The sequence below is a fragment of the Glandiceps talaboti genome, chromosome 18 (assembly GCF_964340395.1).
Source record: "Glandiceps talaboti chromosome 18, keGlaTala1.1, whole genome shotgun sequence".
NCBI lineage: Eukaryota > Metazoa > Hemichordata > Enteropneusta > Spengelidae > Glandiceps > Glandiceps talaboti.
In genome coordinates, this window is record NC_135566.1 from 17,852,566 (window position 1) to 17,924,654 (window position 72,089).

Consider the following 72,089-nt stretch of genomic DNA (forward strand, 5'->3'; position numbering starts at 1 on the left):
CCAAACACTTCCATTCTAGAAATCCGGTGCCGACCCTAAACCTTTTAAATAAAGAAGAAAAATCAGTAAAATCGCGAAAATTGTGAGTGAAGTCTTGCCAGAAATGGTCATCAACTTAAAAAAGACAATAAAAAACGCTGTTCTTCCAATCTGGAATGCAGAGCAGATGTCTTTGAAATAGAATTATTTAGTTTGGTTTAAAATTTAGTTGAAGTGGGCACAAAACTTGATTTGGTTCTGACTGTTCTGAATTTAGGGACATGAAATCGTCTCCCTGATGGCAGGAGTTCAAAGTGTTGGGACATAATGTGGCCTTTGTCATTTACCATTTTCCCAGCTTTGTTTTGTACACGAGATGTAAACATTTCATTCAAATTAGTCTGCTTTTCACTCAATACTTTACTAAACACATTTACAATTTTGTTCAAGACACTCTTGTAGCTAGTCCCTAGACTACCAAACCAGCACAAAAAAAGAAAATGTTAAACCGACTCAAAAATCCGATAGAATGTCTGTATTACCTTGGCATTTACAAAATTTTAGGCCCCTCAATTGTTGTAGACAGTAAACTCTAGATTGACATTTCTTGTTAATGAAATCTGTGTCAAGACTGTTCATATATATAGTCACCTGTTCAACTTTAACATTGTCAATAAAAAGGTCGGGCACTACTTTAGGGTTCTTCCTGAAGTCGACCTTTCGTCCAAGTAGTTTTCACCAAGTAACAAACCTATCAACTTCATCCAAATAAGTACGGTCAGAATTTGACAGGTCAACTAATGCAGAGTTATCGGAATATTTGATAAGTGGATTTGTATCGGTACCTGATGAGCAGTCATTTGTGTAAAGTGTAAATAGTTTGTGTGAGAGTATCGTGCTCTGTGGGGCACCCCTAAATGTTGAATGGAAGGCTGAATTAAATTTTTGGTAGCGAACAAACTGGGAAAGGTTGACAAGAAAATCCATTATCCAGAGGATGAGTTTGGGGTTAACGTTTAAATAACTAAGTTTATGAGCCATCATGTTTGGTTGACGTCTGTTAACGACTGATGAAAAATCAATAACCAATAGTCTTACAAATGAACTTGGTTTTTCAAGATGTGTATACGCATCGTGAAGTAATGTGAGAGTTGCATTATCAGTACCTCTATTACTTTAATATGTAAATTGGTATGGGTCAAGGTGTGAATGTTTTTGTGGGTTTTGACAAAGTAAAATACGCTCGAAGCATTTCATCACAATGGAAGTCAGTGCTACAGGACGATGCCTTGGAAGTTTTTAGGGACCGGACAGATGGTAGATGTTTTCCAAATGGTTGATATCGTATGATCATTGTACGACCAATTGAACAATCTACTGGAAACACTAGCTAACTGCGATGCATAGACATTCAGTAACCTACCACATATGTTATCAGGACCCATAGCTTTCCTTATATTTAGTTTCTTAAAAATAGACAACTCGTTTATCACTGATTTCAAATTAACTCTTCTTTTCTTCTTATTTACTCTCAAGATCTAACCCGATGTTATCTATTTCCTTTCCAAAATCGTGAATATCAAAGCGACAGTACATTACAACTTCGCCTCGCCACCACCCTGTGTTGCTTGGCAAGGTGGTAAATAAAACAAGTTTGCCTTTGGGATTATATTAACTGGGATTATCGACACTGAATAATCCGGTCAATCATGGCACTGCGCTCATTGTATGTCACGGCGTAGAAGTATAAACGACGTTCATACTTCCATGACCATAGTTTCTGCGACCTGTCATTTGTTTGACCATAGACACTCCACCTTTGTGGAGGGTCCATGGTTTGATAGGATGCGTTAATTGTGGTAAACTTGTTTGGCAAATCGATCTGACGCAATATAGCTTGTGACCGTGGCATGCATAGCTTGGGTCAAAATCTATATCACCGTTAAAGTATAAATAACGTTTAAACTTCCACGATAACACATACCCTTGAGAAATTATACTGACAGTATAATTACTCCAAGCACAGACTATTCTCGTGTCAAGCCCCGACACGAACTTGTTTTTCCTTGAAGAGTATATCTCGTGAGACCTATGGAAATTATCAAAATCTATATTGTAGTTGAAAAGAGCAAGAATGAAAAGAGGGGAAATTTAAGGGACATCATTTCTATATACACGTGTATTGTGCAAAGAACCCTATATCTTTGACCGCGTTGCCGTCAACCGAGCAATGGTAATATATATATATATATATATATATATATATATATATATATATATATATATATATATATATATATATATATATATATATATATATATATATATAAGAGTCATAAACTGAAGGAAAAGTGCTCAATACTGAGAAGTAGAGCTGTATTTACACAAAGTACACAAGTTATGGCACGGAGGCCGTTACTCAGAGTTTCACGCTTGAATGCGATCTTCAGACGACTAAATAACGGAAATTCAAGTGATAGAATTCGAACTCACAGAAGAACTGGTACCCGGATGTGATGCGCGTTGTTGAGTGACATGGTGGAATGATAGAATGTATTTGTTTTCGTGGACGATTTAGTGGAATTAACCTCTAAAAAAAAACATGAATCATGGTCTGAGTACTTCACAAATGTATTCAATGCTCAAGTCCAAAGTGATGAAAGTTTCTCGATTTCCATGATCTTATCAGATCCGCCTTGATAGACATAAATTCAGGCATTAATGGTGAGATTAATATCCGACTGTAGTCTTTTGGACAAGGTAATTACTTTGATAGTCTAGTTCCTATACTGTATCATTGCCATTTACACCTCCACTCACAGTATAGTCAGAGTCGTTACTCTAGAAGTCTTGAAATGCATGAGATGCAATTTAAAATTCATTTACAGCCACCCACGCAGTCATTAACATCATGTCTTTGTTAATAAATCACAAAACTCTAACCAATAACACAGTCCCTCATAAAGTTAGTGTTTATTGGGACAGTAATGTTCAAATGTGGTACATTTGTCAGCTCATGATGCTACTTATATACTGTTTACATCACCAAAACATTTAGGTTTCACTGATTGGGTGAACAACTTTTTGTGCTATTTGAGGGGCTTTTGGCTAGACGTGGTTTAGTTAGAAACCATATTGGCATCCAGACTATTACTTTGAAGGAGATCATTGAAGAACAATAAAATAAAACTCAAGGTGTGGATATGGGATCAGTGTGGCATTCTACATAGACATTCTCCAACAATTCTTGTAGACATGTTATGTAACCATTTTTCTTCACGAAAGGCATGTTCCCACAGGAATCAATGGGGTAGGGGTTTCTAACATTGTCTTTTGAAAGTAAATTACATGTATGTCAAAACTAAAATTATTGTATTTACTAAGAGATGAAATTCTTAAGAAAATTGAAAAGTGGTTATTGGTGGTCATAAACTCGACGTTGTTCGCTTTTTATGAATATCTAGGCGTGATTATGTCAAGCAGTGGTCTATGGTATTTAGCGCTTGCAGCTCAAGCGAGTAAAGCAATGATTGCGGTCATGAGTCAACTTGCAAAACTTGGGACCTCCTAGTCAAAACTAAATTTAAAAGTTTTTGACTGTAAACTATTACCGATATTAAATTATACGGTGGAGATTTGGGGTTTTAATACGTCTACTGAAACTGAACGTGTTCAAAGTAAATTTCAGTGTTATATTTTGAGTCGTATATAAACATATATATGTAGTCTTTGAGTATGGGAGCTACAAAAATGCTTGACAAGTGTTCATTACGGGAAGTAGGCTGAAATGTTTTGAGATTGCTGAACGAGAGCTGCAAAAATTTAACCTCAGACCACTTCTCCTCAGCCCTGGTTCAAGTCCTTAGGTCATAGTGGTGTAAACTACATCTCAGACCACAATGACAATGTAGTGACCTGAGACTACATGTACATGTAGGCCCTACCTACTGGTATATTATGTAACTGCACTTGATGCCAGTGTGATTTCTAACTAAACTGTGTTATTGAAAGAACCGGTGTGACGTGATCTGTTTTCTTTGTACCTGACACAATCCTAGCTGCTGTATTTTGGGCACGTTGAAGAGGGACAATGTTTTTAGCTGGCAGCCCATACAGAAGGGCCATTCAGTAGTCGGGTTTCGATGATATAAGTGCATGACCAAGGTTCTGACAAACTCCGTTTGTAAGATACTGGCGTATGCGACCATAGACAGTGGAGGGGCCCCCTCCACTGTCAATGATGCGACCTATTGTTCGGAGGTGAAAAAGAACTGATCTACATGTCAACGAGATGTGCTTCTTGAGGTTATAACGGTCATCAATTGTATCTCTCTCTATTGTCTATGGTAATACCGAGCTCGGAATAATCTTGAAATTATGCTGGAGTCAGAATTTACGGGGGGGGGGGCATGAACAAAATTGAGGTTCAAAGGGAGGGGGGCATGACAATTGTGATGGTCTGAAAGGGCCCCCGAATATTCTGCTCATGATTTGAACCAAAATTAAACCTCAGGAGCAGTTGTTTACCAAGTAAATTTACATTTGTGTAAGTGTATGCCTCTCTCTCTCTCTCTCTCTCTCTCTCTCTCTCCCAATAATTGCCTACTGTGGGAGGGGGACACACCCTCCCCACTAGTTATCGAAGGGGGGTGCCGTTTCTGTCAAGAAATAGGATTCAAAAAGAAAACTCTGCTGGTTAAGTTTTTCCAAGTACAGGTTACAGCCCAATGAGCCCACATCCATTTGTAAAGAAATCTCTATGTCTGATATGTATGGACACTGAAGTTGATTTCCACTGTTAGTTTACAGTGTGTCATATAGTGTACCATACTGTACTTCTCTGACGTGTATGGGGAGGGGGTAATGTATAATTGGATATTAAAATATGTGCAGCCGGGGGGGGGGGGGGGGGGGGAAGGTATGTATGGACGTCGCCATCTTTCAAGCGCTAAATTACCTGTTAATCGAGATTTGTTTCAAAATATTAGCATGGTTGATAATATATGTGAAAGGGGTAAACTAAGAATGGTTTCTGGGATCGCCTAAGTCAACACAACATATATTGTGGATGGACTGAGATATTCGATTACGATTCACATCGTCCGATTTCCAATCGTCCCAATATTCATATTAACATTCTTTATCGTTTCAAAATCACAAAAATGCATATGTCGTGGTGGGGTGAGTACCGACTCTAGTTTGGTCGCCACGCGCTCTCTCTCTCTCTCTCTCTCTCTCTCTCTCTCTCTCTCTCTCTCTCTCTCTCTCTCTCTCTCTCTCTCTCTCTCTCTCTCTCTCTCTCTCTCTCTCTCTCTCTCTCTCTCTCTCTCTCTCTCTCTCTCTCTCTCTCTCTCTCTCTCCGTATGTTTGACTACGATGTCAGTCTATGCCATTTACATGACGAGGGTTAGTGCCGGATAGTGCCAAAACACGTGGAAACGATTTCTGGAAAGAATTCAATACGATTTCTCAACTCTCAAATTCGAATGAAACAAATATGTTCTGATGCCTCCATGATTGTACTTGTAGTCTAGTTAGTTCGCGTTTCGTTCATCTCCACAACATGCACAGAGCTAGAGATCGTAGAGAACAGTCGGCAGCTATAGGAACTAGACTAGGCAGTGATGTATGATCTATGTGTACAACACAGACAGTTCTCTTTGAGATGTGAGGATCATTACAGAAATAAAAGAGTTGCCAACGTTAGATTTGTTAATGGATTATATCACTGTACCCGTCATCAACGTCGCTTATCATCAGTATCAAATGTTGCACTAAATGTTTCAAAAATGTCTTGCTTCCCGGCCATCAGATAATTTAACTGAAAGTATGAGAATTCTTTATCGAAACTTATTCAGTCATAAAATCATCAGGTTTCTGACAATTTCCAATACCTGTTACAAGAAAGACTGCAGTACAAGAACATTTGGTTAGCTACATGTATTACATCTGATGCCTTATACGTGACACGCACGATAATTGTCCAGTTTGCACCAGAGGGTGTGCCTCGCCTTCTGTACATGTGCCGTACGTCTGGCTTGTCTGTCAGTGTCACATTTTGCTTCCCCTCTTCAGTTTTCTCAGATGTTTTAAGAATTTAAACATAGTGTCTGATCGACAAAATTTCTTTCCACTGAAGTTTAGAAAACATTTAGTGCTACTCTACGTAAACGTCATGTTGATGCATCATACATCATCATGAGACGTCACATTGACCTCACACTTCGCTTCGCGCTTCCTTCAACGTCCGGTCGTTATGAAACTAGTTCGAAGGCTTTCGCTAGCGATAGCGTGGCCAGTCTTGTTTTACTGCGTAATCGTCAAATGTTTTCCAAATAATTATGAATTAATTTATCTTTTTGTTTACACTTTGGGTATTTTACTTGCTATTAGAACTTCCGGGCAACTCATATTTAATTTTCCAACCTTACTGAGAATTTGATCAATGATCGTCAGGTTTGAGTACTTTCCTAAGCCGGTCCCACAACTGTTATACTTATAAGTTATAGCTGGGCGTTGTGACCGGTAACCGGCTATTATCTACATCACTGCCTACTAGGTACGTCAAAAACACACCGTTCGCACATGTGAGCCTGATTTTAGGCAAAATATCGGGCTATTAGAGTGCATACAGGCCCTTTTGTTCGCTTGTATTGTTTGCATTTGGTATTTGGCATATCGCACGTTGTTTATTTGCACCATTCACAGTGTATTATCATGTTTTGTGTAACTTGTAAGCCTAATCGACAACTGGGCCAACGGTTTTTACTAGACAAATTTGAAACAAATTTTGCGTCAGTTTGATGGTAAACCTGCTATATTGACTACCAAACTTAGTTAACCCCAGTTATTTCTACTCATGTTGCATCACCATATATTTAGAAAGAGTACATTGTATATATGAAATATGAGAGCCATGTGAAACTTCTTCAGTGCAAAATGGGATGAAGATATGAGGGCAAAGTCAGTGCTCCTTACAGCAGTTTGTTTTTCCCGCATATGCATACATTACCCATAATCCTTTTAAGTATTCTGCAGATATCTGTGCAATGTGCACACATGACTCATGAAAATCTGGAATGCACTGATCGAAGCCAATACGACTAATACCATAAACAAGGTAACCCATTCCATGCCTATTTGTACCCATCGTACATCTAGATTTCAATCCGATCAAAACGATTACTATAAAAAAGGCCAAAAAGGAGCGAATTGTTTCTGCGCGTCGATCTTTTTTTCGTGTTTGTCCAGCCCATGCAGTCTGCAGATCCATTGGGAAACAGAAAAATAACCCCCCTACTTCAGTGAAGACAACTAGTACTGCAGAGCCAATCACGAACAAACAAATGACATCTGCCACCACATACACACTTGCTCTAAAGTATAAATAAAACGAACAGTGACCATAAATAATAGGTGACAGGTACCTCCATTGCTAACATATTGCATGTATTGTCAAATCTTATTCTGTTGCATCTTTGTTAATGTATACTAATATTCGATATTCTCATGTCGAAAGTTGCACAAGGTATACATTTTATATGTTTCAAACATATACATTGTGCGATATGCATAATAGGGGACAATTACTGGTCGAACTAGAATTTTTTCTTATAAACTTCACCAAGATAACCAGACCCAAACAAATGTATGAACTTAAGTTGTTCTGAATGAACTATTATCGAGGGAACGTATAGAGATTGGAGAGATATATTCGTGTAATGAGTAATCTTGGTATGATGCGAACACAGAACATTGTGATAAATCAATCTGTATATTATCTCGTGTCTTCGAAAGTGATCGAGAGAGTGACGCTAAAATAAAATTCACAGCTTCACCTGAGAAGCACGCGCGTTTAAAGTGTTAACCAATCACAACCAAACAAAGTAGTTTGACATGAATGGATCACAAAAGGCTTCTATAGCAGGCCTATGTCATTCGAAAAGAACTATACATTTCTTTTGTACCATACACTCTCAAACAGAGTGAGTAGAGTAAATAGAGATTGAATGAATGATTTACATGGTATATAGCTTGCATTGTACAGTTATACTATTAAAACAGGAGTTATGAGTATACCACATTGAAATAAAACAAGAGAATAAGAGATGAGGGCCCTCAGAATCGTCAAGTAGAGTGATATAACAGTTACATGGATGCCGGACATGTACCCATAGGTACGGGGCCCGGGGGGGGGGGGGGTTCTGCATGCCGAACGTCATTAAGTATTTCCTTTACTTTGGTGCTCATGATCGTAATTTGGATGATGCCCAAGATATTTGAGGCGTGAATACCTGTTGTTCTTCTAAAGGCTTGTTTATTGCTGTGAAGATCACACCCTAACACTTAATTGTTCTATAAACGACACATGGACAAGAATACTATTCCCATAGAGGTTAGTCTAGTTAATTCCTGATGGACCGTATTTCGTTCAGCGTTACGTTGTACATAACACGGTCCGTCAGAAACTATAGACGACATGGATGACATGGGTAGATACTGCCATAATATTCCCAATAGTCACTCAACTCAATTTTACTTAGCTAGAAATAATGTCCACAGACTCAAATCTGTCAGCACGTCTCTACTGTGAGTTTGTTGACGCTATTGGCCGGTCAGGTTTGTTAAGAAGCTCCATACACTAGCAATATTTGTGGCCCAATTTTAAACTATTATTGGAAACGATTGTCATGTCATCTAAATCTGTATTACTATGCATCAAACGCGTAGAAATGTGAAACACGTTTAGTGGTGGTGGTATGTAGTGCATAATGAAAAGGCGTACTACGAACATTTATTTCAAAATGAGCCCTGTGATATTACAATCTACGTACGTCCTAACCATGTAGTTCATATCATAAGCCTGCTTATATACATACATATATGTATCGAATACACTAGCTACAGGTATAGCGTTTATGTACGTATTGATTGCAAGCACGGTAGATTTGAATATTCATTTGTTTACTGCCCGGTTATCGGGGTGAACTCATGAATATATTCTGAACTAAATGCAAATGTATTCAAATCACTTCCGACTCGCAATCTGAACTATTTTTCAGATCGAGTATAATCCGATTAGACAGGCGCTAATGGGAAAGTACAGAAACGTCCACCTCATCAGCATAAAAGTACAGAATTGAACTCAATCTGAACTATAGTACGGAAAATGACGTATTCTGTACTAAAATCTCTACTAGTGTAGTCAAGTCAAAGATGAGACAGGCCTCTACGCTGGCAAATACAAACAACAACGAATATTACCAAGTGTGACATAACACTTTTGTGACGGCAGTAACAATTTTTAGTGTACTGACTCGTATATGTGATAAATATAGATGGATTGTGATATGCTTGTATCAGTGAGCATTGGAAATGCTCCAAAGCTTAGTTTAAAAGATTCAGTATTGTCTGTGAAACTTGCTGATTAGGCAAGTGATAGCCATGTTCCCTTTTCTCACGATCCATTCTAATATTAAAGCGGCTTTTTACAATAAGGTTATATCTCTCAATGACCAAAAATAAATTCCTTCCCCTCATTATGAGCAGCAAAAATAAGTTGACGCCACCCTCTCCTCATACCCCGGTCACATGACTGCTCCTCCCATCATTAAACTATATTAGATTAGATTAGATTAGATTAGATTAGATATAACTTTATTACAACTATATAAATTGATAATTCGATTTCAGTATTTAACCATAATAAAGATATTAAGGAACACTACAATGAAATAGGCTAATGTTATAACTATATGAGTAACATGATTACCCTAGATATCATTGGTTTAAAGGTTTAGTTTGTTATCATGACAGATTATTCAACAACATTTCATAGATAGATAGTCATTAAAGTGATGTTGCTATTTTTCATTAACTTATCAAGGCACCCGTCGAACCAGTAGAATGTGTATAAAGGTCAATAGATTAATTCACATAAATCAAACACAAGGTCACAAAAACAACGATGGGACAGGCCACCACAAATGTTTACATATTACCTAGTGTGGCCTACAAGTGACAAAACAAAATGCAAATTTTTAACACAATTTAAATTTTTGACACTTAACCATGCCACATCTACATCATCAAAAGTTTAATTTCAACAACCAAACATAAAATGTTTTCACTGTGACACCAAATATTTATTTCAAACATCACAAAAACTAAATCTGTGGACACACAAAACTAGTCATAAAACAACAGAAAACTCTATGTCACACAAACTAAATTTAGTCGATGTGCCAATGTCAGTTTAGAAACAACGCAGACTAAATATGTTGAGGCGCAAAAAAAAATGTGCCAAGGCAAAATTTAAAGAGGGAAAAAGTTGACAGTGATATCATCATTGATGATTTTACCATCACTTCTCCGCGCGACTCCTTGACTGAAATGAGCAAAAGGAATTATGTAAATTAGTCGTAAACGACGGCCAACATTGGTTGTTGTTGCTGTGCATCGATCGACAAATTGGTTTGTGTTGTTTCTGAATTAAGTGTTGCATGTAAAGTGTATGTTTTGTTGCAGAAATAAAGTTTTGATGTAAATTTTGACATTTTGAGATATGACGTTTTTTAACGTTTAGCATCCTTCAAACTTATGTCACGTTACCATGGAAACTGCCTTCTGTGACTTTGTGCAAGAGAGTCCAGAGGGGCAACATCAGTTTTCTGAAGGCCCAGATATTACTCTAACCAAATATGATGTCAAAACTTTTACTTCAAACCGTGTAAGGTAACTCCTGTTACACACAAACACATTTCAACGCCTAATAGAAAACCTTCCCAACGGAAGGTAAAAACGAAAAAAGCCGCCTCATAAGCCTGCAACAGTGAGTATTAGTAATGCTCCCAAGTCATCATCAGATTTCATCATGTGTTTTCCATAACTAGCTTATTAATGTCTTGTAAAGTTTTGTAAGTTGATCATCTAACGCTGTAGCTTAACAACTATTTATCTCCGTTGAAGTAAAGTATCTAAAAGAGAGGCACCGAGTATTGGTGTCGTTAATTTGGCTAAAGTTACAATAGTTACGTATTTTAACTGCTTACTTTCTGTCCACTCGTCACAGAAGGGATTCAATCTTCTTCAGCATCATGTATATTGCACGAAATATCTTTGTCTTCAAACGGAAATTCATCTGTGTTGTGTTTGGAACAAAAGTTAAATTGAATATTACGAACTATCTTGTTTTAATAAGTAACCATGTCACGTGGAGACGATCACATGACCACGATGTTGATAAGGCCTAATAAAAAAACTGTGTGGTTTCGATTACGCTCAAATTTAAAATGGGTGGGGTAGGTAGATTTTTTAACTTTATTTTATTATATTCTTTTTTCTGTGTGAGTGTCTAGTTCAAGGTTTCCATTGTTTTTCCAAATGGTTTCTGTGTTGTTTATTTCTTCCAATTACCGACTAGAAGAACACTTTGATTTTGTCTTTTGGAGGTAGGAGGTGTCAAATTCGAATTACGACAACGGCGCAACTTTTGGCGCAGACTGAAACTCGCGCTCTTGTCAACATTCGAAAGAGAAACGAATCCGGAAGTGTTTTGAAGTTAAGTCAGTGTGGGTTTTTTGACGTGGGAAGGTAACATATTGACTGCTATAAAATTATAAAATCAAAGAAACACCATAACAAACTGATAACAGTACTCTTCCAAAACGTATTCTGTAGTCGGCATTCTGCTCTCCCACGATGGTGTATACTTGTTTGGTTTCGCTAGGGGTCTAGTAGTCCTGCTTACATACTATACGGTGTAAGTCGTCCCTACCGAGCGAGTACCGTCTGCAAGCAGGACTAGGGTCTAGGGAGTTTTCGACACATGTTCATTCCCAATGGAACCCCGGCCATTATGCATCCCTGTATCAGTAACGTAACGTCCTGCCAATTTAAAATTAATGAATTTATAGTTTGTTTTTCAGTAGATATATTCAACCAAAAATAGATTTATTTTTCATCTGTCTCCCCAACTATACTAGTACTATAGTATCACACTGACTCGAGTGAGTGTTTACGTATATAGTAAAGCCAACATTACTATAAGATTAATATTTCAATGAGGGGTTCTACATGTATTTTGTACCAAAAATCAATAAATACATCCAGTAGCATAAATTGTAGCTTTTGGTTCCTCACAGTGCAGTGCCACATACTGCAGAGCTAGAGGTACATATACTGGATGCCGTGTTCAGTGGATCAACAGCTAATGATAGTATAATTAATATAGTTCAATTTAATGAGTCATTTCCTATTTTTCATAGTGACCACATCCACACTCAGCAATAAACACTAGTAATTTCCTTACATGAAATCAACATTTAACTGTTTCAACAATGGAGATATAAGGTGTGAGATCAATATATATTTCAATGTAGGATGAAAACCTAAATTCTTTTACTTTTAGGGGTTTTTTTAACTGTCTAGCTCTCATCCTACAGAAACGGTTTTACTTTTTATGGGTCTGTTTGTACCCCTAAACATGCAATTATTTCCTATAAAAATATTTCCCCAATTTGAGAAATGGGAGAATTTTCACTGTAGCACAGCACTAAAATAAAGTGTCAACAAAAGAACTGTTTTCCTCTCTACATACTGGCTTTGTATTCATAGCATGATTACTAAATACTAATTTGAAATTGGATGAACATTTTCAATTTTGGCCAAATAAGTTGGGGGGGGGGGGTAACTAAACGTTTTAAGCTCTTTATCCTACATTAAACTATTGAACTAGCCCCTAGTGTGTTGATTTATCATACATAATTATGTACTGACAACTATCCCTTGGTACCTATGTGTTCCAATATTATGCAATTTCATGTGATTTTGTCCAAAAATGTTGAATTTGGATGGGGTGGGGGTCACAATTGTAAATATTTGAATCGTACTTTTGTCTCAGAACAATTTAAGAATAGCATACAAATAAATAAAAATCTAACTCACATTTACAGGGCATGGGCCGACAATTCTCTCTGATAACAGTTTGACTCCAGTAGAAAGGTCAGGGTTCTGAAGGTCAATATTAGTTTTCTCAAATAACCAAATATTAGAAATACAGGTATTCATTTATTAGTTTACGAACTTGCTCGGCTGCCGTAATAAAGAGTCATCTCCTTTTCGAAAAACGTTTGGTGACGTCTGGTAGTTGAGATCCAGAGTAATTGAGTAGCTCAAATAAAGTGGCTCATCCCAACCCGTTTGCACCAGCATAACTGAACTGTTCACATAAGATAAGATATGACAATTGCTCGAGGCAAAAATGACATTTTGTAGCGATGTATAGAAATCCGTGGTTATGTAGTGTAAGTTGGCCACTCCTCTCAAAGCGTCTATTATCAAACTCATTAAAAAGGGGTGCGTTTCATCTATTAAAAATACGTTTGACACTGTCCATTAGTCTGCTGTTGTATAGGGAGTCGGGTCTCTCCAATAATTATGTCAGCTTTTTAAACGATTTTGTAGTCTACGCTTGTCATCATTTGAGATATTCCTATACCCCAACAGATAATGGCAAAAGTTACAATGCTCGATACAGAAGAATTGTAAAACATTAACCGACCATTCTCTAGATATCGTCAATTGAAATGTTTAGTTTGGCATCGTACTTTGAACAAAATTTATGATAGGGCGTAATGATTTCTGTGATGCTACTAGTGTAGAGTAATTCTTAGATATTGATCTTGTTGAATTAGTTAATTTTACGTGCGGGACACACAGAAACTGAAAACTCCACCCATCAAACATTAGTATGTGCACAAAGTTCAAAAGTTTAACGAACAAGGTAGACCTAGCAGCGGCAGGGTTGTTAAGACAAGAGTGGAGCGCGCACGCTCGCACGAAATGCTATAAACATGCAAAATTATTAGCGAAGAAAAACATAACACTTTTAGTGGCGACTATAACAATTTTGTGTGTGCGAACTCATGTTTGCGATGGAACCCGTTGCAAACGTGACACAAGCCCACATTATATGCATGCAAAAGAATTGGAAATACTCCAAGTCATGTCAGATGACAACAGCATATTCTTTGTAACGCTGTCCATGTGTTTGTTTATGAGAATGTATGGATGTGCCAGGTTACAGGTACGAGCAAACAGAAAAGCCAAATTCCTAATCTTGGGGGTGTTACTCCTTGAACTCTGTAGGTAAAGAGTAAACTCCATTAAGACATAAAATATATTCTAAATTTCATAGCATTCGAATGCAAACATATAAATCATAATGAAAAGAACGCGCAAATTGCATTTGCGTTGGTTGCTGTCCCCACGTACCATATGCATTTATTCAGCGACCCACCCCACCCCACCCCTTTACATTTCAGAAATAGTGCAATTCGGAGTTTTTCGGTTTATGGATGTACTACAATCATCTTGATGAAGTTATTAGAGTTGGAACAAATTAGGCTAGACAGAAATAAAGAAGAATCATGAAACGGTACCGATGTTAACAGTTGAAATGCTGACGGTATGCATAAGTCTGAAAAACGAACAGAACTACGTATACTATCATCGTTATCATAAACTGACTAAAGTAAATGTTAACAAAACATTGGTATCGGTAACTGGCAACGATTGCTATAGCAATAATAAAATGTGTTTAACTAGACTACACAACACTCTAAATTCAGTTACTGGGCATAACATGGACTTAAATAAACAACTTTAATTTACGACAGGAACAGGCCGAACTCTATTCGAAACTGATTAGACAATTTAATAAGAACGCCCAGGTCAAACTCGGAAAGCACTCCAGTTTCAGACATTTTGGGGCATTGATATTGCGATATTGGAACATGGTGGAATGCGCCCTCACATGTGTAAATAATGTAGTTCAATACTTGACAGCAGCAAATGACCGCTGAGGACAGCTTTCCAATGTCTCGAAAATAAACCATTATCATATGACAATTTTGATAGTAACTTTCAGTGCGATTCTTTAAATTAAAGCAATACATTGATAGAACGTGTAGGACGAGTGCACATTTTTATCATCAATATATGTACAATTTTACAATCACACGAGAGCAGATTGAAGAGCGCCCCATACGGCTGTACGATTAACCTCTGTCTTTTTTCCGCCAGGTCATGTTCACGTGCACGTGCAACAATTCTTGTCCCATGCGGCTAACGTCTGTGCGCGCGTATTCAGCATTTGCTCAATTTGCTCAATTTAAACTTGCAAGGGTAACATTTGTTATTTCTGCCTGTTTCTCATTGTCGACCTAACGTTTTTCATGGCTACAACGACAAAAACAATTTTGTTTTTATTGGCGACTGACCCCATTTTTCTCCAAATAATCACCCTACAAACAGATTGGAGTACGATCACATGGTACATCTCATGACCCGACCGACTTTGGCGAAATTATTTTTTACGAATGACGCCTTCTACGTTAGGATAAGAAAATCACAACGTTAATGATTGAGCGACAGGGACCCCACGAGCGAGTATCTGAGCAAATGTTGTCATTTATTGTAGAATTCAAAGTTGCCTTCTGATTTGATTATATGTAGTTTTTGATTCAAATGAGTTATAATGAAATTTACCAATCAAGATACTAGGTTTTCACCTTAATTTGTAAGTCATTCAGATGGTCATTCAGACTCGGATAAAACCCCGTCAGATTATTCGTTTGCTGTTTGTTTGTTTGTTTGTTTGTTTGTTTGTTTGTTTGTTTGTTTGTTTGTTTATTTGTTTGTTTGTTTGTTTGTTTGTTTGTTTTTTCTTTATTACCTATTCAGAAGCGGTCATACTTTGAGACACTATGACAACGCATAATAAATTTGTTGGCGTTTACATATATATGTTCTATGTGACTCCTATGTTAGCCCCTCCGTTAAATATATACCCTTAAGTACATTTTATAACTTTTTTGTAAATTAGATCCTTTGACTTCAATAAGTATCCTTTCGATATGCATGGTCTCTGAAGAACCCTTCCCTGTAAATATTCCAGCTAGCAATCAATGGAAAATGCATACTTTGGATCAACTCGCAATTATTAAACACTACGGTACACTTCTAACGAAAGCGCAATAAATTTATCTTATCTCACTGTGTAGTTGCCTATGGCTATGCAAATAACTTAGAATTATTAGTTAATCACTTTTAACATACAAATGTTGCAAAATGCTTGGAACCCCCCCCCCCCCCCCCCAATGTGACTTTTCTCATGCAATATAACTCATGAATAATCTCGGATTTTATCGTGATGTATTCAATCAGATACACATTGATACGCAAGTGTTTTTTCATTGTAAATCTAAAACATGAATTTTTTTCTTCGTAATGTGTAAATAAACAGTTATTGTTTCTGCAAATTGTACTGGATAATCAAACACACACACGTACACACACACACACACACACACACACACACATACACACACACACACACACACACACACACACACACATTGCCCACCCTCTAAGAATAAAGGACCAAAAGTTCTAATGTTTCATCGTATATATATACATCAAAATGATAGATGGACTTAGAAACATAAGTTAAAAGTGTGTGCTTGCTATATTTAGCGATTTAGCATGTATTGTAAGAAACTATAGCGATGGAACAATTCACGACTCATGTGACTTTACTGGGTCGATTCTACAGTCTCTCTCCCTGTCCCAGTCCCAGCATTTAAATACGCCGTGGGACAATTTGCTGAATTCCCCGATGGTTCGTGTTGTACTGTTGCCAAAATGTCTGAAACTGGAGTGCTTTCGGAAACAGTCTCCACGGGTAACGACAAACAGCGGCGGCAAAGTGACAGCTCGTAGAGTCTTGTGTTTCGACAGAGTTGTTTCAATCGAGATCGCATATCTTTGTTCCTAAACACGTACAGGTAGGGATTATAGGCACATGTAAAAAACACTAGCCACGTAGCAAATACCTCGTACCAAACAGGGATGGGTGACGGATCTGACAAAAACGTTTCCAATAGAATCAAAACAAAGTATGGCGTCCAACAGAAAATAAATAAGGTGATGATGATAATGATAGTCTTCGTGGTTTTCCACTCGTCTCGAATTTTGCGATATAAGGCACGAGGAGATAATATTTCACTCGTGTTATTACGGCCGGGATGTGATATGGGTACGGGATGTATCGAATTGTTTCTATCTCTCACGATAACTCCACGCACTTCAGTCACCACACGGCTGTACACAAACAGTATGATAACCAACGGTATTGAATAACAACAGAGAAAATAGAAAACAGCGTAAAGTTCTTCTACAACGTCAGAGTTTCGCCAAAACACCGTACACATGTACTTATTGGGGTCGTACACGATGTAGTTCCAGCCGAGTAAAGGCGGGAGGGATATAATTAAACTAGCAAACCAGATAACGCTAATAATGTACATACTCCGTTCTTCAGTTAGGAGAATTTTGTATCGGAGAGGTTTCATAATTGCACAGTAGCGATCTAAACTTATCACAACCAGGGTAAGAATTTCAGCCGCGAACAACAACAGTTCCGACGTTCCGGTGAATTGACACCAAAAATCACCAAATACCCACTGATTTGCGATGCAGGATACAATCATGAACGGTAGGATTAGTACTCCAATAATGATATTAGATATCGTTAAATTTAAAACAAATCGGTTCGATACCGTCAGTAGCGACTGTTTGGTGTAGAACAAGATAATAGCTAGAGTGTTGCCGATCATCGTAGCCAAGAAAATCAAACCCATCGTGGTCGCTAGGAGACCAGTTGCCTGGTCTTCATTCCCGATCAGAGTATCGTTCTCCAAATGTATCGTTCTCATGCCTCCATAAATGAGTCAACTAGCCAAAAAATAACAATGGCTCTCCCGAGGAACGAGCTATGATTTGAATTACAAACTTAAACAGTATTTTTACTACAGACTGTAAGTTGAAGTATATTTTGTCTGCTACGCATAGTAAATGCACTTTGATAGCTAAGTGAGATATCATCAACTGCCAACTGTGACGAAACGAAATAACCGAATGTCGTGAGAATATAAATACTTATCCGTCGGCGAAGACTACAACGGGAGATTTTGCCACAGGATAATCAACAGGTGGTTTCAAGGCATTTCCACAGGTACCATTCGACTGGCAATTTTTAGGTACTATGTTACACACCATTTATAGATAAACTACGCACGTTGAAACCTTGACTTTCTAGCACACCGTTCTCCGCTGTTTTTTGTGTGTTTTTTAGGTTCACAAGTTCACACGGCACGGTACCTCTATCATAACTCTTGACACGCTAGTAGTATATCAGTATTTTTGTCCTTCGTGTCTTGCTATACTTCATCACACTCCATATGGTATTATGGGTACATCTACTGACCTACGCGATGGTGATGTATGATACCCAGTATACGTCAAATTGTTCAACGATATACGTACATTAGCTTCTTAAGAGATGCTGCTACCGAAGGTTAACTTCATATTCAGAACAAGATATGTTTAACTTCACTGATGCTGGTAAACATCGACCGCAATAATTCCAGAAAAAAAGATACTCTTTTCACCAAAGTAGATCTAAATACCACGGTTTAGAGATCTCCGAGCGGAGGAAAACTCCACCCCAGCAGCGTCATTCACGGGTTTGTGAGTTTTGCCAACTGTACACTCAAAACGTCGACTGGATCAATATTTGGGGTTTACAGACATCGACTCGACGTAAGGATGCTGTCAAAGTATGAAGACAAAATGTACACACACACTGACAGCATTCACATGCCACATTTGTACTTTTTGGAACAAATAACTAATAATTCAAATTAAACTCCAGATTATTAGCTGTCGGCATAGTATATCGCTACGTGGGAATCCATATCGTGAAGACTACAATCTTATCATAGAACGGGTTTGCTACCTTAACAACACGGAAACACATAACCATAGCAACAAAAGAGTGATTTGATTCCCGAAAAGTGTCATTAAATGTTAGCTGTACTCAATAGTTGTCTTATTAGCCGTATTTCAAGTTGACTTTTTAACAAGGACTCGGGAGGAGAGAGCTCTCTTTGCGGTTTCCAATAGGTGTTGCGCTGTCCGGGGAACACGGAGTTTGCTCGGTTAAAGGGGGTGTAGGTTCCGGGCAAATACAGATAAGGATGGTATCCGGGCAGTGCTGGTTGTTTTTTTCAGACATACCTCCGCAGAAGTAATGTATTTTGCGAGACCTGTCAAATACTAGGGGGCTAACTCGTGTAGTTTTGGATATCAAAAACAACAACCCTGTGTGTAAATATTTGAAATTGTCATTGCTAAGCCACAAATAATTTGTTGAGTTCCAGGCTTTGATTTATTCATCTCAGCTCTTTTTTATAATCCAGTTGAAATATTGACAAACTCCTTCATGTCCGCTATGATGAGATTTTGACGAGTGTGTTGTGGTAAGAATTATTATCACGTGAAGAGTCGTGGTGATTTTACGTGACCAAGGCCATGATTTGACGAGATTACTTGAATCCTAGTCTTCAGACTGCGCTTCCGAAGGTTGTCGAATAAAGCCGAAGGGCGACAGTAATTGTGCATTCGATGAAATCAGGGAAACAGTTTTATTTCTTCATGGTACTGTTTTCTGGCATTGTATACATTTGAACTTTTTTATCATTGCTGTGCATAATGGTGGTCCGACCAACACTCATGTAAGAACGAGATCAATAGTTCAATAAACTTCAATGTAGGATAAAAAAAAATCTTTTACTTTGAGGGTGTGGGGTTTTGAACGATTTTAATTCTCGTCCTACAAAAACGATTTTACGTTTAATGGAATCTGTTTTGTGCCCTAAAATACAAATGTGTCTTCAAATTGAGAAATGGAAGAATTTTCGCCCTAGTAAATACATGGTACTAAATTATATAATAAAGTGTCAATAAAAGGGTTTTTTTTCTCAGTACATACTGGCTTTGTATTCATAGCACTACATACTACTACATATACTGGCTTTGTATTCATAGCACTACATACTATTACATACTGGCTTTGTATTCATAGTACTACATACTACTACATACCGGCTTTGTATTCATAACACTACATACTACTACGTACTAGCTTTGTATTCATATCACTACATACTACTACATATACTGGCTTTGTATTCATAGCACTACATACTACTACATACCGGCTTTGTATTCATAGCACTACATACTATTACATACTGGCTTTGTATTCATAGCACTACATACTACTACATACAGGCTTTGTATTCATATCACTACATACTACTACGTACTGGCGTTGTATTCACAGCACTACATACTACTACATACTGGCTTTCTATTCATAGCACTACACACTACTACATACCGGCTTTGTATTCATAACACTACATACTACTTCATACTGGCTTTGTACTCATAGCACTACATACTACTACATACTACTACTACTACTACTACTACTACTACTACTACTATAGTCCTGCTTGCATACGGAGGAATTCGGGACTCGATTCTGACAATAGTCCCTCCCCCTTAGAGTCAAGTCAGTAATACAGACTCGTGCACCGTCATGTAAGCAGGACTACTACTACTACTACTACTACTACTACTACTACTACTACTACTACTACTACTACTACTACTACTACTACTACTACACACACTTGAAACTGATTTGCTCTCTGAAACCAATTTTGGCCAATTTAGTTACAAGGCTGGTGGGGGGGGGGGTCTGGGGCTTAACTATAAGATAATAGTGTTTTATCCTACTGAACTATTTATCTCACCCCTTACCATGTCCTGTTAAAAACACACCACTGGTGATACATGAAGTTCCACTATAATTTTTCTTGAGCTGGGTAGGCCACAGCATTTCAATGTCATGTGATATTCTGGTCGTAAATTATTGTAAAATTCTAAAACAATCATCACAAACAAAATCCTCACCTTATCCAATGGCATTGTAGCACAACTGTATACAGTTTTTCATAAATATTATCAACATGCTGATCCATGCTAACAATAGGGGTTCATTTGCTGAATGATTATCCAGTTGCCTATCCAGTTGTTATCTTTGCAATATACACGATCATTTGGCTGTTGCTATGGGCGTGGTCTTGTTGCATAGGCATATTTGCATACAATTTTCGAATGTTTATTCACTTGTCTATTAACATCTAGAACCATCTCACCAAATTTTTTGACCAAAGTCACATTTTACACCTAATTTGCACATCGCTGAGGCGTTACACAGTACACAGGCAGGATGTAGAGCACCACCATACGCCATGGCAAATTTTGAAAACGTATATTACGTCTATATTCGATAATATATAAATGGCAATCAATCTAATTTCGCCTTTATTTGACGATATATAAAAGGCAAGCAATCCAGTGACAAAAAGCAACATGTCATAATTAAATTGTCTAGATTTGAGTTATTTTGATACTTATTCAAAAAGTAATACGTAAGTGCTTTGTTCAAGCTCAAAATGTGGTATTCTTAACATGTTTTAACATGATTGTCACAACCAATCACGTGACTTAGACCACTGTAGCTGTAGCCACCTAAAACTGTATTGAGCTCTAGTTTTAGTCTAGACCCACCATTGATATCAGCAGTTTCAATCCAGTTTCATTCTAAGTCAAGTTCAAATCTAATTCATGTCTAGATCCACTCTAGCTCAAGTCTAGTTGTAGTTTTAAGTTGTCACCAATGTCGATCTAGTTGTCTGTAGTGCCAATCAAGCCCCACTTCCAGATCTCTACTTATAGCGTTTATTACTTATACAACATTATAAATCATCTCAATGACATCCTACTACTGACGGTTAAATGAAATACTACAATGATTATATAAAAATGAATGAAGGACTAGTTTAAATTGTTACCCATGCCAAAAGATTACAATAATTTATCACGTTTATGAATAGTTTGTCTCCGGATCCATAAACATGTTGTTGTTTTTTTAAATCTCATTACTGGAAATACAGTTCGACGTTTTCTTATACTACAAAAAGCGTCTGTTACTCAACTGACTACAGTGTATCTAAACTTCAAATAATGAAAACTAACAAGTCTTTGGGTTGTAGTTCAACATCAATCAGTTGTCATGGTTGAATTTGAGGGAAAGAAGGTAGTGAAGGGTAAGGTACATTTACTTTTTCTAAAATATACATTTTTCAAACATGGCTACCGCTGCAATAAATGGTACTCAACACTTGGATGTTTTGGCGAGTATCCATAAACATCATAAATTAATGATATAGTAAACTCCAGACAAAGAACTTTGTAAATCTGTCAGGATTTAGGACATACTTGTAGCAATTATTGCAGCCAGCTACCAAATGCACTATTGAGAGATCATTTACATATATATCGTCACAGGGATTTCTACTACTCGTATGGAATACCAACTTTATCCTTAATTTTCTTTCCGATCTTTTCATCGAACATGTCGTTTTGAGACACAGTGAAATGATGCTTCCAATCTCCGACAACCCCTTTCCGTAAAAACGGACTCTTTCCATGTTGATATATTTCATCGTCGAGAATAAGCAATTCCGAAAAACGATTTCTCATCGACTCGATTGTAGTCATTTCTACAACTTTTGCGACGTCTTCATCTTTTAGGGGTCGGTCGAGAAACTTCGCGATCTTCTTGATGACTCTCGGCAAGTCCAGTTTCATTTCTTCGTACGTAACGTGCATCACATTATCGGCAATGCCAAACTTATACCAGTTGAGTACGTGCTGTGTCCATGGAGCAAATGGAATTCGGTCTTCAATGAAATCGATGACGGTTTGTTCCCAGTCTACACCAAGCACTCCTCCTCGAAATGCCGAAAGAAAGTGGTACGTGGAAACACAGACGTCTTTTGGGTTTCGGCTTATATAAATGACCTTTGCTCCATTTTTTCTAACATTGTGCAGTGGGAACACCTGAGTAGGGAGGTGTGATCGCAGAAGGCGGGGCGACGGCAAGTCGTCATGTTTAATCGTGTCCACTACGCGTTGTCGTATACCAGGGTGCATTTTAAATAGCGATCGTTCTTCGACGATGGTAGCTTCCGATGCCCGTCCCATGCGACAAAGTCCCCAGTCTGTGTACATACTCTTCAGTATTTCCACGAGCCACGTATTACCAGACTTTGGGAACCCACACACGATAACGTCGCCGCTCCGAAACTCAAAACTTTCAACCACTCCCTTTTCGATTTTCTCCTTATCAAAGTATGGGAAACATACGAACCCATTCACCATAAAATTACCTCCTTCCATTCTGAAATTTAAACTACCGACAGAACTATGTGTACTTCAGGTCCTTACTGTGCCATGTAAAGTATGCAAAGTACACAAAGTGCAGACGACCTCGATGTGTTCTATTTATATACAATATATAGGACTGTTGTCTTGTTTTCTTTGCGACCCTAGGGCATGCGTTATCTCACAATGGTTATCTCAAGGTGATCCTGTCTAACTTTTCGATGTCAATCAAACCCAAAGTTGAGTGAGTGAGTGAGTGAGTGAGTGAGTGGGTGTATGTGTACATAAGTTGAGCAACAGCCGTGTTTTGTTAAAAGTCAAGTATAAGGAGAGTTTGTACGCCTTGTTCGCTTGAGTGGGAAGTTGCAGCGACCTCTTGCGACAAGTAGTGTGAAGGCTAATCTAATTCATTTAATTATCTCATTAGTATGTATAGAATATTTAAAAAAAAATAGCAAAACGTGTGTGTTTACTGATCATCAATGTATGTGCTAAGTTATATACAATTTGAAGAATTACTTCTCAAGATATCGCTTAATTACAAAAAAATCGTTCTTTATGTAAATTACTAATTAATCTTCTTTGAATATTTACCAAAATCCAATCAGTTCTTGAGAGTAGCATATGGAAGATGTGTACTAAGTTTCAACAGAGTCGATGCTGTACTTTTTTCGAGATCGTGTCCAAAGACAGACAGACACTCACACACACACATATACATACATACATACATACATACATACATACACACACAGACAGACAGACAGACAGACAGACAGACAGACAGACATACATACATACATACATACATACATACATACATACATACATACATACATACATACATACATACATACATACATACATACATACATACATACATACATACATACATACATACAGGCAGGCAGACAGTCAGTCAGACACATAGACATACATACACATACACATTTCACAATGCCTATAGCACTACTGAACCTCAGTTCAGCTGTGCTAAAAACGTTTCTTTTGTGATAATTACTTTTATCAAAAAGTGAACAATTCCATCAAACATTTGTACATATCCATTGGACAAAAAGTACTCCACCCCAAAAAAATAACCTTGCACAAAATATCAATAGAAGGAAAAAAGAAAGGCAGGAGACCTCTTTAAAATAAATTGCAACACAACACAAGACATTTTGAAGGATCTAAAATCGAAAATACCTTTATTTCCAGTACTTGTAAATAAATCATGCAAGGAATATTGTGAAATAAGCTCTAACCATGTAAATGAAATACTGAGAAGCCACTGAAATATAATAACACTTTCTGAACTAAGGCAATGCATGGCAGTCTATAGTGAAGGAATTGTACTATTTATCCTATAGGTCAAACTTTATCAAAACAACAGCTGTAATAATTTGCATATTCATTTTTAGAATTTCTGTGCCTTAAAGAGGTAAGTCTGTAACTGTATGGTCTCTGGTGTTAACATTTGTTTCACACTAAAATATCTGTATAATGTAGTTTATTCCAACTATTACAGCATACTGAATCATATCAAGAAATCACAGAGCTTTTACATGCACCTGTTATGCATATATGATATACAATTATATTATGACATAATTTTTTAGTTACCAACAATTATATTATGACATAATTTTTAGTTACCAAAAAATTACAACCCTAGTTTTCAAATTTCTTAATGCATACTCAACCATCTCTATTATGTTTACACTAATTTACTTCTAAATAAGTTTTATATTATTTATGTGTACTGTACACAAATCTTAACCAAAATGAGCCTTGATATTAAACAGACTGTGTCACTTTAAAGCACTGCTCTATGTTGTTATTTAGCAGTCAAGCTCATTATATATAGAAGCTTACCAGTGGAAATAAATATTTTGACAGATATTCCGCAATATTTTTCTTCGTTAAGCCAAGGAAAATATGAGTGATCTAAGGGGCCCTTGTAACTACGAGTTGCTAGACGAGTAGCGACAACCCTTGGGTTACAAGTATTTCCCTGACTAAATGAAGAAAAATATTTGGGAATAATATAATTATACCATTGGCAGTAATATAAAAAAGAAATTGGGGAAAGTAATGGCAATTTTGAACATTTTAACTCATAGTTGGAACACAGCAGAACCAGTGATGTAGACATGCGTTGTCATGACATAGATGTGCATTGTCGTGACATAGAATGACCAGAGTATATATTCCATATTTTTTTATTCGACTTCAATTGAGCATGGTATAATCTTCCTAGCAGTCAAGCTCTTTATACATAGATGACCTACAAGCATAGCAGTGGAAATACTTTGACACTCTATAATATAAAATGTAAACACTATTAACAGGGAATAAAGCTGACACCTGAACACTGAATTGTTGTGACCTCATTTGTCACAATGCAATTACAGCTGTAATTTATTGACAATTGAAATATTATGATTTCATGAAGAATTGAGAATATCTGTAAACACTTCTTCTTCTTTTTTCTTCTCGTTTTTCACTTGCATGAAAGATAACAGTAGCAGTACTGGTGTTTGAAATTGTCAACAAATTCTTATTGAAGGCTGGTATCCAATTTGAAGGTAATACTCACAAATAAATACATGTATGTCATATTCTGGTTACTACAGTTCAGGCCATTACACAGGTAAGCATCACAAGAGGGCGTCCTATATATGGTAAAACTGAGACTTAACATTTTCACAAAGGCCTCTGATCATATCATGACAATGCTTTAAGCAGTAAATAAAAATATGTGTAAAAGAGCTCCATGTGGTCTTAAAAGATCATTACAGTAGCAGTTAGATATGTTGTGATTACTGGTATTTTGCCTATAAAGTAGTACAGCGGGCACAACACGAAAAATATTGACCACATCACAGTCCCTCTTATCTATGATAAAGGGACTGTGACCACAGGCTGTTAACAGTATACCCTGTACAATTTAGCATTCAAGGAAAATAGGCAATTAATCTGTCAGATCTCCCTGCCTAAAGGGTGGCCAACTTAGGAATTATTTATTAAAGCACTTAAGATTATACAATGATGTAAATTGCTTTTTAAAGAATTTTGGGGTTTGCTATAAATGAAAGGAACTCACCATATCCAATCATTCTATTTTGTTGCTACAGCTTGCTACTGTCTGTAATCATGTCACTGAAAGTGGTGCAATGGATTGCACTGTAAACGTGTACAGGGTCAACAAGTGTGTCGACCTCTGAAACTCAAAGCCTTTTTATGACAAGAAGTGTAATACATTACTAGTTCTAATGAAAGAGTTGTAAGCTGTACAAGCATAACTAATAGCTAATATATTTGAATCACAAAGGTTATAGCATAATTATGCAGTTATTCAAATTAGAACTCTCTTGGTCAATGACCCCTATCAGAATGACAAATTCCCACTTGCATGTTATAAAATTTGCAATTCATTGAGTGAAACACCGAGCCTACATCATTTTAGCTGTAATAGTTTTGTCTTCCAATAGTTTATCTGCCACTGTCATCATTATATTACATCACTTTTTCCCTTTGCGGCCAAATCACATTCCAAAGTTGTTGCTTAAACTTACAAACATTACAAAATATACCTCAAATTACACAACTTTAAATAATGTTCTTCAAAGAGCTAAGTTCACCAAAAAAATGCTTTTAAAATTGTAATAAATACTACAATATGAGTTTAGATAAAATTTTCATAAATCTTTAAACATTTGTACTATTTCATATTATTACACAATAAAGTTTTAAAATATTAAAAGTTAAATCACACACATAAAATTGAATATATTTCTATAGTTAATAAAAACATTAGAGCAATAGTTTAGGTATCCTTTGGTTTCAAGGTAGGTATTTATCTAATGATGGCAAATTTAATCATTATATCTACTGAACTATAATCGTCATAAAAAGTTAGATTGTGTGTACATCACTGATTTGTAGCTACGATAGCTATTGTCTACACCTGGCTTGTTGTGAAATCCTATATCAACTTGGTAATGTGATTTCCAAATATTCCCATAAGCTGATTGGTTACATTGGGGAGTGATTACCTGCGTCAGACTGATTGACTATTTAAATGAAGTCATTGTGTAAATGAACATGTGTAACTGCGACCCCCTACGAGTACACAATGTATAAAATGTGATAATATACATGATAACATGTAATACAAATATTATGTAAATTTAAAACTCTGGGTATTCTAATAACGGCTTTTTGGGGGATGTGGCTAACTTGATCAGCCTAAAGCTCACCCCAAATATACTGATCCCATAAAATTATATGAACTTCACATTGACAACCCTCCACTGTCTACATTAATTACCGATGTTCCTAAACTACTCCCAATAGTCGATTTTTGGGTTCCAAGATGCATTGAGTGAGAGGACAACGCTTACGTTCTTACATTTAGTCTTGTTTTGTCTTTGTTAATTTGAAATAACATTTTCATCAGGAATTGATGGAAAGACATGTTAACCTCTTTAAATTATGAATGTTTTATAGAACAAAGACTAAACACCATCAATAACAGGGAGGGATTTTAGGGTACAATTAAGTGACAAACATCCCTCTGCGTGCAAACCCCTCAGTGCATACACAATACATGGCATTGTATGGAGAGACGTGCAATGCATCTTGGAACCGACAATAAGGCTATGCAACCTCCAAATTGTTATATTCAAACAAGTATTATATGCCTGTTTTCTCACCAGAGAAAGTAGATTTCCGAGTATCTTACTCCATATAAAGACAGTGTATTGTGTGTTTATATGGCCATTGACCACACTTAAGACTATAACAAGAACTAAACTTGAAATATCCATATATGTACAATGAAAGTTATGCAAATTAGCTCATTAATATGTATGCCAATTTATCAGTCACAGATATTAGTATGCAGAATGTCTGTACATGACAAAACCTACATAGAGTTAAAAATAAATTGCTGAAGGTTTGATGAAATGTCGAGAATGAAATGTCACAAAAATTGACACAAAGGTCCAATAAAAATACACCATACTGACTACTTAGCATGCAAATAACGTCAAAAATGACAATCTTTCTATTCAGCTGAGTAATCCCTGATATTAGACTAGGTATAATTATATGAGTTAACAAATTCCTGTGGGGTTCTATCTGTTTTCTATCTGATGAAATAATTCTGCCTCTCCAAAAATAGTCAATATAGCAACAATAGCTCTGACAAACCCTGATATGTACCTGCAAATTGTTGTTTACATAGAAGGCACAACTTATGTAAATTGGCTAAACCGATGCATATTATCTGCATAAAATTTGCATATCATCTGCATATGTTGGAATAGTCAGTCCAAGCAATCTGTGAAATAGAGACTGTTTTGTTTTACCTCAAACACTTCAACTATCCACCTTGACTTGTCCAAATTGGTGATCTACAAAGAAAACACAAGGGGGAAAAATAATTTTAATTTCTATGTTTGAGTCCTGTAAACACAGATCAGATATTCTTCACTTGAGTACAGTCTGTTTAAAATTCACAACATGTGCAAGACACATAATTTTCAGGTTGGCTTCACAACATTAATTTGGTCAATTAAACATAGTGTTGAAGAATGTAATGAAACGTGACGAATTATTTCACAAGAGAGAATTTATCATCTGATTCTACCTGACAAGGTTTTATGAAAATATTCATTAGCTTGCTTTACCATGATGCAGTGTCAAAGCAATTGATGATATGAAGTATAAAACCTGACAAACCATAGCAGGTAATTTACCGGCACTTGCAAACATTCCCATCCCTCTGCTGTGATAAAACTCTTCCCCATACTTCCCAGTCTATTAGTAACAGACACAATAATTGTTTGCAGAAAAATCATGAAAATTATTAGAAAACTACAGGCAAGCACTAATATTCACGAATTGACTAATTGTTAGGATTGATTTAGTGCAAAGAAACAGTTAAAGTGCTTCTATTCAACAATACAATCTGATAATTTTGAAATTATTTTATATGATTCAATATTCTGTAGCAGAAAGTCTGTTTATTTCACCAGCAAAGTTCCATATAATGGAGTTTGTAGCACTTACCTATGATATCTATTTTACATAGAGGGTAAGTTACACTTACCTATGATATTTAGTTTACATAGATAAGTTATACTTACCTTTGATATTTAGTTTACATAGAGGGTAAGTTATAGTTACCTATGATATTTAGTTTATATGGCGGGTAAGTTATACTTACCTATGATATTAAGTTTACATAGAGGACATGTTCTTTGTTTAATTAACCATTCGTCTACACATTTAGTATGGTATTCATGAGAACATGGTAGAACTCTGATGACCTGGTGAGAAAATAAACATACAGCACAATGTGAACACTTTCACTCTAACAAATTAAAATGAACAAGTGAGAACATGGTACATACATATAGATTTAAATAAAGACTATTGTAACTGAGAAAAACAAGGCGAGATGTAGCCAGATAGATACTAATACACATACTAGAAATGTACAAACACATAGCCAGAAAGAGATACAGACATGCACAAACATGTATGTGTATAAATGCAACCTCACACACACCTGTGCAGACACATGTAAACAGAGACAGACAGACAGACAGACAGACAGACAGACAGACAGACAGACAGACACACACACACACACACACACACACACACACACACACACAGACGGACAGATTTAATATATATATTTTTTAAATTTATATACCAGCATTTTGAGTCAAATTCACATCTCCCCATGTAAAAATTTGTAACTTTCATGACTTCTGTGTGACCCACACATGGGCTTTCACCCAGAGGTACATGAAATCACTCCTCAATTACCTAAGCAACAACTGTTCGCATAGGGCCATCAAAATCAACCATTCATGTACTTCACTCTAAGCCATTTGTCGTGTTTGATGACAAATCAAATAACAGAAAGAGTTTCAAAAAAATACCTGTTTAGGAAAATATCTCTCTAGACATATAGAACATGTTGGTTCTCCCTCGTTTTCTCTGTGTTTTCTCTTCTTGTGTGAATAACACCTTGTTTTCATCTTGGATAAAACTTTAATTGTGAGATCTTGTAGAGCTACCTGTACATAATATAACATATAGTTCACAGCACATGAAATGTATACATATACAGTGTTTTTACTACAGGCGGTAAGTATAGGTAAAATCTAGAGTTCCCATGTCATTTACCTGAGTTCCCAAACAAAATTATCATGGACTCTGTGGGGAAACACTGCCATTTTTACCCCTTTCTCCCTTTCTGTTATCGGGGTTCCCCAACCATACACCAAAGTATATTATATACTTAGTGTCTAATAAGAGAGACCAGATGTGGGTGGATGGTCTATGAACAAATCTTACAATTTAAAGGACTTAGTTGAATTATCCTATTCAGATTATAATTTGGGTAAGAAACTGTTGTCTGGCACAACTATAGAAAAACAAATTGTCCAGGACAATAGTCTAAGAATGATTATATGTAATCTGTATGGCTCCACTAATAAGATATCACTAATGTGAGAACCTGAGATTGAAACTCTGGCCTTTAAAGGCCCCTGTCAGATTAAGAACCTGGGATTGAAACATTGGCCTTTAAAGGCCCAATTCAGATTAAGATTAAAATTTTGGTGTGAAAAACAGATGTCTGACAGAGTTATATAGAAAAAGTTGGGCCAGAAAATAAAAATAATCCTATGTAATCCTCATGACTCCTCTGATAAGATAATACCTCAGACCACTGAGATAATACAAATGTGAGAACCTGGGATTGAAACCATGGCACTTAACTTGACTGTAAATTGCTGTTCATATCTTGAGATTTAGTGTGATGTTGCGTTTACTTATACCAGAAATTTTGATTGTTGAATTTGATTGCACACTTAAAGTTATGTCTACTGGTGTGAAGTTATGAAAACGTGAGTAGAGTTGAATAAGGTAAAAGACTTACATCAATATCATCAGCATCATACATAGGATTCCTAAAGAGGTGAGGTGATCTCACCATTAATAACAATGCACAGATAAATAACCCTGATAGCACTATATACAACCAGTTGCTGTATGTTACCTAAAAATAAAAGTTGAAAAAGAAATACGGTTGAAAGAGAAGCCTGTGCACTATTCATTGGTTAGACACTTGTACTGAGTCTGTGTATACATGGTGCATATGTGTGCATGCCTATATACGTGTGTATGTGGACATGTAGGTAATGAGTGTGTGTGTCTGTGTGTGGGCTGGTTGATCCATAGACCCTACATGACTAGGATCTATGACTGACCTATATGGTACACAATTGGTAAAAATGGCAATATCAACATAATTGTCTAACTGTTATCACACATACCAACATATCAATTATGGAATAGTAATGGATATTATTTTAATCTATATTTGCATTTCAGCTGGTATGGTAATAACTTTGTTATAATTATGTTACAAAAAAAGTGTACATGTCATGTAATAGTTATGTTACAAGACACTCATACAGACTGGTACTGTAATACACAATGGAAGGGAAGTTTGATTGAATTAGTACTGTCAGTTTACATACACATGGAATGTCATGTACTGTATGGCTGTACACTATAAACCTCTTGGCCCTGTACTTCTCTATTTATATATACAATGACCAAATTCAGTCACAAGTCAAAGTTTAATTTCACATTCAATGTTAACTTTGGTGATTCGCATACATTAAAGCTGCACTAACTGCAACTAAAATGTTTTTTGAAACTGCTTTGTTACATATTATAATGACTTTATAAATCATAATATTTTACACCCTGCACAGTACTGAATCACCAGGTTGGTAAACATATTTATGTAATACAGTACACATAGAATGGTGCTGCTGCCTGCAAACTGATTTCTGGGTCACACCTACTACATATCAGCACCCCAATGAATCCTGATTTCAACTTATTACGATACTACTTAGAGATAAAATACACATCTAATTAATTGACATGTGTAATATCTAATTATTGATATTTTGTCAACTTTCAGCAAAGATATTAGTTGTATTTCTGGTTGAAAAAATAATATCCCATGCATAGCTAGTGCAGGTTTAATGTTATATAGTGCAAATATATTGTCTGATTTCTTGAAACAGTGGCAGTGAAAAGAGGAGAAATTAGTTAATAGTTGTTATGTGTTGGGGTTCTACTTCCATGGTTGGGATAGTGAAAAAAAAAATACATGGCAGATTTAGGTTCTCCCTGCAATGATAATTTATATACTACTGTGGCATTCTAAGGGTTAGAATTTTGTGAATGTGCGCATCTGTGAGATAGTATATCTATGTCAGCTTGAAGAAAAAACAGTTCAAGAGTACTGGTACTGCTGCAAAACATTGCAAAGCAGAGTTGCATGAAGTGTAAAAGAAGTATGCTGTGGATGAAAAAAAAAGCAATACTATTCCAATAATAAACTTAAGCTGTGTAAACTAAGAGAATGAATTTATGTAAAGAAAGCAAAGAAGAGCAGAAAGCAGCAATTAACTGACCTGAGAATTGGAAGCGTGGTCACCGAAACACACTGTACCCCAATATCCTCCCCCTCGTGCTCTCCCACATGTGGACCATAATGTTATGGTTGATATCGACTTTGAAATGAAAACAGAATACATCTGTTATCAGAGATGATTTGACTTACATGAGATTCGTTAGATTGTTCAGCACCATCTTGTCCTAAACCACAAACCACTCCCTCCCAACCTCCATTCTCTATACCACAGGTGTAAACACATGCTGATCCAAGCATTATGTCACCTACTCCCATTACCTAAAAGTTCTTTAAAAATCATGTCTTTGACCTATTTGTGGGTCACTCATGTCTGAGTCAGCTGATTGGCTAACGTTAACAGTTACTACTTGAAGTCATTTCTGAATTTTCTGGTTGGCTGGTGTGCACAGGTGTGAAAAGCAGTTTCTCTGGCTCTCAACATATATTTTCCTGTGTACACTTTACAGTCATGTATATTTTTCTTGGTTTTTGTATGTTACTGATGAGCAGTAATGCTCAAGGTGAATAAATAATTGTAATTGTAACATGTCTCATAGTCTAGCTGCTAGACCCCAGGCTTTCTTAATTCTGATAGAACACCCAAGGTATAGCAAAAGTCATCTCCACATTCAATGATATAAGCCTATCAGAGAAGGCAGTTGACAACTAGTATAAACAGAGAACAATAGCTAATTTTCCATGCATATATTGTAAAAATAACCACTAATGGATCAACTAAAATGTGTGAATGACAATGTCTACACATTCCTCAAACTCATAATTACCATAAAGCCCTAAGACAGTAGTGATACTGTCATCATGACTGGGCATAAACCCAAGAGAGACGTCCCATCCACTGAAACAAGCATTCAAATACAAGAATTTATCTTGACATGCGTCAAATGAAATGTTCCAAGCATTAGTTGCCTTTTTTGTGGGAAATAAATTTAATGCCACACTAATACAAAACTCAGACGTCACAAAAGAAACAGTTCACACCATATATGCAGAATAACAAAAGATATGCATAGAATTAGAATACAAACACTAAGAAGCATCTAAATCCTAAGAACATAAACATTCTAACCATGTGTGTTAATATGCATATCCTAGAGGTCATGGGTTATTGAATAGATTACCATGTTTGCATACATTGCCCCACCCACAATATGTAAATTGGCTCAATTAGGAATTTTTCAACTTTTGCTAGACCCTTTTGGGCTATCACTCTCACTAGCGACCTTCCGGCGCCTTCACAGTGAGCAGGAAGAGGTCTAGCAGCAAGATAATTCAGGCTATCATAGCCCGTCATCACTAGCGACCTTTGGTTGCCTTCACAGTGAGCAGAATAGCCCATGGGGTCCAGCAGCAAGACTACACATCTCACTAAGATAACAAAGCATGAACAAAGCTAGTATATAAGCAGATGTCTGAACCACAAAACAGGTGTGAATGAGCTGTTTTCACAAATAAAACAAAGTAAGTTTAGACAGCATTTTAGTGTCATTGGGATTAATTTGCATAACATCACATTTATGATAAACCATAGACCCTCAACCCACTCCTGGGTGGAGGGTCTATGGATAAACAAAGATTGTAACTAATCATTCTTTAGTCTTGTGACTGTCCATGACTAATTATGCAAATTATGCAAATTTGGTCTAAGACATAGGAATCATTGAAGCTTGGTTGTGACATTGTATCCTATACCCATAGATCCTACACATAGGGTGAATGAGGAACCACAACATCATTCCTTAGTTTTGTGAGTCTTTTGCCCAACATTGCAACAATCAATCATGCAAATCTATGATGTATAGGATTTATGCAGCAACTATGCAGCAGATGTGAAGACAATCAGAAACTACAGTGACAACACTAGATTGGATCATACCTTGGAGGAATTATACTGAAGATCATACTTAGTGTTGATGTGAGTATAGTTTGATGCCTACTGTAAACCTGAAAATTTTTTGCTAGAGAGTTATTTTCACAAAATTGTAAAAATAAGTAGTGACTATTGCCTTCATAAGTTCATGTACATGAACATAATCTGGTTATTAGTCTTTGAGAACCAGCTGAAGACTATCTAGTAGTAGTAGCAAAAATATGCAGGTTTACACTAAATTTATATTTTAAACTTTTCTCTCTCTGTCTCTGTCTCTCTGTCTCTCTGTCTCTCTCTACCTCTCTCCCTCCCTCCCTATTTGTCTTCCACACTTCATAGCTTCTCTATGGTGCATGCTAACATATGGATACATTCTAGAGTAACTGTGCTTGTTACGTGTTTTCCCGCTTCCTACGATGCATAGCAGTATGGATTTTTATGAGAGATTCACTGTCAAGCCAGTTATATTAACTGACAGTACTGTGACTTTGATGACGCATTACATATAAAGAAGTGGGATTAGGTGTAATAATAAGTCCATTGAAGTTGAACATGACGTCTTTGCTTCGCTATCATGATTACCACACTTAATGAACCCTGTATTAAAATACGCGACAAATCGTATAAATTTACGAGAATGAATTCAGAGATAATTGCCATAAATGCACTAAACACATTATATGCATTTATTAATGGTCACAATAACATTCTGAGTCAAGTTCAATTGCCTTCATATTCCAAACACTTCTGTAAAACATTCGAAGAAGGTATGACATTAACTGATTCCTGGTAGGTTTTTTATGATTTAAAAAAAAATTACTATTAAATTCTAATCAACTTTTCCTGACAAAATTCTACTAAGGTATAAACTATATTGGGTGATCTAACAGATGACAATGATCCTATGCACAATCATTGTTAGTCCTGTTAACTACTATTAGTGAAAAAATGCTTTTGAAAATTTAGTCATAGAGTACATTTTCGAAAATAAATAAATCTGATAAACTCAAAAATATAGCTTATAGAGTGTTGTTTGTCAAACAAGTACAAGTAGTTCATGGCAATTATTGAAGCAATTTCCGTTTTGAAGTATATTACCACAATAATGATGCTACCACTAATTAATATATTGTGAAATTGCAAATACCGTAGTATATGCTTTGTAATGCTGAATTGTTGCCTTTTAACTTTACTGAGCCCATCAATATATTGTATATGGAAACTCTAGCTCATCACTAAGCCCATAACATGGTAAGTTTTAAGTTTACTTTTTTATGTATGCTAATTTGTCAGTCTCTGGTTTCAAAACTACCATTTGATATAGGATAACATATTAGTAATCTTGTCCATACATACAATAATTAGAGATATTATTCCCCAAAATTTTTCTTCAGTCAGCCAATGAAAATATGAGAGACCTAAGGGGCCCTTGTCACTACAAGTTGCAACACGAGTAGTGACAACCCTTAGGTCAAGTATTTTCCGACTGAATGAAGAAAATAATCGGAGAATAACATAATTATACCAGTGCCAGTAATATCAAAGGAAAACCGGGGAAAGTAATGGTGATTTTGAACATTTCGACTCATATTTCAAACACAGCAGAACCAGTGACGTAGACACACATTGTCACGTCATAGCTACACGTTTTCGTGGCGTAGAATGACCAGAGAATATGTTCCATATTTTTTGTTACTAGATAATACATTCAGCAAATACATACCTTTAAGTCATAGTAGGACACATTGTAGCTTATTTTGACTAAGAAAGACTTCCCTGCCCTGAAAAAAAAAAGAGTACGAGAAAAACATTACAGTTACAGAAGTAATCATCACAGACCCCCATGACATGTGAGTACACGTGTAGCAAACTAAGGGTGTTGTGAGCAAGTGTGTGTGGTGTTCTCCACTTCTGTACTTTCATGATGAAGTGAAATGCAGCAGAAAACACCCCATGGTCAAAGTCATCTAGCACAATGAGTATCACCTTAATCCGACCCCTATTGATATGCAGACTAGGCCTTCGAGAATGATGGGATCATATGGTCAGTAGGTTGAAAATTTAAAAAAAAAAGAACAAAATGAAGTAAGCGTATGTTGCTGATACTTTCTATTCATTATACTTTTAAAGTCAGAAGGAAACTTTGAATCATTTGTTTTATCACAGTTCACAAATCACAATAAATGATACTTTCCACTCAGATATGCGTTTGTGACACGCTTGTGAGATCACCATCAGCTCAGATATGCACTCATGAGGTCAACATTGCACATTCAATGACACAATTTTTTTCTAATCCTCTCATAGAGGGCATCAATTGTTTCTATTATTTAACCAGATTAAAGAAAAGTATAGGGTTGGTCAGATTATGGATGTATTAGGGGCCCCCTGTAAATACATATGATATACTTGCTATTTAATACATTCTTATATACACAAGTTTTCAAGATAAAAACTGTTATCTTTTGGAGTCTTTTGGTACGTTTTTGAAATTAATAAGATTAGTCTACCATATAACATCTACCTCTGTCAACTATTTTGAAACTTATTTTAAACACATATTTAGTTTCATCTAACACTTACCTCTGTCAACTATTTTGAAACTTATTTTAAACACATATTTAGTTTCATCTAACACTTACCTCTGTAAACTATTCATAAACTTGTTGACATACTTAGTTTCATCTAACACTTACCTCTGTAAACTATTCATAAACTTGTTGACATACTTAGTTTCATCTAACACTTACCTCTGTAAACTATTCATAAACTTGTTGACATACTTAGTTTCATCTAACACTTACCTCTGTAAACTATTCATAAACTTGTTGACATACTTAGTTTCATCTAACACTTACCTCTGTAAACTATTCATAAACTTGTTGACATACTTAGTTTCATCTAACACTTACCTCTGTAAACTATTCATAAACTTGTTGACATACTTAGTTTCATCTAACACTTACCTCTGTAAACTATTCATAAACTTGTTGACATACTTAGTTTCATCTAACACTTACCTCTGTAAACTATTCATAAACTTGTTGACATACTTAGTTTCATCTAACACTTACCTCTGTAAACTATTCATAAACTTGTTGACATACTTAGTTTCATCTAACACTTACCTCTGTAAACTATTCATAAACTTGTTGACATACTTAGTTTCATTGATGAAAACAATTGGTTTGGTAAATAGCTGAGACACATCAAGCTGATACATGGGATCAAAAGAAAGGGAAAATTTGTTATGAGTATTGTGAAGCAACAACAGTCCAGTCAGACTTATTTCTGCCTTTACTACACTTGTATTGATTACTGCTATCAACTTAAAGGAAAAGTCCAGTCAGACTTATTTCTGCCTTTAGTACACTTGTATTGATTATTGCTATCAACTTAAAGGAAAAGTCCAGTCAGACTTATTTCTGTCTTTAGTACACTTGTACTGATTACTGCTATCAACTTAAAGGAAAAGTCCAGTCAGACTTATTTCTACCTTTAGTACACTTGTATTGATTACTGCTATCAACTTAAAGGAAAAGTCCAGTCAGACTTATTTCTACCTTTAGTACACTTGTATTGATTACTGCTATCAATTTAAAGGAAAAGTCCAGTTACATATTCTAGTTTCACTTACTTTATAGGCAGAATGGGTGAGACAACACTGAATATATAATAAGAAAAGAAGTATTTATCACTTTCAGGGGTATCTACTGCATCAGAGACTTCTCCACTGTCTATGACTGTATGTATATCATAAAAGTGGGGAAGGAAGCACTAACCTTTCCCCATTCAGATGATGGCTTTAATAAAAACTCATACATGTAATGTCGTTTTTGTTGTGATGGGGAGGGGGCAGAGATAATATTGTAAACTATAGTACTAGTACCTGCATCCACATCTGCGTGTCTACATTGGCTAAGATGATTAAAGCTGATGCTCCAAATAACATCACTTCTTTCACCTGCAAAAGTCATGAACAAAACCATGGGTATATATACAATTGAACACATATCTTTTTTCTCAATTTTCATAAATATTAGTTACTGTAAGGGATGGTCACACAATGTCACTCAAGCCCAATAAGCAAACTTCGTTCATTTAGGGGGGAGGGGGTCTGGCATCAATGCAATTGCTGAACTTCATTTTCGCACTTCTAACCAAATTTTCGAAAACTTTCACACATTCAATGATAGCAGCTGCTGTATTTACTACTCAGATGTTGATATGTTGATACATATTTACTTCTAATGTGATATACAGTGCTGAGTTTCACATAAGTATTTTGATGTGTTTACCATCCTCCATCTCAATAAACAACTTCATGTTTACCATGATGTTTTTACATTGCATTGCATGCATTGTAGTGGTGTGATCGCTACATATTTCAACATGGTTTACATCATAATTATATAAACATGTGATGTTACACTTGTGAACATTCATTTAGGGGAGGGGTTGTCCTAAATGAACGATGTTTGTTTATTGAGCTTGTGCAACATTGTGTGATTGTCACTAAGCAAGGTTGTATTTATACATAGGTTTCAATCATCACTTTCTGCACTGCTATAATTACTGTTAACAACATGTACATGTACAGTAATCAGTGTGAATATCAGGTGCACAATCAGTTTACCACTGCTAATGATAATCATTATTACATATGTATCAGAGATTTCTTACAACAAAACACGCACATACTAGTGGTATTTTCACTGCAGTGCAATACCGAAAATATTATTGCATACCTACATGCAAATGATATGCAAATGAGGACAGGATTGTTCGCTAAATTTAGATTAGCTGTATAACCAACATAGTTAGTGTACCATTATTTTGTGTGGGAACCATAGTAAACTGACTGGAAACATGGGTAGATTTTACCAACTTTCTACCCTAAGCAAAAATACTTTTCAGTAACTAATTATCCAAACATATGAGAAGAAAAAAATAATTTGCTGAATATTGTGTCATATATTACTAATTGATATTACTAATACATGTTGATTTATGTACGTCAATTTTGAAAGGGGAGGGGGGGGTAGAAGATGAGAGTGCTTGAATTGAAAAATTAAGCATGCTAATAGTAAAAGTAAAGTGTTATACCAGTACCTACCCTATCAACAAAAGAACAGCATGGTTTATCTATATCAATATGGTCGTCATTGGTTACTGTGGTGAGATACAAGACACCAACCCAGTCTTTCTGATGGGTTAGAAGCTGATCTTCAGAATCACCACAACTTGAAGATAACTACAGACAAACAAAAATGCTTACTGATTAGATATTATTCCGATATATTTCTTCATTCTGCTGAGGGAAATATAAGAGACCTAAGGGGCCTTGTCACTACAAGTCACTAGATGAATACTGTGGCAAACCCTTAGGTAACAAGTATTTTCTAGCTGAATGAACAAAAATATTGAGGAATAAGAATTACCCCTCGTATTAGTCCTTGAGCATAATTGATGAAAAATCAGTAGGATACAGGTTCATATGATCTATGTGAATGATGACTCCAAAGGTAGTTTAGGGAATATATTTCAATTTCAATCTTTATTGCACAACAACATGCCATAGCAAGCATGTTAAAGCATACAAAATTATACATGTAAATGGTATTTCGAGTGAAAAGTTTTGTGCCAGGGGTAATAATTGTGAAGTGCTTCGAGCACAGTACGGGAAAGTGCTGCATAAAAACTTCATTATTAGTAGCATTATTACTACTAGCCCTGTACTTGTATGGCTGTCATGTATGCAGTGACCCTATAATATCTATGTTGACAGTTGTCACGCCCACAAGTGACAACAGTCAGAATCGAGTCACAGACCTATCAAGCCAGGCATATATATATATACATGAACAGGGTAGAGCAGCAGCAGATTTCCAATTTACATAAGTAGGTAAATAAACAAACAAACAAACAAACAAACAAATAAACAAACAAACAAATAAACAATGCACTGGAGTATACAAAATATATGAGTAAGTAAAGAAACAACTTTCCATGCTGCTAAATTACACACAAATGATGTCGAAATATAACGGAAATATAACAGTGTAAGCGCAGTATTTTGACACCGATATACATGGCAAAAGTTAGGGGTAGACCATTCGATATCCTGGGGGGGGCTTGGAAGATTGGTGGAGCGTCATTATTTTTTTTCCCACCTGCTTGCCTGAGAATTATTTTTTTTTCTCCTTCGCCTATGCTGGCAACTTTTTTTTTCTTTGCTTCTTTGAGATATCCGAATTTTTTTTACGTCAATGTTGAACACCTACATTTGTTGCCACAATTTTCAATTAAATAAACATAATTGACAGTTTTTATGTCATGGTATGATGACACACTGAAAATACAAATTGGAAAGTTGACTGGAGAGCTCAGACATTCAGATAGACTGGTCAGTTTCTCCCGCTTGGGGGGGGGGGGTGTCAGTGTTTTTTTTCATTGGGTCAACAAAAAATCACTAACCCCTGTGAATAAAGTTTCATAGCATCAGTAAGCTGTAGAGGAAAGAGCTTTGAAACTGGGATATGTCTACCTCTTGTGTGAGTATGTGTGAATGGGGGGGGGGGGTTCTAGGGGGTCTCCCCCTAGAAGCCTGGAGGTTTTTACTTCTAAAGGCAATGTTGAGGCTATTCACAGACACTTTCAGACAATAATTTGCAAGCTTTACAAGACAGCTCTAACATGTAAAAAGCAACTAAATAAGGTTGAAACATTTTTGAAAAATAAAGTTTCATAGCATCTTGACAGTAAGAGGTGGAGGAAAGAACTTTAATTTGAAACTGGAACATGTCTACCTCTTATGGGGGAGGGGGGTTCTAGGGGGTGTCCCCCTAGAAGCCCTGGAGGATTTTTACTCTGAAAGCCAATTTTCGGGCTATTAACAGACACTTTAAGACAACAACTTGCAAGCTTTACAAGACAGCGCTAACAATTGTAAAAAGCAACTACACATGGTTGAAACATTTTTGAAATAAAGTTTCATAGTATCTTGACAGTAAGAGGTGGAGGGAAGAACTTTGATTTGAGGCTTGGACATGTCTACCTCTTATGGGGGGGGGGGGGGGTCCTAGGGGGTCTCCCCCTAGAAGCCCTGGAAGTTTTTTACTTCTAAAGGCAATGTTTAGGCTATTCACAGACACTTTCAGACAATAATTTGCAAGCTTTACAAGACAGCTCTAACATGTAAAAAGCAACTACATAAGGTTGAAACATTTTTGAAATAAAGTTCCATAGCATCTTGAAAGTAAGAGGTGGAGGAAAGAACTTTGATAAGAAACTGGAACATGTCTACCTCTTATGTCGGAGGAGGGTTCTAGGGGGTCTCCCCTAGAAGCTTTTCAAGTTTTTTTTACCAATTTTGGTGAATCTTATTGTTGGTTTAACGAATGAGTGGCCTCTGGGGTGATGGAGTCCAAGGCCCCCCCCCCCCCCCCCACCAAATCTGTAGTTTTTTGTTTCTATTTAGGCAATTTTTAGGTTATTCATAGCCTCTGAGATATATATTGCCAAGCATCGAAAAGCTAAAGTAAATATAACCTTTTTAAATAAGTTTTCCATGTTATAAAAGTGGGCCTGTAACATTGGTATAGGGGCATTGATATTGCATGCATAGTAACGTTACTGATGTGTGAGAGCACTTTAGGAGGTCATACCTAGTGTACAATAGAAACTTGAATTTGATTTGTGGTGTCGATGTGTAGTGTCTGAAATAGGAAGTATATCATCCCTTCTGACAAATTCATACTGAAGAGACGAGAACAATTTAGATTAAGTTCTTTTATAAACTATCCAATAGTATGAAGATTACCATTACAAAACCTTCAAGTTCACTTTTGCCCCAAAGTGCAAGATAAGTGAAGCACTGATTGTGAAACAGCCAAACACTTACATGGCATGTTCTGTAACTAGTGTGGTAGCTAGGTAATACATGTATCATGTTATATGTATAATTTTATGTATAGTTATGTTTGAACCCTTACATGAAGTAATATTTAAACCATTTATGAAAGAAACAGAGACAAGAACAAATATATATATGTACCACAGGCTAACGAAACTGACTGGTCCCTGACATGTGTTTGAAACTGTTTGTCATGATTTGACAAGTGTCCTGGTTGGAGAGGTACAAGCAGGTTGAACAGTATACTCGATCCTATGCATCATTTCCCTGCCAAGATATTTTTTTTTCTAGCAGCAGTGGTCCATCTTTTTTTTTCCATCACCCACTCATATCCGGATTTTTTTTTCAAGCAAATCCACTTGGCATCTTTTTTTTCCCGAAATCTTCCAAGCCCCCCCCCCCCCCAGGATATCAAATGGTCCACCCCTTACATCATCGTCATCAATACAAATGACACAGTTCAGTGCTTCGCTTACGTCACAACGTTTCCAATTATCTGTCACTGTCAGTGAAAAATCATTATTGTATACATGTAGCTGATAATAAGCACTGTTTTACTTCTGTGTATAAAGCTGTGGGTATTAGAGTTTAAATATCATGACCCTGCGTAAAACTTACGATTCGTATGCCCCCTTCAGCACTTCCGACCGACCCGATACCGGTGAAATTTCCGAGTACCTGGAACTCCGAGTCGCCGTCCACTTTTCTGTTGTTGTACACGTTTACAGTTGCTGTTCTGTCGCATAATACCGTCTGCAAGAATAGAAGACACCATAACATTGTGTATAAGTTGATGTGGTGTAATTTTGAGGGTGAGCGTGCTCTTTTGACAGAAAAACAACTGGCGACACAACTGGTCGGGGCAGCCATTTTTACGGGGGGGGGGGGGCATAGATGTAAACATTGCACTCATTGTTGTTTGAGGGCGCTGTGCTGACGACAGATCCGATCGTGAGGCTAAATTCAATGACAGACAATCTGATGTGGACCAGAGGTAGAAAATGGTGGATGCAAAAAGAAGAAAAAAATAATTCAAGAGGAAATTACTGACATGCTTATCAAAGATGTTATTGAGGAGCAGAAAGTGATGCGACTAATGGAGGCATAAAGAAAAGTGACACCTGTTCAAGATAAAATACGAATACGAGAGACTACTGCACAAGGCATGGGTCTGATGAAGAAAAGCGAGGCGCAACTAGTAAAGAATAATGCCAAATTTGAGCAAAGAGTAAACAAAGGTTTGTTTGAAAGGAATGAAAAAATGGCCATTTATACTACCTCAGACCACTAATTGAGATACTACCAAGTCAAGAGAAACAGAAAGACTCGATGGAACAATACTGAAGAACTAAAAAAATTGCAACAATAACTTAGTGTCGGTCAAAACAATCGTAAGACGTCACGCGTCATCAAAGTCTAGGTGAGAAAGAAATGACATCATCAAAAGGGTGGATAAAAGTGCGTGCAAACGAAGAAAAGAAAATACTAATCAGGGGAAGGAGAAAACCGGGACTCGAAAATTAAAGCTAGAGTCAAAGAATCGTCTGTTAGATGCAAAAAAGGACAGTTTGTGACAGAAAGATAATGAATTATAGACACGGGATGTTGAGTCCGAAAAGAAACTGGGGATCGATACCAACGAACGATTAAATCGGTTCAAGGACGCTACAAACTCAGGAGACCGTGGAAATGAGCGGGAAGAGAATGGAAAAGGGGCGTAGAGGGTACGATTGGGCGACGTAATAACGAGAAGAGAACCTCCGTCTTGAAGGCATCAAACAATCTTTGGAAACGACAGGAGCAAGACTTCACTCGGATAAAGAAACAAAGGCAACGGGTCACAAGATAAATAGTAGCTATGAACTTGAAAGAAAGGGTAGACTCTGGGACAAGAAAACGGACATTTTAAGAGATAAAACTATTGAAAGGGGTTGAACGAGATATTATAGAGACAGCGTACAGATCAGTTTTGGAAGATCAGAAAAAACAACTGATAGTAGACGTGATAAGAGGTTCGGAAGATTTCGAAACATTAGGAAAATGGTCAGAAAACAAAGACTACAAAACACTGCAACAGTGTCTATTCACACGCCCTTTGACCCTTTGAATGAAATTAACAACTAATCATTAATTTTATGTTTTCATAGCTCTACTATTACGCATGCGCATGTTGGGCTACTCAAAGATTTTCTATGTTTAAATGTTGCATTAGTAAATTCCTGAAATTAACTAGTGGAAATGTACATCAAGTAATCTCCGTCGTCTTATTACAGCAATCCCAACTTTAACAGTGTACGCCAACACAATGTGAAATGCGAAAGTAAACACACGTACACAGATAAAAATGAAATAACAAAAACTTACAGAGTTAATGAAATAATAACAACTAAAATGACAAAATAAATGCATTTGCAATCTATAGCTACTTACAGTTACAAAACCAGATTGAAACTGAATGCCTTCCGTAAGTGCAAACACTTCAGATTTTCCTTCCTACACACAATAATTGTTGGAATGCAACAGAACCTTATGTGATTAATAAAATTTGAAGTATGTGGCCAATTCATATTGAATTTGAAGTATGCATTCTGAAGATATGGCCTAATTATTGAAAATCATAATTATGCAAATGAGTCATTAAAACTAAAAGCTACATTATCAAACTTTATATGGTACACGCACTTTGTTACCATCAATATATATATATATACCAAATTATATTAAATTTGAAGGGGATATTCTTAATTATAGCCTAATTACTGCGAATCATTAATTATGCAAATTACTCTTTAAAACTAAGTGTTACATGAGACGTGCACCTTATGAGGCATGTGTACCCTTGTATCGTGAATGCACATTCTAAATTAATGGGAATTTGAATTTGTCCATGTATAGCCTAATTACTGAAGATAATTAATTATGCAAAGGACTCATTAAAACTATGTGCCAAATTATATTGAATTTGAAGTGCGAATTCGTAAGTTATAGCCTAATTACTGAAAATCATTAAAATTAGTAGTGTGAATTCGTCATTAAAACTAGAAGTTATATTATCAAACTGTATAAGACACACATACATGCACTTTGTTATCATCAAATCAATGTATTGTGTCTACTATATATATTATGACTAGACACGCTATTGTATTGTTGTGACGTAAATTGACCGCATTTCGCAGTAGTGATGCTAATTTAATAAAGAGTCGAATACGTGTATATGTTGTAGTTTCTGTATTTTTTGAGATATCACTCTGGAGATGGCGTTTAGTTAGCCTGTGGCCCATGTCCGATCTCATCGCTATCTATCTATCTATCTATCTATCTATCTATCTATCTATCTATCTATCTATCTACTGAAATAAAGTCATTGTTATGCCACATTCGGTCTACGAGTTGCTTAAATCCATTTACTCTGCATCCTAATATTTGTCAAAAATAATGAAAATACCCCTTATCCACCACCATGACGTAACGGAGTCAGAACTCACGCATTTCGCCAGCAGCCAACTACACCGACACCATGCATTACGATGTATGTTTTAACAGGCAATAAATTATACATGCTATTTAACTATTTTTCCTCAAAGGGAAAAAACCTACCCTGGATTTAATATAGAGGATTACCTAATTCCACCTTCGCATAAAAAAAGAAGAATGAGATGAGGACACTAGACGTCATCATTCAGAATGTATAGTTCTTTGTGAAAACGATTGATGTACCACTTCAGGCCTTTCACGACATAATAACGATATTAATAAATGACGAAATGTACTAAATGAAATAGACATATTCGAATGATTCCATCATCTATCATCAGAGTAATAACTTTGATTAGTCACGGTCGAGTACCGTGTATTATAATGAATTAATCATAGACGGAGACGGGACAATTAGTTCGAAACTCTGATATTGAAAAATATTCGTTGCCAGCTAACAGTATGCGATATTAAAAAAAACTCAAAATTAAAATCGACTGGTTCTATTCTTAGACTACTGAGGAAATAGAATATATGGTTTGTCTGATGAGGAGGATAATTCACCCACGTGTATAAATGATGCACCTGTCATAATAGGATGCAAACGAACTAAATAACCATGTCTGTTTTATTTAATTTAGTTCAGAACAATTGAAATGTTGTGCTTAAATGATTTTTAGCATATTACACGGTGATACCGAGTCTGTATTCAGACGTAGATTATATGTTTGTCGTATTCCTAAAAAAAACTTCTGAAATATTTTTTTTTATTTAAATACTAATTGTGTGCACATACATAACCTATAACATACAATCTAATAGTCAGCATGTACAATGCACATCCAGATAACGCTTGCTACTCACTGAGGATTCGAACACATAGAATATAACCCGTCTTGACTCCATGGAACAGCCAACGCAACCCATGTTTTTTTAATTCTATTAATTTCAGCAACGATAGTATTAAAGATATAAAAAAAATTAAGTCAAGACGACTGTTGACAGACTAGGTGACACCTAGCTACGACCTATGACGTCATTTCCGATAGCGATGTCCCGCACTAAATTTGTACAAAGTACAAATGAACTGACTTTCGGTTTCGGAAAGAAATAAGTTCTAATGCATATTTCTAAATACAATGACAATCATGTCACTTGAAAAAAAACAACTCATCACCATCGTTAAATAGTTTAATATTTGTTAAGCAAGACGACACTATGTTTCAAATTATATGGTTTTTATTGTAACAACAGCATGCAGCATTAGACGAACGCTCGTTTAATATCTGGAGTTTAACCCCAGGATGGATTCATTTTTCTTGAGTAAATTTTACAATTACATCAAAAATTTAATATTACTCATTACCAAGGCGTATTCTAAGATGAAAATTGGTCCTGGGGGAATTAGTTTGTAATTCGAATAAATGAACGAGTGGTGTCTTTGTTTCTAGACCGGCAGGTTTGTCGCTGTCTGCGATCTTTATCCATGCAAGTGATGATCAGATAAGAGCGATAGCGTATACGTATATGCCGACGAATATATATGTCACTCTAGTCGCAGTGTTTTCTACGTACGATGCTTTTCCTAGAGCGAAAACAAAAACTCCCCAAGCTGAAGTTCAAACTTAGCGAACATAGAATGGCGAAATTTGCAATTTACTTTATCTTCTCTAGTCTTCATACAGAAAAGAAGAATAACGTATCGCCTATCTCTACACAAATCTTCCCAACGTTGCAGCAAGGGATTGCACGACAATAAACATCTAAATAAGAATTGTACATATTACCGTCTGGTTCAACAGCAAAAATGAAGCTGCACGAACTGTATACTCGGGTATTATTTTCTTGATCAGACAGTTTGCCCGGCAATACATTCGCACAAAAACTTAATTAATACAATAATTAGATATTGTACATGTTAATTAGAAGGTCAATGTCATCCATAAGTAGTACAGTAACAAGTTGAAATCGTGATAACGTAAGGGGGGGGCTTATTTTCGGGTGCGGACTTAAAAATCAATTTGATTGGATTCACTATACCATACAGTTGCACAAGTGTGGCTACCCACAGGTTATTTCTGTTTAGGGTGTACGATATTACGAGAAAGTCACCATGGTCATTTGTAACGGAACAGTCTGAATATATAAAACGTTTCAGTTCCAGCATATATAGATGTTGAAGAGTTTAAGATTACACCTAATGCATCACCTAAGTAGGTGTAAGTACAATTGTTTCAAATGTGCTGATCACCAAACGGTAGCTGTAATGTAGCAAATTTACTTAGATTTTTGTTGTGCAAGATGATACAGTTGTAAATTGTAGATTATTGTCGACTCAAACACGTTCTGCTTCAGGTTACCTAAGCTTATATTGTACTCCTGTGATGGTAGGTTTCCACGAAGGAAATACACATCGAAGGTTTATGTACCAAGGGTTCAATTGTTGCCGAAAAATGTGATTTTTATATTTTTTTATTTTTTTATTGATTACGCTTCATCACAGGCAAGTCAAATTTACACAATAATACAAACTAATAAGTGACATGTACTGTGATAATAGACTACAACTTAACGGATACACTTACCCAAAACACTAATAACAAACAAACAAACAACAACAACAACAACAACAACAACAACAACAACAACAACAACAACAAAGATAGCCTGTAAAGGGGTGGAGATTATTTTATTAATTATATTTTTAGTTTGTCGAAGTTAAATAGTTGCAGTGAAAAACATTCAAAGATGCGTTGTTATTTTGAGGTTGTTTTTGTTTGTTTTTTTGTTTGTTTGTTTGTTTGTTTTTGGGGGGTGGGTTTTTTTTTTGTTTGTTTGTTTTGGTTTTTTTTGTTGGTTTTTTTTTTGGGGGGGGGGGGCAATGAGATTCCCCAGAAGTGTTCATCAAAACCACAGGGAAAAGGACGAATAATCAATTTTGTTCTCACAATTTTCTGGAAATATTACTTTCTGTACATTTCAAGTAAAGTTTTAATTATTGTTTCCTCTAACTGCTTTTTTCCCTATTTCCTACCTGTTATCTCATGTCTTATCAGAGTGTATCAGCTGTGCATTAATTAGTAGATTGCTAATTCAAGAACAAACTCACTAGTTATTTGCCCAATTAAAATAAAATCGATTATTCGTCCCTTTCCCTGTGTATAGAGTCAACATGAAACATATGACACATGGTCAATTTTTATCTTGATTTTATCCCGAAATATTGTGTAGAAAATATAAGCCAGTGAAAGCATTTCGCAAAAATACTGGAGTCCTGACGTTAAGCATTTGCTAGTTTGACTATTAATAATACAGATCATAGACTCTACATTTATCTTTCAAAAGAAGTGGTGTAGGAATATTATATTATACTCAGCCCGGGGTTCTCAGATTTTAGCAAAAAGTGTACAACACAGGAGCCACGCTATCGATGTCCGTTATTTCATTAAGAATGTAAACTAAGGTTTTGCGCGAATGTCAAAAAGGGTTTGAAAATTTCATATTTTATGACACAAGCGACGTTTATGACATTTGATCTTTGTGAAACCACGTCGAAGAAAAATCGGGATGAAAAATACATGATCGAACGTTTCATGTTTTGATTCTAGCAAATTTTTACCACTTCATCATTCTGAAAACATTAAACAAGATGAACTTTCGTTGGCTTATATTTTCTATACAATATTAAATAAAATATAATAAAAATAAGATAAATACACCAGGTGGTATACTAGTAAGTCTCGTGTTGGGTTTTTGATCAACACTTTCTTTTAGAGCATCTCATTGTATTTTCCCAAAAATGCATCTTTAAATGTTTTTCACTTCAAGCGACAAACTATCAAATATAGTTATTTTTTTCAACAATAATTGAAACTTTGGTACTCAAACTAAAAACACTTTCTCGGTGGGGTTCCTTTCCGTGTAACAAACATTAAAATAAGTGAATTGTGTTGTCTTTTTCATAAATTCGACTTTCACATTTTTTACTCAACATCTCCTGTGCGTTTTAATTTGTATGACCAGCCTAAAAGATGAATGAAAATGTACCATTTTTTATACGAGCAATCAAAAGTCCGCAACCTTTGACCTTTGACCTCTACGATTGACCTTATGGCACAACGTCAGAATATACATAAATTATATAAACTGTTTCACTGATCAAGTACACAATATTTTTTCTAGTTACAAAATTATGAAAGTCAATGGCGCGGTTTATTATAGAGGATGGGTTCACTTTTCATTTTGACTGCAGTCTTCTTTATCAAAATCTAATTGAAAAGATTCTACCAATTGGCAATTTGACATCCGATTCAACAATTGTTGGAGAAGCTTTTGACAATTATAGGATATTAAAACGATATGCAACCTAGCAGAATGTGTATATCAAGTTTGTGCTAAGAAATGAATCTGTTAGATTTTCTGTCCGTCTTTCTTTCTTCAATAATTTGAATTCAATGGCTGTATTTGTTACGTGTTGTTCTCTTGCTATGTTTCGGTGCCCAGAGGCAATAAGGTGTATATCATCCTTACAGTCGATATATTTGAATACGGTTGCCATGGTAATCCATTTTAGATAGCTCTCTCTTGATAAGACAGGAGCAGGAAAGGATGGCATGGCAAACCGATCCATATGCGTGATGGAAAAGAACCCTCGCCCCCGAAAACTGATGGACAAGTAAAATGGCGTGAATAGGAGACATAGTTTTCACTGTTTTTTCTGTTTTTCTTTTGTCAAGAGGGGATTTTGCGTTTTTGTAAGGATAGCCTGTTTACATTCGATCTATGGATATTGCTACACTGTCTCATTAACCACTTACATTGCTAGCAGGCGAAACGGCAAACGATTACATGTAATATGGGTTGAAAATTATACGCTCGAACTGATTGGTCAGTGGGGAGTGATGGCATACGTCAGCTTAATCATAGACCCTCCACCAACAGTGGAGGGTCTATGGCTTAATAGACTATTCAGACAAACAAAGTTAATACATGTATGTAAATGTGCCCACGCAGAGATGGACACAAGAGCGACCTAATTTACATATAGCAAATATCATGTCATTTGGGCGTGTCTAAAACAATTGTTTGCCGTTGCTAGCATTTACAAGCTGTTGAATAGTGAGACAGCGAAGCCAAATTACAGGTGTCGATGTAAACAGGCTAGAGGGCTAAACCAAGGTGTCAAAAGTTTAATGGCATGGAAATGTGTAGATGCAATGTTCCAATTTTGGGGAAATTGTTCTTGTCGCCCACACCCCCAGTGCGTCGCGTCGTGACAAGGTTATTATATTATAACAGCGGTCGTACCATAGACATATTAAATTTTCTCATCTGTCTCAGAAGAAGTAAAGAATTCGAAACCGTAATCGCCCAAAGTAAACTTATGAACGACCTGTCATAATACATGTAGCTAAAGACACCCCCCCCCTCCCCATATGAATACGACAAACAAACGTTATGATCATGGAACCATGATATTATAAACTGAAGATGTTTACGGCCTTAAATCAACATAACTCATAATTTGGGACAACACTCGAGGTCAATTGATTTCCCTTGCGCTGTAAATTGGCCATTAACTCAGTAATACATTCTCTCCATTCGTTGCGAAATCGTGTTGGGAAAAAATGAGCAGAGTTAAGATATATAACAACTTCACAGATACGTCATAACCATGATTGCCCTACGTGACATCAATAACAAAACAAAAATAACAAGAGTGTATAGACGAATTCATTACCTATAAAGTTGCTGTGAGATTAATGGATTTTTCCACGAGCGTGTCGGGGGCATACGGTAAGCAGACAATCGCGATCACTCATCAGTCGGAGACATTTTCGCTGGTTGATTACATTCGCAAAACGTAATATCTATAAAACAGACGATCACCCGTGGGGCATTTTCATTGGTTGATTACCAGGTGGATTACATTCGTAAAACGTAATATGCATAAAATAGGCAATCACCCGTGTGACATTTTTATGTTAATTACCAGGTTTATTACATAAGCAAACATAACTGTATTTTACTACACTGTTGATTGTGCATGCTCAGTCCGGTTAGCGAAACTGAAGTTTTACTTCCTAATAAAGGTCCTCTCTGTGAAGAACGCAGACGTGGAATATATAAATTCAATCACAGAGGGAGTAAGACCCTTTTTTCATATCGAGCTAAATCAGTTAGACGATCACCAGTGGGGCGAATCTGTAAGGGGCGAGATCAATAGTTAAATGTAGGATTTAAAAAAAAAATATTTTAGTTTGGGGGTGGTGAAGGGGGTTGAACCATTTTAATTCTCATCCAACAAAATCGATTTTACGTTTAATTTAATCTTTTCCTCACCCTTAAGTACACAAAGATTTCGCTTTATATAGCCTGAAATAAATGCATGGTCCTAAAATACATTAAAAGTGTCAATAAAAGAGCTCGCTACTACATACTGGCTTTGTATTCATAGCACTGCATACTACTACATACTGGTTTTGTATTCATAGCACTGCATACTACTACATACTGGCTTTGTATTCATAGCACTACATACTATTACATGCTGGCTTTGTATTCATAGCACTACATACTACTACATACTGGTTTTGTATTTATAGCACTACATACTACTACATACTGGCTTTGTATTCATAGCACTACATACTTCTAAATACTGGCTTTGTATTCATAACACTACATACTACTAATTACTGATGTGACATTGATTGTGCTGTCTGAAACACTTTTCCATTTCGGCGTCATTTTATCAATAAAATATGAGACTACAGTATCGCAGTAGTAGAGTTTTTTTTCCAGTGAACACTTAGTTTAGTCATTAAACAAGTGACAGTGAATGGTAAAATATAAGTAACGAAACGACGAAAACTACTTACAAGTTGCAGACCATGTCCCCTTAAAGTAATAGCTCACTAAACAGTTTTATTAACTTTATTTCCACCTGTTTTTGTGTCTGTTTTTTCCCTGAATTCGACTCCTCGCATGGAAATCGTGTTAATATCAACGTGAGAGTAAACGTAGTCTGCCTAATCTATTTTTTAATGGAAACTTCTCGGATTACATCTTTCCTCTGATTATTTTATATTACTAATTACAGTCAGATTTATTCAAGTGTTTATTGAAATATTACTGTTTTTTTGTATAAAGTACAGTTGAAAAGGAGCAATATTTTATCCCAGGATAATTACTCCGGAAACAAGGTAGGTTTAGCGAGTAGATTAGATGTATATAGTGCGATGGGTTTTATGTTTCCCACGGCACACCACAGTTGTAACGAGCTTTATAAACAAAGTGACAGCGTTCTACAATGTTATAGCCACAACCACAGGGCGTTCACGCTTAGTTAGTTATGTTTACCAATACAAACAAACAAACAAGCAAACAAACAAACAAACAGACAGACAGACAGACAGAATAAATAAATAAATAACATCAACAACCAGTATAATTACAAACTGTAAGCATTATCAGCAACATGAATTACTTTATGTTTTCCTATATCATAAGCGAAATGGTCACAATTTCACATATAGGAACACATTTAGTAAACATAAATAACTAAGCCTGAGCAGCCTCTCCTTCTCTCTCTCTCTCTCTCTCTCTCTCTCTCTCTCTCTCTCTCTCTCTCTCTCTCTCTCTCTCTCTCTCTCTCTCTCTCTCTCTCTCTCTCTCTCGCTCTCTCTCTCTCTCTCTCTCTCTCTCTCTCTCTCTCTCTCTCTCTCTCTCTCTCTCTCTCTCTCTCTCTCTCTCTCTCTCTCTCTCTCTCTCTCTCTCTCTCTCTCACACACACATATGTTTGTGAATTCTTTAATTATGTTCGATAAAGACGTTATTATACTTACCATAAGCTTTTCCAAAATAAAAGGGATCGAAGTGTGGCTGAGCAATATAGCACTTGACGTGTAAACTTCTTGAATTAGCTGGTAACATTTGGAGGTAGAATAAATTAAACTCCACGTTGATAATATCATCTTTAAATTATTGAACATAAAAAGGGTTAAGATATACATTTTGTATATGTAAATATCCGCATATGTCTCCAGTTCCCTGTGGTGCAACGACATGAACAACACAATCATGGCGTTCATAAATTACATGAAAAGTTTTCCTTATGACAGAATAACTCGGGTCAATATCATCAAGTGTATTTGGTAGATATCCGTAATACTCTTCCAACATGTCTCGACATTTGTTGTTTTTAAGACAATCCCCAATATTTTCTTTTCACATAGAGTTAACACAGTATTCGGCGGCCATATTGGATTGCGGCCATATTGGATATTAAAATGACTAAATTTTGATATCATTTTGACCTCCACTTCATATAGATTGTACCTTGACCCAACATTTTTTATATTGGGATTTTAACTGCGAATAGATTCGAGTTTTCTTGAACAAAGTAGCAACAAAAGTTTAGAGGGTATATAACCGATAACTTTAATAAAACGCCCGCAGAGATATTCTAATTTATTTATTTGTGGTACAAAAGTATAATTTCATATTCGTCCACTTTATCAGTGTCTGTATTGTGATTATACCTTAACAAAAATCGTTGTTTGGAGACAAAAATAAAAATATATTTGATTAGTTATGTAGTAAATGTATGATTGTTCACCACAAATATGGCCACATTCAGTATGAAGTGATGATGTGAGCACAAAAGTAATTATATATTTCTCTTTTTCTCTTGTTCTGCATAGAGTTTACGTATTTTCATGGTATTAGTAAAGAAGTTTTTAATACGTAATACTGTAACGGTTTAGAACTCTAGACTAGTTCTGCATTACATTCAGACACTATTTTGAAAGAAATTGGCAACACATAAATGCTACAGGCTGCCTCCAAGACCTATCCTGTTTCTGAAGCCCAAAGTAATCCCTGTGATAACGGCAATTGTTGTTGACAGGAAATAGTGACCTGATTGTGGGCAAGGATTTGGCTCTTATAATATTTGATCTTAATCATACGAATGACAAAAACATAAAATATTATAATTGAATATGCATAATTAATAAGCATAAAATGAAAATCGTGACTCGTTCACAGTGTTGACTCGTGCACGTACACAGCCATTCACCGTACTGAAAAAAAAATCATATTAATCTCACCTCGGTCTATAGTTTTTATCACACTCCAAGGTGAGGAAACTTTGTCAGGCAATTTATAAGATATATTCCCACGTGTTGTGACATAAGAAAAATGTCCTTTCAAATCTGATGAACAATTTAATAGAGTCTAAGCCCTAGGAGAATCGGCAGATAATCTGTTTACTGAACTGTCGCAAGAGTCAATCGTCTTTGAATTAATGGATATCGCTGTGTGATGCTCGTTTCATAAGGTTGACGTTCTATGACATCTCATGTGGGTAATATGACAATTTATCAATGTAAATTTATCTTATGGGAATGACGTGTGTGTACTAATATCTCCATTGTCAATATATTTCCAAGAACATTGTTTAGATTTCAGTCATTTCAATTCCTTTGTGACGACTCTTCTTAATGTAACATTTGAGGTTAGTTCTTTTAAACATCTACTCTTTCTAACAATCCGTTTTCCTATATATCTATCTATCTATATATCTATCTATCTATCTATCTATCTATCTATCTATCTATATCTTCTATCTATCTATCTATCTATCTATCTATCTATCTAGATCTGTCTGGATATCTGGATGTCTTTCTGGATATACATATATATATATATATATATATATATATATATATATATATATATATATATATATATATATATATATATACATATATATATCCGTCCGTTTTCCTGACTCTCCGTGTATGTCATCCAACCGGGCTATTTTTACATGCATACATACATACATACATACATACACACACACACACACACTCATACATACATACATACATACATACATACATACATACATACATACATACATACATACATACATACATACATACATATGTATGTATGTATGTATGTATGTATGCATGCATGTATCTAAAGACTGTCAAATGTGTTACTTGACCTGCAATGAAGCGTTGTGGCTACAAGCATCCGGATGTTTTGATTAACTGCTCCCTTCTATTTGATGGCCCAAGTCGTTGTTTTAAGCTGACATGTTTGGTTCGGAGATTTATTGATGTAAATATTTTTATAAACAGGTTATATACGATTATTTGTCCCTGGTGAAAAAGTTCTTGGAAAAAAATAGTTAGAATCCCGAAAAATTAATGAATCACTCGAAATTCTTCTAGTATATTCTAATTAGATGCTAATGTTATCATCAAAACATACCTGTGATCCATCTTGCTTGCAGTTTAGGTTTCTGCTGCAAAATCGCAGACAGCATGATGGGTAAATGTAGTCTGATATATTTAGACGAAGTGTCATCGTGCATGCACGCATGAAGGAGATCTGGTGACAACAACGTCTTCTTTTTTTTACAGATTTATGAAGGAACAACGGAACTGAGTTCAAACCTCACCATGGATAATTTTTCTGTACTTTCCAATAGAAGTGAAATGCACGACAACGATAACGTGGAGATTGTTACACCGGATCGAAATTACAACCAGATTCAAACCACCGTAGTCTGCATAGTTCTGTCCACGATTATTATTGTTACTGTCATCATGAACTTGTTGATCATAACATCATTTTGTATATCAAAAAATGTCCGTAAACTGAATAATTACTTTTTCTTCAGTCTCGCCATTACGGACGTCTTTACTGGACTTTTAGTGATGTCATTCATGGCCACCGAACAACTGCAGGAAAACTGGCCATACGGTAAGGGAGTGTGTCAATTTTGGCTATGTGTGGATTATTTTCTCTTATCAGCATCCCGATTTAACATGACCGGTATATGTATTGACCGATACTTGAGTATTTTACACCCGCTGTCCTATAGATGCCGGAGAACGCCAAGACTCGTGGTCGGTATGATTCTCTCAGCCTGGGTCCTTGGTTTTTTGACGGACGCACCCGCTATACTGCTATGGGAAACGATACGAAAAACAAGTTTTGTCAACTATACTCACACCTGCGACGTCGAATGGTTTGATAATATCACCTACAATGTCGTCAGTACCGTAGTCACAGTGTGCATTCCGTTCGTCGTAATGTTCGTTTTGTATTATCGTATCTATTTTGCCGTGAGGAGGAGTGTTCGCTGGGTGCGGAGAAATTCGTTCGCCGCAAATGCCCACTGCAACGTTCAGTTTTCCAATCGATGCAGTAACAGCGATGTTAGGGAAACTGTCACGCACACACCAAGAGAATCACCAGGGGTAACACGTAGTACCTATATATCTTCAGATGGCTGTACACGTACATCAGTCTTTGACTCTCCTCGTGCCCCCAGGAAGAATGAAACCTATAGCTGTAGCATTCTCCAACTTAGGAAGCCGCCAGCATCTCGCTCAATGAAGAACGACAGAAAGACGGCAACAACCCTTGGGATTTTGCTGGGATTTTATATACTGTCCTGGATGCCCTGGCAAATCATAAGTATAGTTAATGCCAGCTGTAGTGATTATTGTGTGCCTATTATATGGTACGATGCGTTTCTGTGGTTACAATATTCCAATTCGATGGTTAACCCATTTTTGTATGTATTCAGAGACAAGAGCTTTAGAAGAGCTGTGAAAAAGATTTTAAGAATTGACGCACACTGCAAATGGTGTAGGAAAAAATGTCGGTAGAGACAGCCAACCAACCAGACAGACAGACAGACAGACAGACATACATACATACATACATACATACATACATACATACATACATACATACATACATACATACATACATAGAGAGAGAGAATGATAATCTAATCTAATATAATAAATATAATTTATAACGCGCCAGATTCCAAAACCAATGTAGTGTTCAGTACAGAGAGACAAAGAGATACAGAGTGACAGAGACAGATGTGCTGTCAATCTATCTGATCAGCAAAGTAAAACATTGGCCCCCGTCGATAGATGTCTAATCGATTTTACTTGACTTACTATCACTCAACACAATCTGCGACAACACGCACAAAATTGCGGGACAAACAAACAACGGGAAAATGGAACGAATTAAATTAAAGAGATGGCACTTCCTCTGTTGACAGCCAAAAATATCATCACGATATTTAGATTAAGGTAGTAAATCACGAATGTCTTGTTGACAAGTTTAATTATTACATCAGTGGATCAAATTATCAAAACGAGACACTTATTTCCTGTATTTCAGATACACAAAAATACTAAATATTCATTGCAAAATCCTAGCAAATATTACAGAGAGCAAAGAGTGAAGTACAGTCATTTCCCTTTTTCGGTTTCCGTGTCAAAATTAGACTGTCTGCTGTCACCGTGTTCTTGGTTTGAACAAAATAACAAGTATGACGTCCCCGTGGAGTACAAAAACAAGAAAGAGAAAATGTCAACTCAAACTGATCAAACTCAACATCTACGCGGTCTTTGCCCTGGTTTTTAAGGACGTGCACGCGACACTCGATTCACACTATAACTAAATACCACGATGGAAAACACTTGAGTCGAAATAAATGTCACCTGACGCGACAAATATCTTACTAACATGGTTGAATCTCAATATGGCGCGACAAAGCTCACACATCTTTCTTTTTATGATTGATCTAAGGTGACAAAAGTCTTCACACGGTTACAATTTCTTCGCCCGCAGTCTTGGCGGTCGCCACAGCATTGTGACAACATGTACTTATCTGGGCATATCATTGAATTAAAATATGACAAGTGAATTTTTATTGTGCCAGATGATGATAGGTAGTAACGTATTTTGAGAAAGACTGCCAACAGTTGATCGCACTCATGCCAATGAAAAATAATCCTGTTGCAGACGGTCCACGCGTTTCGCACAACCTCTGGAAATACGCTACGGGGTTTCGACACGTCTTCTCCTTTCCCAGAGGGTTTATATTTCTAGAGCTACGCCTAGTCTTGTCTGTAGACGGAGTAAGTCATCCCTTGCGTGCGCAGCCTACAAGTGGGCAAAGGAAGGGATGACTTTCTCCGTTTGAAAGCAAGCAGGACTAAATGGAAACCAGCAATAGTGCACACAAAACACCACGTTTGGCACAACCGAGAAAATATTTACAAACATTGCTATGTTTAATAGTTGCTTGACAAATATCTAAAATAAATCTGTTATATTTACGATCATAACAGTAATCAGATCGTCATTGTAAAGGTTCTTTTACACTGAGTAAGTAGTCTGAGTTTTACAGCACCGTCCAAGAGGTATTTAATGTTGAAGTATAATTGATATTTCGCAGTGTCGTGGGAGAAATATCAACTCTGATCTGCGAGAATGTGATCACATCGACACATTTCACTAAGCTCAGAGGTGTTTACATGTGTGTTTGTGGAGGGAGGGGTGTTACTTGCAACTTTGGACATCATAGCACAAGTTAGATATATTGTAACTACTCTGTATGAAGTATTACTATTAAATCAATTATGATAGTTCAGTAACTGGAACACAAAGGTTAAAGGTCAAATGTCTTTGTACACTATAGTTTATTGCGTGACAAATGTAATGACGTATATGGTGGTAACCAGACATAATTCATTTCTAAAAGTAAAGTCCATTAAACTAATTGATACTGTTTGTTTATAATGTTTACTAAGTGGTGCTGATGTTTACCGAGTGGTACCGATGTTTACCGAGTGGTACCGATGTTTACCGAGTGGTCAAGGGGTTATCTTTTTTCAACATTGACGACTGGTTTGTGCTTTTCAATACTATGCTCAAAGCGCTTTACTATTTTTACAACTGGGATTATCTTTCTTTGCCATCAAAAAATCATTTACATCGTGAAATATTGGTGAATTTGAATTGGACATCTCACCAGTTTCTAAAACGTTTTAACAGTCCTTTGTAGATGTCTCATGAGATACCAAGTGACTTTAATTTTTTTAATTCTCTTTTTGTAGTCTTTTTAATTGAGTAATTGTATATTTCTCTCCGCTGCAAACTTGCCAAGTCCAAAGTCGATAATAAAATAAGAAAATAAAATGTTTCATTTCTTCGTTATTGATGTGAACTACTATTTCATTATCTAGAACTATTTATCTTTGTCGAAAGATTTGTCAATTTATTTTTATTGTTCCCCTTCCAAATAAAGATAAGAAGAGGAAAACAAATTATTCTCCAGTCCTGCTAATTATGCGACATTTAGAATCGCGTTTCATGACATCGCATTATACTACACTACACTACACTACACTACACTACACTACACTATGCTGCAGTACATTATACATTCCATTACATACGCTACATTAATTACATTACATTACATTACATAACATTATATTACATATCATCACATAACCCATCACATAAGAGTACATAACATTATATTACATAAAATTACATAACATTACATTACATCCTCTACAATACATTACATCACATAACATTATATCACATTACAATACATTACATTACATCACATTACATTACGTTACATCACATCACATTACAATACATTACATTACAATACATCACATTACATTACAATACATTACATTACATTACAATACATTACACCACATTACAATACATCTCACATCACATTATATTACATAAAATTACATAACATAACATTACATCCTCTACAGTACAGAACATTACATCACATTATATTACATCACATTGCAATACATCACATCACATTACAATACATTACATTACATCACATTACAATACATTACGTTACAATATATTACATCACATCACATTACAATACATCACATTACAATACATCACATTACATCACATTACATCACATTACAATACATTACATCACATAACATCACATCACATTACAATACATTACATTACATTACGTTACATTACATTATCTCCCGTTCATCACTTCATTTAAAGTTACCATATGGATGAGAAATGGCTATTTATTTTGGGATTGGATTTTTAATTAACACAAACAACTTTAATTTACACTCTACATAAGCCAAAAATATGAAATTTATACCCTGGTCGTTCTACGTCACGACAACTTGTGTTTACGTCACGACAACACATGTCTACGTCACTGTTTCTGCTGTGTTCGAAATATGAGTCAAAATGTTCGAAATTACCATTAATGTCCCTGATTTGTCTTTGGTATTACTGGCGCTGTTATAATTGCCAATCTCCAATATATTTCTTCATTCTGGCAGCCGTGAGGTACTCGTGACCTAAGGATTTTGTCACTACTCGTATAATAGCCACTGGTAGTGACATTTAGCCCCCTTAGGTCACTCGTAATTTCCTTGGCTGAACGACGAAAAATATTGAAGAATAACATCGAAATGTTTTCGATTTGATGAAAAGCGTGTGAAACAATATAGACAAAGTCTGTGTTTGTAATTAAAGATGAGGATTTAGTATTTATTTTATATTTTTAATTTATAAAACAATTTACTCATGGTTCCTACTCGAAAAATCAATATGAAACAACATATACCAAGTCCTTGTGTGTAACTCAATAACTTGTAAAATCATAATAAATGTCTAATATTTGTTCTTGTACGTACAATAACAAACATTTTAGACATTTTTTTTTAGCTTTTGACAATGTATTCATTTGCAAACATAGATTTAGTCAATGTTGTTTCACATTGATTTTTGAAGTAGGGAGCAATGATAACATTATTTTATAAAATGAATATCACATCCTCGGCCTCATCTATATGGCCACATCAATAATTGGGGAAAGACACCAACTCTCAAAGTTTGTTATGGTATAGACTAGCAGTGATTTGCAAATAAAATGATGAGCACATCACGAGACTGTTAAACACACGAACAGCAAATAACTTATAATCACACGTAAAACAGAGGAAATCAAACTACGAGTATTTATTCGATTCATAGCGATGTTAGAATACATGGCGAAACGACAGACACATGCACAGACTAGATGTGTATACTCTACAATATGTATCGGTCTTCCTTAGGGACGATCGCACATTGTCACACAAGCGCTAGCTCAGTCTGTTTAGGGAAAACCCTCCTCCTGATCCTAAACGAACGTTCACAAGTTAAGTGCGTCATCGACATGTTTATATACTACGTAATAAATGAAAATTGTAGCGGTCATACCACTACGATCGATGCAAAGTAAACAGCGAAGTGCCAAAGCACGAGCCATCGGCACTCGCTGTTGCAGTACACGGTTATACAATACTGTAGTATTGCTCCGGATCGGAGCGAGGCGGCGACTTTAGTGTTAGATAAAACGTACTAAAAAGGCACGAGCGACTGTCGACAGTCTAAGTGAAAACTTGATGACCAAAAATGTTCTTCAGCTTGGTAGACCAAATTATTTACAATGCTAAAAAAAACTTTGAACTGTGTGTTACAACCTTTATAAATCATAAAGACACGAAAGTAAACACATCGAAATACTACCGGAAACCCAGCGCAGCACTGTATATGTCAAATTATCAACATCACAGGAGTAATAAATAAGTAGTAGTAAAGAAGATGTTATCATTGAAGGCGTGAAAGTGTTCGAAAGCTGGTTAGAAGTGCGAAAATGAAGTTCAGCAATCGCATGAACGCCAGATAGACCCCCGGGCCCCTCCTCCCCTAAACGAAGTTCGCCTACTGAGCTTATGTGACATTGCGTGTGATCGTCCGGTAGAGCACCATCACATTGTATTACACGTATGCCATTAGTCCAAAATGTACGGATTATGAGTTCAAGTGGTTAACGAGGCACACCACAGGGTACAGAACGAATAATCAATTTTGTTCTAGCGACTTTCTGGATTTCTAATACTAGTACTATTTTCTCTATATTTCAAATAAAATTTTAATATTGCCACCATAAGTACTGTTTCCTCACACTGTTTTTTTTTCTATTTCCTACTTTGTCACTGTCTTATCAGTGTTACCAACTTTGCATTAATTAGTAGATTGTTGATCCTAGAACAAACTCAAGGGTTATTTGTCCAATTAACACAAGTACTTACATTAGTCGGATCTGCATTCAGTAGATGTTTACACTCACTGTGTAATGTGTTACTTGGACAAATAACCCCCCCCCCCCCTGAGTTTGTTCTAGGATTAGCAATCTACTAATTAATGCAAAGTTGATCAACTCTGATAAGACTGTTAACAACAGGGAATCGGAAAAAAACCATTGCTATGATGCCAATATAATATAGAGAAAATAAGTAAAAATATTAGAAATCCGGAAAATCATGAGAACAAACTTAACTATTCGCCCTGTTCCCTGTGGGCACATGTGGAGTTTAACTGTTGTTGCATTCTTTAAAACACAGACAAGTATCATTCTTACTTGACACATACTTGGGGAGGGGGTGTACGTAACTGATGGAATGTGTTACATTTGATTATGGACGACTTTCAGGTGACCATCAAAGTACAAATATTTCCCTTCATTACCTCAATAGGGAACTTGCAAACCCGCCATGTTGAATGTTGCATCATGGGAAATGTGATAATGATAATGTGCCATGGCCAACCTTTGCCTTATTAGTTCCACATAGTTTCTATTGTCTTTTTCTCTCTCTTTTCTTTGTTTTCTTGTTTCTTCTTTTCATAGAGACCATGCCTTCCAAATTGATGTTTGGGTTCGTATTTGCAAAGTCTAAGGTATCGTATATTTAGACAAAGCCTGAAAATTAGTCTTGAATTCAAAACAGGAGATCACATCTGAAGTGGTTTTGTACACTTTTGCAAACTAGATTGTCTCTGATTCTGATGCATACTTACCATCACCTGCTGTAGGCCGAGTCCACATAGACCCTACGATTCCATCCAGGTATTTGGACATAAAAATACACTAGAAGCCAGTTAGCCTAAAACAGAACGTCGCGTGTTTTGACATACATCTTACTATTACAAATACTGCTACATTTCACCGTCTGGCACAATCTACTGTTTTCCTGGTGTGACGTCACAACTATCCAAAATTTGGCCCATTGACATGCAAATAAGAGCACGTCCCTAAGGAGTTCTGTGGAAGGCCATGGGGTGACTTTTTTCCACTGCTCGTCCGAGTTTTCTTACTACCGTAAAATTGGTATTGAAAAATAAACATAACAAGCCCAAAAATAACGATCGTTTCATGTACACTTTAGCTAAAGGTTTTAATAACGGATTATATCTAGTGGTTTTTATTTTTTTCCAAAATGCTCTAGAAAAAGTATGTGTTGTTATCACACAGTGACTGTATATAATTTGGCGATGATGTATGATCTTAGGACGGTAGCTCACGCAAAACATTGTCATGGAAGACAAGATTAGTCTAGTTCCTATACAGTATCGTTACAATTTGTACATTCACACACAGTATAGTCAAGGCCATAGCGAAAGGTGTTAATTATGGTTCTGCCCCATATTGAGCAAAGGGCTAAAAGCGCACGTCACTAGTAATAACGGACCGTCATCACCGTTTGGTACAACTGTTTTGACGATGTCCAATGACCAACCAGGACTCCACCGCCAGTACCTTTAAACCAAATAACGTGGGGATGCAACAACCCAATCATGTTCATATCAACACTACGGGAGGGAGCACAGGAATATGTGCTCATTGAGGCCATTTGACCAGACTGTGTGGTGGTTAGGATACCGTTAGAAACCACGTGCATAGTATGGTCATCCAGAGTAACATATGATATACCTCGACATATACATGATGTGCTAGACTCAAATTAAAGGTTTTATGTATTAAGTACATTAACTCGGGTAAAGCACTTTATAAACTCAGCTTGCATCAATGTTATTAATGAGTATACCCGATTTCTCCTCCTTCGTGTCAGTGTTAAAGACCACCGGGAGGGGGGGGAACATGTTAACAAAACTACATTGTGGTAAATATGAATCCATCCATATACCGAATAGGTGACGGATGAACTCGTCCCATTTTCAACTCACCCCATTTTCAACTCGCCCCAACTCTTTACAACATAATTTACCCGTGCGTATATAAAAATCGAAGCTAGTAGTACTCAGTTTGGAGGGTCTATGTATTCCACTGATGTAAGTACCACTTGCGCTGTAAACAGGGTATACAGTGTGTACCACAATACTAAACCAGTTGCATTAACTCAGGAGAGGAGATACGTCTTCAAAACCTGTACGCAGAAGTCGTAAGCGTGTCACTCACAAATATTCTCCCTGGTTATTATCTTTGCGAAGTCCTAATGCGAAAAGTGATATTCCATGACTGAGAAAAGTTGTAAACACCATTGCCTATATGTGCTAGTGTAAGTGCAAATCTAGCAAATACCTAGCTAAAACCCACATGCATTCGCGACCACCACTTTCTGCTATGAAAATGCTATATTTGCTACGCTTCGACGTAAAATCATGTAAATTTTTCGGTCTCCGTACTTCGAGTCCATGTATCGTTCAGATAAACATTTACTAGTTGTTGGGGCGAGTTGAAATGGGACGAGCTGAAATTGGGACGAAGTGACTCGCAATCTAGCGAAGAGAAGATCGTATATCACACTACTGCAGAAATATGACACGATGAGGAGTCATCTAGGTTGCCATGACAACCCCAAGTGTGGGCGAAGACACGCCTATGGCGTGGTACGACTTATGCCATTTAGCTCCCCCTGTACGATCTCAACACAGTGTGGTACTTCGTACATAGCGTCTGAGATATGTTTTTTTCGCTCTTCGAAATAGATAGGATAAACATAATTATCGTTATTTTTTGTCGTTTTGTACAATTTGTTGGGCAGAGAGGAGAGATCAAGAAAATAAAATATGGATGGGTCAGAACACCGGAACTGTGTCAACATATACTTCTAAGTTTCGTACTTGTTCCACGATAATCTATCATCGATATAGCCGGGGGTGTGGATATATCGTGTTATTTACAAGTACGTACACAGTATCAATTACCATGGTCTGACGAAACAAATCTGACGGTGGGAAAAAAGACAGACGAGTATCACGTGTTTTTCTGCACGTACTCATGTCAACGTAAAAGTCGACCATTTTACATTGAAAACTATATTGTTCACCTGAAATAGTTCGTTGTTGTCGCCTGACTTGACTACGGTTTTACTAACATCATTGAACATTACATTGTCTTGTGCATTGGTATCATTATCTTAGGGGGCCTTCAGCATTTACATGGGAAGGGCCGGAGGAATCGGGGGGGGGTCACATTTTACAAACCTGTTCTTGGGGGAGGGTCATATTTAGCATTATCATGTTTGGGGGAGGGTCACATTTTACAATCTCTTAGTTGTGTGACCAAATTGAAGATTCAATGATTGTCAATTTGCTTTGTGTGTTTTGAAATGTAAAAGTGAGATGAGCACTCAACATTTATTTTTACGAGTACATTCCAAAGTACAAATACATATAATTGTAAGAAAATTGTTTAATAAATCGATGCATTTTATTGAGTGCACCATCTCATTTTATCACTTACACTGTCCGTGAATGATTTTTTAAAAATATCTACATATAATTAACAGTTATAGTAACCGGTGCCAAGTTTATCACTCTTTTAATTGACGAAAAACATGTATAGCCTTTCAAATCTGTACTGCACATTGGCATTCTCCCTCTTCGTTGCAAAATTAAACTCTGCACACATAATAAATAAATTAATTAATAAAATTAAACAGAACAATAAATATAAATTATTTCTGCAATATAATATGAATCTCATAATGTCATAAATAATAATCAGTGATTGCTTTCTCGTGTTAAAAGATATACAGTTCCAAAACAGTTCCATAAATATCAACATGAACAACACAGAGTCATGTGTAGAATATATGCATTGATGAATGGACGGTATCTGATCATGTGTGGAGAGAAATGAGAATACTCTGATATTTTAAAATAAGAACTATGTCTGATTCTAACATTTGGAGAAGTACAAGTCCCAGTCTTGTGGACACATGTACATAGTAACATACATGTATAGTTTATGCTAGTCTTAAAAGATGGAGATACATACGGCAACGCAACTCAACACCTTGAAAACACAGTTGTGCACAGTAACGTACTGGAACAAAATATAACCACAACCTTGTATCTTTTTTGATCGATGATGATGATGACAATGATATCAGGGAACTTTTACAAGTGAACAGATCAGGCAGAGTATGCACAACCTGGAAAGCACGTTTTAGATACTAACTAGTCGATTGTGTATGATTATAAGAGAAAGGTAACTAGCCAGTCTTTAACTGTTTCTGTACAAAATACACTGTATTGCTTTCTAATACAGTCAAAATCATTTAATTTGTATGTATACATATAATGGGAAGATTGATTAACGTTCAATACATGCACTTGTCATCGGGAGGGTAATGTTTTTACAAAATGGGACAAAGGGGAGGGTCCCTTTTTACGAATGGAGAATGGGAGGAGGGTCATGTTTTACTTAAAACAAACCAAATCACCCCGGGCCCTCCCCTGTAAATACTAGAGGCTCCCTTATCAGACTTACAATGTCACATGATTTTACGCCGACCTACAATGTTGCACAAAAAGAAAATGGAACCAAATAAAATGTAGCAATTTTTATGGCAAGATTTTGTCTAGCCAATCAATGAGATGTAGCAAAACCTTTCTCGAACCATATGATAGGGTAAAATGTAGCAATGTTAGTAAGACTATAATTGTCAGCCATGCAATATACTAGTATGTTGTTTTCTTTAAGCCATGTATTTTACATTGTCAGAGAAACGCTCATAAATATAATAATACTTTAAGATTGAGCGACGATTTATTATTACCAAATGTATAACAATTATCAATTTATCAACGACGTTATGCCCACTGGTAAGCCCTTCTAAGCTTGTACACTGGTATATATCATAGACCTTCCTAAATATCAGTATGCATATGTAACTGTATAACATTGTATATGTGCCAAATCAGAATTTATTTCACCCTCCCTCATCCAGGGGTACTCAATGACAACGTCTAAACTATCACCCTCCTCCCCTTTCCTCCCCACTGACCACAGCTTATGGATTAGTCTCATTGTTTGAACGTCTTACATTATCTATCAATCAATCAATCAATCAATCAATCAATCAATCAATCAATCAATCAATCAATAAAAAAAAGATATTAGGGCTCGTTAGAATACCTGAAAGCAAGCTTAAGCGACCTGCAATAAAACTTCATCCGGCCCACACAAAAATCTTATAACATTGCTACAGATGCTCGTCTGTCAACGAGTTGGTATATTCATAATTCACGGATATCATGTTGTCAAACTCTTACATATATTAGATTACAGATTGTAATTAATCTTCACATCATATCAGGCTGTCCAGCGCAGTTAATCACATTTATTAATTAGTATCCTTACTGTTGCAAAATATTGTGTATTCTCATCCTAGACAAACTTTCACAGTGACCATAACACTCCAAGAACGAATCTTAGTCTTAATTTTGTATCTGCATTCTATATACTTAGTCACGTCAATCACAAACAAGTCTTATTTGTCTGTGCGTCAATATAATTAGTGAACAATAAGCTTATATTTCAATGCTATTCTAAAATAAAGGTTGTTTCGATTCTGTAAAATTTAGTCGGGTTTGTTACTGATCTGTCTGTGGGGGCAAGTCAACATTATCAAGTACATTTTGTACTCTAGACAAGTCACCCCGGAGTCTCCATTGCGTTCTTTTATTTTAAATTAATAATAATAATAGTAATAATAAATTCTTATCAGCGCATTATGCAACAGCCTCAATGCGCTTTCCAAAACTGAAAAAAAGAAGTACAAACTTAATTTGCATAGAAATCAAAACCAAAACCAAAAACTTCACGTTCACTATTGATTAATATTAAAAGTACAATATGTCCTAAACGTTTGTAAACAAGAGTATGGCACAAACTTAATTTGCAAAAAACGACAACTTGAAATTCACTAAAAATCAAATCTTATTGATTACTGCATGTAAAAGTATAATATGTTCTAAAAGTTTGTAAACAAGTATGTCTTTAGTTGTGACTTGAATATTTTATTGTTTCAGTTAGTGACAATCACTTGTACAAAATCTAGCCTTGCAAATCAAAATATATAATGCTGGCTCTAGCGTTGGCTTTATCGTCTGGCGCCATAAAATCTTAACAACAATATAATGATTCTCTTGATCGTCTGGCCCGACTAAATTTTCATTGTGTGAGCTACCATCATTAACTCAGCAGGTTGTCGCCAAATCATATACATTGTAACAACTCACACTTTTATCAGGTATATCAATGAATTAAATTGTACTTCATTTTTGTCGAGCCTAGCGATAAAATGTAGCAGTGCTATCAAGATATTTGACAAACAAGAAAATGAAATATATAAATGTTAACAAGATATTTGTCAACTGGACGAAGATTTGTTTCAACTGTATAGGCTGAGAAGTAGTCTATAACTAGTATGAGTTATACACATCGAGTTGTCAGGCTATCGGTTATTTAGCCGTTGTGTGAGGGCGTCCCGACACTGCGTACCAACGACTTGCTGAGAGGCACTGTCATTCAGAAATCGGATGTCTTTGAGGCCTGAGCCATATTTTTAATTAAAAGTGACACAAGCTGAGTTTATATGCTCTTCAATCAAATGAAAAATCTTAAACTATAACCACGATTAAACTACTCCCATGTAATGTTGACTGTCGATGTATGTCTTGTATGATGTATTACAATGTATTACAATTGTCTCCTGGCATTGTTAGCGCAGTTGATTGCTTGATACGTATCAAATTTACTTCACAGGATCGTTTACGAGTATCACAATACCAGGTTTGAGTTAATTTAATTACAAGTGACATGTGAGGTAGAAATTAAACATGTCTCGACCAGTCACTATAATCCTCTGGTGATCTTTATTAAAACCGACGTTTCGGCAACACAGCGGTTGCCTTCTTCAGGGTAAAACTCGAACGTATTCCTGGATGGTAAACTGAATATACAAGTGATAGTTACGTATGCTTCAGTATTTTGAATACTGCGAGTGTCTTTTAAATCATATACAGTTTCCCCCCCCCCCCACAGTCTACGTTTAAATAGTACACAGAAAATAGTAACGCCCCACAACGTACAAACACAGCCTGTGCCCCTTTAATAATAAAACACCTCTGGAAATAGATCTACAAAGAATTGAATCGTCACATTTTAAATGAGGACTATTATTATCATTTATTTATTATAAAACTCGCTATACACATGCGTTTCGGTGCATTGTATAAAACTTAAAATTCAAAACATATTCAAAAATTGAAATTGAAATTTCAAAAGTAAAATAAAAAGAAATAACAGCACAGACACAGAAAAAAATGAACAAACGCAACAGATTGTTTTAAAAATATGAAATAACGGAAAAGAAAATTGTTAGTATAAAAACCAACCAGTTGAAATAAAACAGTTGGTATAAAAACCGAGTATAAAAACCGACCGTTTAAAATAAATCAGTTGGTATAAAAACCGACCGGTTAAAATAAATCAGTTGGTATAAAAACCGACCGTTTAAAATAAATCAGTTGGTATAAAAACCAACCGGTTAAAATAAATCAGTTGGTATAAAAACCGACCGGTTAAAATAAATCAGTTGGTATAAAAACCGACCGTTTAAAATAAATCAGTTGGTATAAAAACCAACCAGTTGAAATAAAACAGTTAGTATAAAAACCGACCGTTTAAAATAAATCAGTTGGTATAAAAACCGACCGGTTAAAATAAATCATTTGGTATAAAAACCGACCGTTTAAAATAAATCAGTTGGTATAAAAACCGACCGTTTAAAATAAATCAGTTGGTATAAAAACCAACCAGTTGAAATAAATCAGTTGGTATAAAAACCGACCGGTTAAAATAAATCAATTTTTGAAATCAATGTTGTCTAAACAGTATGTCTAACTTATGAAATATCCAGTCTTTGCATTTTTTATTTCAAATGGGAGCGAATTCCATAGAGATGATGTCAACCTATACAATTCAAAAACAAAAATACCAATAAAAATAAACAACAAAAACATGCTCATTAGCATTCCAATCCATACAAATGACAGTTTTAGATTGATACTTTTTAAACTTCTACACAGTAGCTAAACCTTTGCATCTTTGTAAAACCAGTAACCTCTCTACGGCAGCTCTTCACCCTTTTACGGCAGTCCCGCACAATTTTGGCTGCGTCAGTGGAAAAGTATATCAAATATCAAATAATGTTTCATTTCTTTGTTATATGTTTGACATGTAATATTCTAAATCAAGATGGGCTAACAGACAGTGTCCGACAGCTTTTATATGCGAAGGATCCACGGAGTTGTCAAATTCTTAGCATGTTGATTTTAGCTCTGTGAGCATCTCCTTAGGCGTCCTCATTAGCAACCAATACCAAAGAACTGGGCAGGATCAGCATTTTGGAGAAATGTCAATTCACACTTCGTTAGCACATGAAAGTGCTAAAATGTCACATTACCTAAGTAACATTTGATTATTCATGTTTTATGAACAATATAAATTAAATAAGCATACACACATGTTTGAGATCACGAACAAAAGAACTGGTGCTAGTATATTATTATTCTCTATTTCAGGTCAGCGGTCCATACAAATAAAAAAAAAAAAAGAAAACACTAAAATGTAACACTGAAGTGAAAACCCCCCATAAATTAAAGTCTAAAAAGTACAAAAAGCACTAATAAAGAATCGACCTAGAGAGTGTTTCCAAAAGTTAGAATGGAAATAGGAATCAGAATGTACACAACTGTAAATAACAGTATTCTTGCCGTCCGTTAAACGTTTACAAAATGTAAATAACAACTTACGTTGCAATGAAGTAAAATTGAGGATATTCCTAATTACACAATTATGACTGATGCTAACATCACGTTTAAGATCAAAAATCAAACGCAATGCATTGTGATAGGCCACTTTGAAGGTAGATATCTGTTTAGTGCTATAGTTACACCACACATTAATACAATACATACTATACAGGAAACTTTTTAAAAGGGTACATTTCACATTTTGAGAGCAATGACGGAAGTTACGTACGATCAAATTGGCTGCCTTTGTGTATCTGCGTTGTCCTCCCCTGATGAAGACA

At 36.0% G+C, this 72,089-nt stretch overlaps 2 protein-coding genes across 3 annotated transcripts; both read right to left on the reverse strand.

Annotated features, from left to right (window-relative positions):
- Positions 1-22,314: 22,314 nt before the first annotated feature.
- Positions 22,315-23,199, reverse strand: LOC144448791 (sulfotransferase 1B1-like). The gene has a single exon (XM_078139081.1). The coding sequence runs from the start codon at positions 23,197-23,199 to the stop codon at positions 22,315-22,317; it is 885 nt and encodes a 294-aa protein (XP_077995207.1).
- A 4,970-nt stretch (positions 23,200-28,169) lies between these two features.
- LOC144449496 (RING finger protein 215-like) lies at positions 28,170-43,377 on the reverse strand. Of its 2 annotated transcripts, XM_078140039.1 has the most exons (10): positions 43,129-43,377; positions 39,712-39,849; positions 38,485-38,559; positions 37,724-37,809; positions 36,319-36,376; positions 32,709-32,807; positions 31,151-31,270; positions 30,147-30,284; positions 29,420-29,522; positions 28,170-28,604 (listed from the first exon to the last, which is right to left on the reverse strand). In XM_078140039.1, exons 1-10 carry the CDS (start codon positions 43,288-43,290, stop codon positions 28,570-28,572), a joined length of 1,014 nt encoding a protein of 337 aa, XP_077996165.1. In that variant the 5' UTR covers positions 43,291-43,377; the 3' UTR covers positions 28,170-28,569. The 2 variants fall into 2 exon arrangements, with proteins under 2 accessions (XP_077996165.1, XP_077996166.1); XM_078140040.1 differs by lacking the exon at positions 32,709-32,807.
- Positions 43,378-72,089: the final 28,712 nt, after the last annotated feature.

Excerpts from the sequence above, each read along its gene's own strand:
- LOC144449496 (XM_078140039.1), bottom strand. The coding sequence starts at position 43,290 with ATGTTATGGTGTCTTCTATTCTTGCAGACGGTATTATGCGACAGAACA. Across the intron at positions 37,810-38,484 it reads ACACGCAGATGTGGATGCAG|CTTGATGTGTCTCAGCTATT; the intron begins GTACTAGTACTA and ends CCCATGTATCAG. Across the intron at positions 32,808-36,318 it reads TGTCCTACTATGACTTAAAG|TCGATATCAACCATAACATT; the intron begins GTATGTATTTGC and ends TTCATTTCAAAG.
- LOC144448791 (XM_078139081.1), bottom strand. The coding sequence starts at position 23,199 with ATGGAAGGAGGTAATTTTATGGTGAATGGGTTCGTATGTTTCCCATAC.